Here is a 72,089-nt window from a genome sequence, read left to right as displayed (position 1 = left end):
GCACTCAGCTCGCTGTCTACACTGGGAGTGCACCCAGCTCGCTGTCTACACCGGGAGTGCAGTCAGCTCGCTGTCTACACCGGGAGTGCACTCAGCTCGCTGTCTACACCGGGAGTGCACTCAGCTCGCTGTCTACACCGGGAGTGCACTCAGCTCGCTGTCTACACTGGCAGTGCAGAGGATCTGACACTCCCTGTTATATACAAAGAAGAGGTTCCCTGATTGGCCCACTAATCAGGGAACCCGCATTCCAATTGGCCAATCTCAAAGGCCTGGTCTAAGTCATTACACCGAAACCAGGTCAATAATTTGCCCTCAACTCCTTTGGCTTCCACTTTAGTTAACGGTTCCTTGTGTGGAACTTAATGCTGCCCCTAACCTCTTTAGTTGTCCATGGCTGTTTCTTTTTTGTGAAGCAGAGCCTTTTCCTCTCAGGGGTATACACTTGCTCTGTACATCGTTAAATGTTTCTTTAAACATTCTCCACGGATCTTCAGTTGTTTGACCCATTATCGGATCTTCCCAGTTCACCGTGGACAGTCTCTGTCTCATCCCGTTACCCAAGTCTAAAATTCTGGGATCTGAATCGTGATTTTCACTTTCAAACCAGACACTGAATTCGATCATGTTTCATGTTGTGATCACTATTTGATAAGTGTTCACACACAGTTAGGCTGCTTGTTAAATTGGGCTCGTTACTCATACCTAAATCTAATATTGGCTGTCCCCTTGTTGCCTCTGGGACATATTGCTGCAGGAAACTATCCCGGACATATTCCAGACATTCACCACCTCCCTGACAGATGCTTGTCTGCCTCTCCCAATCTATGTGTACGTTGAAATCCCCCATTAATATTACTCTGCCATTGCTGCGCACTTGCCTAATTTCTGCATTTATACAATCTAGCACCTCAGAACTGCTACCAGGGGGTCGATACACAATACCCGTTACAGTTTTAGATCCTTTTTTGTTCCTCAGTTCCACCCATATGTTCCCCACTGGTTGCTTTCCCCCCATTATATCCGCCCTCACCATTGAGGTGACAGTAATTCTAATCAGTGAGGCTGCTCTAACCCCTCTGCCATATTCTCTGTTCTTCCTGTAAACGTGATAACCAGGGACTACCATATTACCCTTACTCTACTCAGGCTAGAGAAAAGGAAAGAGTCTCCACTGACTTCAGACAGAAAGCAATGCCAGAGACACCAACTCGCTACCCTTCAATACTATGATGAATTTACCTGTGTTAGTCTCAACATTGAGTGTTTGCATGTTCTGGAAGATCGCAGAGATAAGACTGAACCCACCCTTACATCTAGGACCTTTCTCACTGGGGCGAAGAAGGAAGAGAGGTGACTTGATAGAGGTGTACAAGGTGATGAGAGGTATGGATAGAGTGGATAGCCAGAGACTTTTCCCCAGGGCGGAAATAGTTTCACGAGGGGGACATAGTTTTAAGGTGATTTGAGGAAGGTATAGGGGAGATGTCAGAGGAAGGTTCTTTACACAGAGAGTGGTGGGTGTGTGGAATGCATTGCCAGCAGAGGTGGTGGAGTCAGAGTCATTAGGGACATTTAAGCAACTCTTAGACAGGCACATGGACAGCAGTAAATTGGAGGGGTGTAGGTTAGGTTGATCTTAGTTTAGGATAAATGGACGGCACAACATCGTGGGCCGAAGGGCCTGCTCTGTGCTGTACTGTTCTATGTTCTATCACCTGCTTTTTCTTTGGGTACACAAACAGAGCCAGAAATCTTTCTAGCGAGAAACTATCAATGGCTGTGTTCGTTTAGTTACATCAGTAATTTAGAGATCAGGAATTGACTATGGGATATTCAAATTCCTCTTCGCCTTGCTGATATTAATGATATCGATGGCTTCTGCACAGCCACTAGGACCGGCTCCTCTGCGGCTGACGATCTGATCAAGGAAAGAGTAAGCTGTCAATGCACATTGGACAGAGCGTTTTGAAAAAATAAACACCTGGGAGACCATCACCTTGGACCGAATCAGGTGGTGGCAGAATCTGTGGGAAGGATCCGAGCATTTTGAGGCCCAGAAATGTCGAAATGAAGAGGAAAAGTGAGTGGCATAAAAAATACGGCAGACCCAAACTGATGATACGCAACCAGGCACCCCACAGGACAGTAAACGTGACAGATGGATTGGCAGGTCCCCCATCGGCCACATCAGCCATCTCCGGTCTCATGGAAAACAATGGCCCTCGCTGGCGAGGGGCAGACAATATTAACAATGCCCTGATTCCTGTAATGTAGCTGCAAATTGACAACAGCAACGGAGGCATTGGGGGTAATATTACATTTTACAAACAGTTGACAAGTGAAATTGAATCAGCGGAATTATACACTTCTCCTCATTTTCCTTTCAGCAATGCCCAGAGGAGGTATATAATGGGCTTTCAATCTAATCTCATTTGTTTTCTGAAAGTTAAAATTCCCCGACTGAGTAAACTATATACCCGTACTTAGCAAAACAATTTTAGTGCGAAATAGTTACATACAGAATCAGAACATCCATCCCCATGAAGCTTGTGATGATGTTTCTCCACATGTCCTATCACATCTAATCCTCTGCTCACTGCCTTTCATACAATCTAATTCCCTTTTAAAATAATTTAAGCTCTTTGCTTCAACAATGGATTGCAGCAAAAAAAAAAATGACAACTTCTAACTAGCCTCCTGTGTGAAGATTTTCTTTTCTCCAAAGCTCCCTTTAATGTTTTTTGTGATTATCCACCGAGGTTCTTTTCAATCTGTGTCCCCGTTATTATGCCAAGTTGTATTGGAACAAAGCCTAGAATTTCCCAATCACTATTGTCATTTTTGTGCTGGCAAATTGAAAGGGCGCATTACCAGATCCACTTTGCAGCCATGGATATCTATATTAAAAGGGCCACTATTAAAAGAGAACGACGGTAGACATTACAATTTGTTTTTGAAGTTTTAATAGATTTGTACTTTTAGAATTTTTTTTTTGTTCTGAAGAAAACAGATGTGCAAACTGCATTTCTAACCTCCGGGAGGCATTTCCACAATCCAATCATTGTGGACATTCTGACGGCGTGTGATTGAGTTGTGGAGTGGGGCAATGAAGCAGTGGTAGCCCCCAATACCCAGCAGCCACACTCTGGTGGAGGGAAGAGTGAAAACATCACAGCTGCTGCCAGGAAAGTGGGCGTTCAACAACATGATGGGTTGGGTGTGGTCACGCACCAATTGCACATTCCTTGTGGCTTTGGTACATCTCAGCACCGATGTGCGGCCCACAAAGTCACCTGCAAACTGTCAATGGCTTCCTGCCCCCCTGGGGAAGCCTATCCTGGCAAAGGCATGTGCACCCATTAACCTGCTTTCCTCTGGCCACAGAGAAGGCAATTAATTTCCCTCTCTTAGCCGAGAGAGACATCTCAGATGCAGCAATGGACAGCAAACTGAGTGATCGCAATAAATAGAGGAAGCAGAAGAGCATGCAGCAAATCGAGCCAGCCCCGTGATTCAGTACAAGCATGTCTGATCTCGAGCTTTGGCTCCATTTCCCCTCCCCATTCCCGAGCGAACAGAAATCTGTCAACCCCAGTCGTATTCAACAACTGCAGTCTCCATGGCACTCAACCTTTTTAAGTGAAGCAATTTTTCATCAAGTGCTAAATGATCAACTTCTTAACTAAAACTGCCCCCATATTTGAGATTCCCAGACTAGCAACACCAGTGCCTATCCGATCAAACTTCTTCAGAATTTTTGTTGGTTTCACTGAAATCACCTCTCATTCTTTTAAACTTCAGAGAATATAAATCCAATTTACTTGGACTCTCATTGTAGGATAACCTACACTGTACCACCTCCAATGCAAGAATATAGGGCGTGATTCTCTGACCACCCGCCGGGTCGGAGAATCGCCGGGGGGGGGGGGGGGCGGCCTGAATCCCACCCCCGCCGGCTGCCGAATTCTCCGGCACTGGGGATTTGGCGGGGACGGGAATCGCGCCGCGCCGGTTGGCGGCCGCTCGCAGCACCCCCCCCCCCCCCCCCCCGCCGGCGATTCTCCGGCCCGCGATGGGCACAGTGGCCGCCCGTTTTCCGGCACCTCCCCTGTGTCTCGTGAACATTGGAAAATAATCCTCGGAGCATCTGCTATTTCCTCCCTGATCTCCTTCAGCATCCTCGGAAACAATCCATCCGGCCCTGGTGACTTATCCACTTTCAAGGATTCCAACTCGTCTAACACTTCCTCTCTCATTATGATTATTTTATCCAATATTTCATACTTCTCCTCTTGGACCACTAAATCCATATTATCTCTTTCTTTTGGGAATGCAGAGACAAAGAAATTGTTTAAAGCCATACCACAAACTCAAAGAGAGGAGGTAGAGATGAATCAGCAGCTAACTTGCTGCTCTGATGAGCCTTGGTGGGCAAGGGAATTTCTTCTGCACATGAGCACATATTCAAAACACAGGGCGTAGGCTGGAGCAGTGAGGTCCAGAACGGAAGCTCTGGCGGTAAGGACGTTACGATCAGTCTACGATACAAAACAGAAGACAAAGAAGTTTCCAAAAGGACATCTTTTGGATCACAAAGAGATTTAATGGGGTAAGTATGGAGAAGATGCTCCCTTTCTTTGGAGAGGGGCTAGTTTAGCTCAGTGGGCTAGACAGCTGGATTGTGATGCAGAACAATGCCAGCAGTGTGGGTTCAATTCCCATACCAGCTTACCCGAACAGGTGTCGGAATGTGGCGACTAGGGGCTTTTCACAGTAACTTCATACTTGTAACAATAAAAGATTATTATTATTATGAGATGGTGGGATGGTCAAAACTAAGGGACATAAGAAGAAATGCCAGAAATAAATCCTTTAAAAACTCGGAGAAAAGTCTTTACCTTGAGCGCTGTTAGACCGCGGCACATCCATGGGAAAACTAGATAAGGATGTGCGGAAGAAATGAACAGAAAAATATGTTGAAGGGGAGAGACGAAGTACAGGGTGGGACAAGGTTACATGCAGCATGGACTCCAACACGGATCAGCTTAGTCAAATGACCTGGCTTCTATGCTGCAAATACGATATTATTTTTATCAAATAATTTTGTGACAAAAAAATTGTCAGGAAAATTATCATTTTTAATTTACCATGGCATTAGTTTCCAAACACAAGGGCTGATTTTGAAGGATCTGTACTGAAGGTGATTAATTTTCCAAACTCTTGCTGTGAAATGTGGAGTGCAGAATATGTAAATTTTAAATAAGTAAAGTAATGTATGGTTCCTTTGCTCCTGATAATGCTGTACTGAGTTTAACATGGCAAAAGCTGCCCTTCTAGTCAATTTAATTAAAAAGTAATATTTTGCATTGGAACATTATTTCTAATTTATGGTACCTCAAAATTACTTCACACTTTGAGGAAAAGAACATTATCCTGATGCCAAGATCAAAAGATTGCAAGGTTCGACTTTATTCCAGGAATAATGATAACTTGTACTGTGCTGTATATATTGCCCAGATTTTATGACATTTGCGACTGGAGATTGGCAGAAATTAATTTTCAGCAGAAGAGATAAACTGCACTGCCTTTGCAAAGTGAGAGCAGCGATGTACCTGTGTGGATGCAATCGGGTTTTGTCAAACTTACAGGTCAATCTCATTAACCCTCACAATTCTCTGTCATGAACTTGACTCTGCAGAATCCTTTTGGCTCTGATTCATGAATAATTACAATTCCCACTCTTAAGCCTCGACGGTAAATTTTGGCTGCCCCATCTTTTTGGATGAAAGCAATCAAGAGGTATATTAATATTAATATTAATACTGTGGCTACCAGGGCAGAACCTTACAGTGGGTAACTCACAACCTGACCCCTAAATCATGCCCACCACAAGGCAGCAGTGTGATGGAATACTCCCCATTTGCCTGGATGAGTGCAGCTCAGCAACACTCAAGAATCTCAACACCAACCAGGATAAAAGTAGCCCCTTGATTGTACCCCCCTCCACAAACATTCAAACCCTCCACCACCGATGAACAGAGGCAGCCGTGTGTACCATCTAACGAGATGCGCTGCAGGAATTCACCAAGGTTCCTTAGACAGCACCTTCCAAATCCACAACCACTACCATCTAGAAGGACAAGAGCAGCAGATATCTGGGAACCCCACCACCTCGTGGTTCCCCTCCTAGTCACTCACCACCCTGACTTGGAAATATATTGACCGTTCCTTCGCTGTCTCTGGGTCAAATTCATGGAACTCCCTCTCTAATAGCACAGTGGGTGTACCTACACCCCAGGCACTGTAGTGGCTCAAGTAGCCAACTCACCACCAGCTTGTGAAGGGCAACTCGGATGGGCAATAAATGTTGGTCTAACCAGCGATATCCACAGTCCATAAATTAATTTTTAAAAAGGTAAACTTTGAGGTTGGAAAGGTTTTAGACTGTAGTTTATCTTTTCAAATCAGATAGTTCATTTTTCCATAATTGGCTCTCTCGTCATTGAGTATTGCTGAAAGAAGACGCCTGTTGAAGCTTTTCATCTTGCACTCATCAGGGCATTCACAAAAATACCAAGTGTAAAAGGAACAACAGTTTATACTTCATGAGAAAAGAGTGCTGATTGTTTGCAAAGCAGACTCTGATAAGTAGTTGCATTACCATGGAGAATGTACCAGTTAATTGATGACTGACTGTTAATTGCCAAACTTTGTTTAAGTTCAGACCAGACAGATTGACTCTGGTCAGGCAATATTATGGGGAATGAACCAGAGAATGGCTGTCACCCACTTTATTCAGTTTAAACAGATGCAATGTGTGTACATGCCTTTTCTGTCTGCAAAGGACACAGCCCTGTGTATTAATATTTGAGCATGTGTAAGTGAGCCACACTTCAAATCCGACTAATGATCTTAAATCTGTTGTCAGTGTATTCTTAGCACACTCAGGATTTGTTTTCTAGTGTTGGCCAATCGCAGAATCAGATCCCCTCCCAGTCACTCACCACCTGACTTGGAAATATATCGCCGTTCCTCCATTTAGCAAATCCTGGAACTCCCTCCCTAGCAGCATGATGGGTGTACCTCCACCACATGGACCGCAGCGGTTCACAAAGGCAGCTCAGCACCACCTTCTGAAGGGCAACTAGGTATGGGCAATAAATGCTGGCCTAGCCAGTGATGGCCACATCTCGTAACTGAATAAAAATACATTCAAATTAGCTACTCTCTTCCTTTTTATTTTCTCAGAAGAACTCTGACAATATGGTTTTAATCTCAGATTCTACTTTTTCCTGTTTTTTTTTCAATTTTTTGGTGACACTTTGCTCATTTCTAAAACATTCCCAATTATCAGACTTGCACCTTTCTTTTGCCTCTTTTTAAAAATCTAATACATCCTTCACTTCCGGAGTGGGACAGGGATGGGTCCTTCTTACTCAGTTTTAGTTCTTCAGTGGAATGTACTTTTGTTGAACATTTTGAACTGTTTATGTTCGTCTAGTGGGCAGCACGGTAGCATTATGGATAGCACAATTGCTTCACAGCTCCAGGGTCCCAGGATCGATTCCGGCTTGGGTCACTGTCTGTGCGGAGTCTGCACATCCTCCCCGTGTGTGCGTGGGTTTTCTCCAGGTGCTCCGGTTTCCTCCCACAGTCCAAAGATGTGCAGGTTAGGTAGATTGGCCGTGATAAATTACCCTTTGTGTCCAAAATTGCCCTTAGTGTTGGGTGGGGTTACTGGGTTATGGGGATAGGGTGGAGGTGTTGACCTTGGGTAGGGTGCTCTTTCCAAGAGCCGGTGCAGACTCGATGGGCCGAATGGCCTCCTTCTGCACTGTAAATTCTATGATAATCTATGATACACCTTTTTGTTTATTTGCCCAACTAACCTTAGCCAGTTCTTCCCGATAAATATGGAAGTAACTTTGTTGAACTTTAACATTTCTGTTTGCAATTGGAGTATGTAATTTTCAAACTTAACATGGAATCCAATGGCATTCTGATCATTATTTCCCAATGGATTTTTAAAAACTTGAATTGGCACTTGCTACCATACCCTGGTATTGTGGGCCAGGGTTTAGAGAACCCCAAAGTGTATCATGGAGTTCACCTGACCCATAACTTTTAATAGATTTTGGTTATGGGGAGCACTAGGGCCCACTCTACAGGTGTGATGCAACAGAGATCTAAAGTACTTTTAATACAAAACAATGTTTATTCTATGAATCCAGTTAACATTTTACAAACACATAGTAAACATCTCAGCAACTATCAACTCAAATACTCCCCCCAAAGAATGCAGTACTCTATAAGTAACCCTTAATCTTTCTGAGCAACATCCATATGTTAAACCCATTTCAAAGAAAATCAGCAGGTTTAAATTCTCTACAGAAACAGATGCTACTTTGAAATCCTCAAATGAGCTGAAGCCATTTTGTAGCTTGCAGGGAGAGAGATCATCATACAGCTGCTTGCTTTATCTACAGCTATCCAACTCTGAAAACTTAACTAAACACACACTGTAGCTGCCTGCTCAAAAACGAAAATGAAAGTCAGACAGTCCAGCTCCACCCACACTCTGACATCACTGCAGTTATTTGATAAACACCCATTACTTAAAAGTACATCCACTGCAGCTATTTGATAAACACCCATTTCTTAAAGGTACTCTCACATGACTCTGGGCTAGAGCGAGGTTAATTACAGCCCCCCTTGACCTGGAGTCCCAACACAATTGAATTGACCAATAATTCTTAGCATAATACATGGAGTCCTTGGCCCTTACCCGCCCAATAATTACAGTCACTAGGTTTGTAAATTTAAACACAATTAAGTTTATGAATAACAATAACTATTATTAAATATGCAGCAAATACAACAGGTTAACCATTATTAAATTCCTACCCTCCACTTAAACCCATCTCACCCTCTACATACACACACACAGCAAACACAAACACGGAGGGGAGAAGAGGAGGTAAAATAATAAGTAAAATATACAAGTTTTTGGTCCAGATGATTTTTTAAAACACACTTCACTTCAAACCAGACTTTCAGTTCGAGATTGTTGCTTTCTAGCCTGTAATAGTTTCCCCTGTAGATACATTCAGGTCTCTGCAGTTTCAGAAACACTGCAGCTTTTTTGGAGAAAAACAAGGGTGAGCGATAGAGAGAAAGGAAATCCTTGTCTCTCAGCATCCAGGCCTCCAACTCTGCTTTCCTTGGTCTCTGGAATCTCCACTCAGGCAGCATCCAATCACCATCTGTTACCTGGCAGAATACGGCCTTTGTCCAATGCATTGGCCACCAGAAAATTAATCGAACCGAGTCCCACCTAATTTCTCGGCTGTCACAGAGTCTGGGTTTTGCTGCTCAGAAACCAGCACCATATACGATGTAGCATTTTGCATCTCTCTGCCGCTGGACAAAGACACATGTCCATTAAACATCCATGGATCAAAATGATAACAGCAAAAAAATAATGTCAGGGCAAAGAAGGGAATCAGCAGGAAGGGTCCTTACACACTGCTTTATTGCACAGTCCTTACACACTGCTTTATTGCACAGTCCTTACACACTGCTTTATTGCACAGTCCTTACACACTGCTTTATTGCACAGTCCTTACACACTGCTTTATTGCACAGTACTACATTAGGACAGCTTTGTCCCGAGTCTGTCCCATTACATACTGCTCCAAGAAATGGTGTGAAAAACATTCTGCAAACTCATCTTCTAGAATATTTACCAGGATGCTGCCTGGATTGCAGGATAGGTCTTATGAGGAAAGGTTGAGGGAGCTAGGGCTTTTCTCTTCGGAGCGGAGGAGGATGAGAGGCGACTTAATAGGGGTTTATAAGATGATTAGGGGGATAGATAGAGTGGACGTTCAGAGACTATTTCCTCGAGTGGATGTAGCTGTTACAAGGGGGCATAACTATAAGGTTCGGGGTGGGAGATAGAGGAGGGATGTCCGAGGTAGGTTCTTTACTCAGAGAGTGGTTAGGGTGTGGAATGGACTGCCTGCTGTGATAGTGGAGTCGGACACTTTAGGAACTTTCAAGCAGTTATTGGATAGGCACATGGAGCACATCAGAATGACAGGGAGTGGGATAGCTTGATCTTGGTTTCGGACAATGCTCGGCACAACATCGAGGGCCGAAGGGCCTGTTCTGTGCTGCACTGTTCTATGTTCTATGTTCTAATATTCTCATCAATTTTATTGTCCCAGTCTATATGGAGATTAAAGTCCCCCACAATTTGCTAAAGGCGCCAACGATTTCTTGTTTTATACTCTGTCCAATGGTATAACTGCCGTTCGAGGGCCCATGAACCACTTCCACCAGTGCTTTCTGCTTCTTGGTGTTCCTCATTTCCACCCATCCTGATTCTACTTCATGATCTTCTGAGGCCCTATCCTCCCTCACTAATGTTCTTATGTCATCCTTTACAATAAGGGAAACCCTTCTATCTGCCTTTCCAGAATATTGTGTACCTTGGAATATTTATTTCCAAAGCTTGGTCACTTTGTAACCATGGGCTGTATTCTCTATCTCTCGCCGCCGGTTCCCAATGGGGGGAGAATCCAGCATTGGGGAGAAAATGAATTCAGCGTCGGATCTGTTTCCAATGCTCTGGCTCCCTGCTGGGATCCGGATCGAGGTTTGCGCCTCCTGCCACTGGGAGGATGAAAATGGATCAGTAAGACTTGTTTGCATCCTATTAATATTCTCAAGGCCCTCGTAATTCGCCAGTCCTCTGGGCCAGGGATCACGTGGGCAAGAATTGGTGCAGGTCCTGACAAGTGTGTATTTGATGGGGTGGACCTTGTGGTGGACCAAGGAGGTAACTCTTTAAGGGATTATCCCCAAAGTCCATCTGAGGGCTACCCTCTCCCTGACGATGCAAGACCTGCCCACCCCATCCCTACCAGACCCCCCCCACACCCACCCACCAAAGGTCCCCTATTAAAGAGACTCCCACAGACCCCCTAAATAAAGAGACCCCCCCCATTTTTTGTTTAGCTCTTTACCCCTCCCTGTCCCCCTCTGTATTTACCAAATCACTTTGTTCTTCTGTATCTTCAACTTGCTCTTTGGATCTCTACATCTCCCTTTAGTGCTGAGGTAAGCCTGTACTGTCGGAGAGTCAGTATTGAGGATGTGCTGCACTGTTAATGGGTCAGTGCTGAGGGAGTGCCGCACTGTCAGAGGGTCAGTACTGAGGGAGTGCCGCACTGTCAGAGGGTCAGTACTGAGGGAGTGCCGCACTGTCAGAGGGTCAGTACTGAGGGAGTGCCGCACTGTCAGAGGGTCAGTACTGAGGGAGCGCCGCACTGTCAGAGGGTCAGTACTGAGGGAGTGCCGCACTGTCAGAGGGTCAGTACTGAGGGAGTGCCGCACTGTCAGAGGGTCAGTACTGAGGAAGTGCTGCACTGTCAGAGAGTCAGTACTGAGGGAGTGCTGCACTGTTAGAGGGTCAGTACTGAGGGAGTGCTGCACTGTCAGAGGGTCAGTAGTGAGGGAGTGCTGCACTGTCAGAGGGTAAGTACTAAGGGAGCGCTGCACTGTCAGAGAGTCAGTACTGAGGGAGTGCTGCACTATCAGAGGGTCAGTACTGAGGGAGTGCTGCACTATCAGAGGGTCAGTACTGAGGGAGTGCCGCACTGCCAGAGAGTCAGTACTGAGGATGTGCTGCACTGTTAATGGGTCAGTACTGAGGAAGTGCTGCACTGTCAGAGAGTCAGTACTGAGGGAGTGCCGCACTGTCAGAGGGTCAGTACTGAGGGAGTGCCGCACTGTCAGAGGGTCAGTACTGAGGAAGTGCTGCACTGTCAGAGAGTCAGTACTGAGGGAGTGCTGCACTGTTAGAGGGTCAGTACTGAGGGAGTGCTGCACTGTCAGAGGGTCAGTAGTGAGGGAGTGCTGCACTGTCAGAGGGTAAGTACTAAGGGAGCGCTGCACTGTCAGAGAGTCAGTACTGAGGGAGTGCTGCACTATCAGAGGGTCAGTACTGAGGGAGTGCTGCACTATCAGAGGGTCAGTACTGAGGGAGTGCTGCACTGTTAGAGGGTCAGTATTGAAGGAGTGCTGCACTGTCAGAGAGTCAGTACTGAGGGAGTGCTGCACTGTTAGAGGGTCAGTACTGAGGGTGTGCTGCACTGTCAGAGGGTCAGTACTGAGGGAGTGCCGCACTGTCAGATGGTCAGTACTGAGGAAGTGCTGCACTGTCAGAGAGTCAGTACTGAGGGAGTGCTGCACTGTCAGAGGGTCAGTACTGAGGAAGTGCGGCACAGTCAGCGGGTCAGTACTGAGGGAGTACTGCACTGTCAGAGGGTCAGTACTGAGGGAGTGCCGCACTGTCAGAGGGTCAGTACTGAGGAAGTGCTGCACTGTCAGAGAGTCAGTACTGAGGGAGTGCTGCACTGTTAGAGGGTCAGTACTGAGGGAGTGCTGCACTGTCAGAGGGTCAGTACTGAGGGAGTGCCGCACTGCCAGAGAGTCAGTACTGAGGATGTGCTGCACTGTTAATGGGTCAGTACTGAGGAAGTGCTGCACTGTCAGAGAGTCAGTACTGAGGGAGTGCCGCACTGTCAGAGGGTCAGTACTGAGGGAGTGCCGCACTGTCAGAGGGTCAGTACTGAGGAAGTGCTGCACTGTCAGAGAGTCAGTACTGAGGGAGTGCTGCACTGTTTGAGGGTCAGTACTGAGGGAGTGCTGCACTGTCAGAGGGTCAGTAGTGAGGGAGTGCTGCACTGTCAGAGGGTAAGTACTAAGGGAGCGCTGCACTGTCAGAGAGTCAGTACTGAGGGAGTGCTGCACTATCAGAGGGTCAGTACTGAGGGAGTGCTGCACTATCAGAGGGTCAGTACTGTGGGAGTGCTGCACTGTTAGAGGGTCAGTATTGAAGGAGTGCTGCACTGTCAGAGAGTCAGTACTGAGGGAGTGCTGCACTGTTAGAGGGTCAGTACTGAGGGAGTGCTGCACTGTCAGAGGGTCAGTACTGAGGGAGTGCCGCACTGTCAGATGGTCAGTACTGAGGAAGTGCTGCACTGTCAGAGAGTCAGTACTGAGGGAGTGCTGCACTGTCAGAGGGTCAGTACTGAGGAAGTGCGGCACAGTCAGCGGGTCAGTACTGAGGGAGTACTGCACTGTCAGAGGGTCAGTACTGAGGGAGTGCCGCACTGTCAGAGGGTCAGTACTGAGGAAGTGCTGCACTGTCAGAGAGTCAGTACTGAGGGAGTGCTGCACTGTTAGAGGGTCAGTACTGAGGGAGTGCTGCACTGTCAGAGGGTCAGTAGTGAGGGAGTGCTGCACTGTCAGAGGGTAAGTACTAAGGGAGCGCTGCACTGTCAGAGAGTCAGTACTGAGGGAGTGCTGCACTATCAGAGGGTCAGTATTGAAGGAGTGCTGCACTGTCAGAGAGTCAGTACTGAGGGAGGGCCGCACTGTCAGAGGGTCAGTACTGAGGGAGTGCTGCACTGTCCGAGGGTCAGTACTGAGGGAGTGCTGCACTGTCAGAGGGTCAGTACTGAGGGAGGGCCGCACTGTCAGAGGGTCAGTACTGAGGGAGTGCTGCACTGTCCGAGGGTCAGTACTGAGGGAGTGCTGCACTGTCAGAGGGTCAGTACTGAGGGAGTGCTGCAGTGTTAGAGGGTCAGTACTGAGGGAGTGCTGCACTGTCAGAGGGTCAGTACTGAGGGAGGGCCGCACTGTCAGAGGGTCAGTACTGAGGGAGTGCTGCACTGTCCGAGGGTCAGTACTGAGGGAGTGCTGCACTGTCAGAGGGTCAGTACTGAGGGAGTGCTGCACTGTCAGAGGGTCAGTACTGAGGGAGTGCTGCAGTGTTAGAGGGTCAGTACTGAGGGAGTGCTGCACTGTCAGAGGGTCAGTACTGAGGGAGTGCCGCACTGTCAGAGGGTCAGTACTGAGGGAATGCTGCACTGTCAGAGGGTCAGTACTGAGGGAGTGCTGCACTGTCAGAGGGTCAGTACTGAGGGAGTGCTGCACTGCCATCTTTATGAGACATGAATCAGATAGATGTAATAGATTCCTTATACTTTGACGAGCTGGGAGTTCTCCATGATGTCCTGAACCATCAAGTCAATCATCTCTCAACCAACACCAACAAAATCAGGCAGATTAAGCGGTCGATAATTATCACATTGCTGTTTGAGGTGTTTTGTGTAATTTCATTGGGACATCTCTGTACATTACAAAGGTGACACTATTTAAATGTATTCTATTGGTTGTAAATTGTTTTGGCACTTGAGGCTCTGAAAGTTGCTAAATAAATGCAAGTTCCTTATTTATTTTCTTGATACCGAGTTGAAAAACGTCATTAATTTAGATATTGTCAATTAACTGTTCTGTATTCTTCGTGAATCCAAGGACAATACCACTCTCTGTTCTGGGCACAATCAGCCTTTAAAAAAATATCTTTCCTTTTTTTAAATTGAGCTTTCTCCTTTTTTTAATCCTTCTTGGATGTGGCATTTGTTATGAATCTGGGATAAAATGTAAAGTAAAGAATTGGGTACAAAAAAACTGATCGGAATTTAGCTTCACAGACTCTTGTAAGATGCTAATTAGCATATTGGCACAGTGACACAGATACTTTGTTCAGTAAAGTGGAGAATAGCAGTGGAGAGACCCAGATTATAGCCACGCTCAGTGGCAGAGCTGAGCTCTTGCAGAAGAATCAAGTTGTCAGGAAGAAAATAAAGCAGCAGAAGTCGGCCTGTGTCAAATCCCCAGAAATTCTGCTCGAAACTAGAAGAACCATTCCCAATGCAAGCTACAGGTCATGTGTGGTAATTATTTTCTGGATTTGGCTCTTAAATGTTAAACCTATAGGATGTTGTTTTGGGGAAGTTGCATTCTTGGAGTTTAGAAGAGTTTTTAGGTTTGGATTGGGGGTGGTAATTTTAACATGCTGCTTGTGTAACCATTATTGCGGTTATTGTAACTGTTGTGTTTTGCTGTTGGGTTTTACAGTTTAATACATTGTATTTGAATAATTTACAACAAGACTGACCCCTTTCCACAGCGAGCTGAACCACTTTTATTACTTTGTTTTGCAAATCACAAAGGGAAATAGTTAAGAACCAGCATTGCAACTTTCCCTTCTGGATGCCCCCACATTGAACATCAGCGAGTAACAAATTGTGTGTGTGTGTCTTTGTTAGGATATTAAAAGCACAATTCCGTGGTCATATTGGAATTTGTGACTTTAAGATATCAAGAGTGAGGGGAGCATTGAACCAGGTTGGTAATTCTGTGGTCTTGCAATAAAGTGACTGTAAAATGGCTCTGGCAATGGTTAAGATTTATTTGGAAATAGAGGATATAACCTTGGATGGTTTAAAAAGTGTAACTGAAGCTAGATTGAGGGAACTGGCAGATATTGTACAATTAAGATTGCCTGCAGGGATCAAGGAAACTGATATAATTTATAGTGCAGCCAAACATTTAAAATGACAAGGAATACCTGAGAGATCAGGTTCTCTGAAAGGTGAGGCAATTGAATGGGCAAAAATTCAATTACGAATGAAACAATTAGAAATAGAAATGGAAATGAAAAAAAGGCTTTAATCGGAGGCAAAGGGCAGGGAGAAAAAAAACTTGAAATGGAAGAGAAGGAGAGAGGAAGAAGACAGGAACTGAAAACGTTAGCAAAGCAAGGAAGAGAAAATGCGAGTGAAAGAATTTCAGCTTAAAAAGCTGGCAGTTAAAAACAAATCCCTGGAGGCAATTGAGGAACTTGGTGGGGAGATGTTTAGATTCACACAGGCACTTCCAAAATTTGATGAGAACGATGTGGAGGCATTTTTCAATTCATATTAAAAAATAAACAGCGAAGCAAATGAAATGGCCACAACGGATTTGGACATTGCGTTTTGTCATGAGTTTCCCCAGCAACAGCAGCAAAATGCATCCAAAAAAACATAATAGGAAATGAGGCGTCCAGCAACAAGCAGAAATCTGCCCAGAGACAACAGCAGACAGTATTGATATGTCTCTCCCCAGTAAGAAATGTAGAAGACAGTTTAGGTAAGAATCAAATGTGAATGGCTTATGAGGAGAGAAAAATTGTGGACGTTTGGGATGATCAATGAAGCACACACATGTTAATGTATAGGCAAGGACATTGTTAGGAGAAGACAGCCGAATACACAGAAGGCATAATCAAATAAGAACAAAGGTATAATTGGCTGGATGATCAGAAACCAGGCAAGCAGCTGACACCTATCAGCCTCCAAAGCAGACAAGCTGGTTTTCCAGCTGACAGCCTAGAGATCAAGTTTAAATGAAACAAGCCTCGAAGTCTCTGAGCCGAGGCAGTGCAGAAAACCTTCGCGAAGGCAGTTTTAAATATCTTTGCTGGACCAGGAAAAGAAGTTTCTCAAAGTTGACTATCTTCCCTGGATTCTGTGGTAATGTAAAGCTAGTTATTTAGTTTTGATGTTGTTTGGGGAACAGCGGAAGCCTTATGGAGTTCAGGTACTGTAGGTATATTTTGGAATAAGGAGTATGTTCCACATAAACTGTATGTGCGTTTAGTAATTTACATAAGCATAATTGTTTGAGAGTAGAGTAGTCGGGTTCATGGGTATTTGTCTTTTAATTAATAAATAGTCTGACATAATTGAAGGGGTGTAGGTTAGGTGGATCTTAGATTAGGATAAATGATCGGCAGAACATCGTGGGCTGAAGGGCCTGTACTGTGCTGTACTGTTCTATGTTCTATCTATCTATAATTGTTACACGATGACCGGGCTGTTTATTCTCACTGGGGTTTCATTTAACCCAAACCGGGAATCAAACCTGGGACCCTGGCGCTGTGAAGCAACAGGTTCAATTCCCGGCTTGGGTCACTGTCTGTGTGCAGATCTGCACATTCTCCCTGTGGTCTGCGTGGGTTTCCTCCGCGTGCCCCAGTTTCCTCCCACAAGTCCTGAACGACGTGCTGCTTGGTGAATTAGACATTCTGAATGCTCACTCTGTGTACTTGAATAGGCCCCGGAATGTGGTAACTAGGGGCTTTTCACTGTAACATCATTGGAGTGTTAATTTAAGCCTACTTGTGACCATAAAGATTATTATTTGTCTCGGCGATAACAATCTCAGACCATGCTCCACACTGGGTTGACCTGCAGGTTAATAAAGACAGTAACCAGCACCTGCACAGGAGGTTAGATGTGGGACATTTAGCTGACAAAGGGGTGTGCGAGCTGCTGAGGAAATGTATTTAGAACTACCTGCAGGTTAACAACACGGGGGAAATTTCAGCAGCAATGGTGTGGGAAGCAGTGAAGGCGGTGGTCAGAGGGGAGCTGATCTCGATACGGGCCCATAGGGAGAAGGTGGACAGGGCAGAATTGGACCGACTTGTTAAGGAGATGCTACAGATCGATAGGAGGTATGCGGTGACCCCAGAGGCAGGGCTTTTAAGGGAACGAAGGAGGCTACAGGTGGAGTTCATAGAACATAGAACATATGTTCTATATTTCGGCGGGAGCGGTGTGCAGGGGTCTGTCGGGAGGTGAGTATTGGTTTTAAAAACACTTACCTGGTCCCGTTTCTGTTCTTATTTTCTGTGTTATTTTTTTTTAATATAAGGCGGGAACCGGAAGTTCGACCTTCTGGGAAGGTTCCCCCCCGCCCCCCCCCCACCAATAAATTCTGGTGGAGAGGAAACCCAAGACACTACACGTGTAGTGTCTCCCACCCACCCTCCTCCTCTAACCTAATAATAAGACCCATTGGTGTGAGGTAAGGGCCATATTTACATTATTATTATTTTTTTTAATGTATTTATTAATCAGATCTTGGTTGGAAGTTAGAGGGATGGCAGGGAAGGGAGTGCAATGTTCCTCCTGCAGGATGTTTGAGGTGAGGGATGCCGTTAGTGTCCCTGCTGATTTCACCTGCAGGAAGTGCAGCCATCTCCAGCTCCTCCAAGACCGAGTTAGGGAACTGGAGCTGGAGTTGGATGAACTTCGGGTCATTCGGGAGGCAGAGGGGGTCATAGATAGCAGCTTCAGGGAATTAGTTACACCAAAGATTGGAGATAGATGGGTAACTGTAAGAGGGACTGGGAAGAAGCAGTCAGTGCAGGGACTCCCTGCGGTCGTTTCCCTGAGTAACAAGTATACCGCTTTGGATACTTGTGGGGGGGGGGGGACTTACCAGGGGTAAGCCATGGGGTACGGGCCTCTGGCACGGAGTCTGTCCCTGTTGCTCAGAAGGGAAGGGGGAGAGGAGCAGAGCATTAGTAATTGGGGACTCTATAGTCAGGGGCACAGATAGGAGATTTTGTGGGAGCGTGAGAAACTCATGTTTGGTATGTTGCCTCCCAGGTGCAAGGGTACGTGATGTCTCGGATCGTGTTTTCCCGGTCCTAAAAGGGGAGGGGGAGCAGCCCCAAGTCGTGGTCCACATTGGCACTCGCGACATAGGTAGGAAAGAGGACAAGGATGTCAGGCAGGCTTTCAGGGAGCTAGGATGGAAGCTCAGAGCGAGAACAAACAGAGTTGTTATCTCTGGGTTGTTGCCCGTGCCACGTGATAATGAGATGAGGAATAGGGAGAGAGAGCAATTAAACACGTGGCTACAGGAATGGTGCAGGCGGGACGGATTCAGATTTCTGGATAACTGGGGCTCTTTCTGGGGAAGGTGGGACCTCTACAGACAGGATGGTCTACATCTGAACCTGAGGAGCACAAATATCCTGGGGAGATTTGTTAGTGCTCTTTGGGGGGTTTTAAACTAATGCAGCAGGGGCATGGGAACCTGGATTGTAGTTTTAGGGTATGGGGGATTATCATAGAATTTACATGGAATTTACAATGCAGAAGGAGGCCATTCGGCCCATCGAGTCTGCACCGGCTCTTGGAAAGAGCACCCTACCCAAGGTCAACACCTCCACCCTATCCCCATAACCCAGTAACCCCAGCCAACACTAAGGGCAATTTTGGACACTAAGGGCAATTTATCACGGCCAATCCACCTAACCTGCACATCTTTGGACTGTGGGAGGTAACCGGAGCACCCGGAGGAAACCCACGCACACACGGAGAGGATGTGCAGACTCCGCACAGACAGTGACCCAAGTCGGAATCGAACCTGGGACCCTGGAGCTGTGAAGCAATTGTGCCAACCATCATGCTCCCGTGCTGCCCAAATTGAGAGTATAAAGGTCAGGAGCACAGATTTGACGTCGCAGGAGGGGGCCAGTGTTCAGGTAGGTGGTTTGAAGTGTTTCTACTTCAATGCCAGGAGTATACAAAATAAGGTAGGGGAACTGGCAGCATGGGTTGGTACCTGGGACTTCGATGTTGTGGCGATTTCGGAGACAGGGATAGAGAAGGGACAGGAATGGTTGTTGCAGGTTCCGGGGTTTAGGTGTTTTAGTAAGCTCAGAGAAGGAGGCAAAAAAGGGGGAGGTGTGGCGCTGCTAGTCAAGAACAGTATTACGGTGGCGGAGAGGATGCTAGATGGGGACTCTTTTTCCGAGGTAGTATGGGCTGAGGTTAGAAACAGGAAAGGAGAGGTCACCCTGTTGGGAGTTTTCTATAGGCCTCCAAATAGTTTGAGGGATGTAGAGGAAAGGATGGCGAAGATGATTCTGGATAAGAGCGAAAGTAACAGGGTAGTTATTATGGGAGACTTTAACTTTCCAAATATTGACTGGAAAATATATAGTTCGAGTACATTAGATGGGTAGTTTTTTGTACAATGTGTGCAGGAGGGTTTCCTGACACAATATGTTGACAGGCCAACAAGAGGCGAGGCCACATTGGATTTGGTTTTGGGTAATGAACCAGGCCAGGTGTTAGATTTGGAGGTAGGTGAGCACTTTGGGGACAGTGACCACAATTCGGTGACATTTACGTTAGTGATGGAAAGGGATAAGTATACCCCACAGGGCAAGAGTTATAGCTGGGGGAAGGGCAATTATGATGCCATTAGACATGACTTGGGAGGGGTAGGTTGGAGAAGTAGGCTGCAAGTGTTGGGCACATTGGATATGTGGAGCTTGTTCAAGGATCAGCTACTGCGTGTTCTTGATAAGTATGTACCGGTCAGGCAGGGAGGAAGGCGTCGAGCGAGGGAACCGTGGTTTACCAAAGAAGTGGAATCTCTTGTTAAGAGGAAGATGAGGTGTGAAGTTTCAGTTTGGGCGCTTGATAGTTACAAGGTAGCGAGGAAGGATCTAAAGAGAGAGCTAAGACGAGCAAGGAGGGGACATGAGAAGTATTTGGCAGGTAGGATCAAGAAAAACCCAAAAGCTTTCTATAGGTATGTCAGGAATAAAAGAATGACTAGGGTAAGAGTAGGGCCAGTCAAGGACAGGGATGGGAAGTTGTGTGTGGAGTCTGAAGAGATAGGCGAAATACTAAATGAATATTTTTCGTCAGTATTCACTCAGGAAAAAGAGAATGTTGTGGAGGAGAATGCTGAGACCCAGGCTATTAGAATAGATGGCATTGAGGTACGTAGGGAAGAGGTGTTGGCAATTCTGGACAGGCTGAAAATAGATAAGTCCCCGGGGCCCGATGGGATTTATCCTAGGATTCTCTGGGAAGCCAGGGAAGAGATTGCTGAGCCTTTGGCTTTGATTTTTATGTCATCATTGGCTACAGGAATAGTGCCAGAGGACAGCAAATGTGGTTCTTTTGTTCAAGAAGGGGAGTAGAGAAAACCCCGGCAACTATAGACCGGTGAGCCTCACGTCTGTTGTGGGTAAAGTCTTGGAGGGGATTATAAGAGACAAGATTTATAATCATCTAGATAGGAATAATATGATTAGGGATAGTCAGCATGGCTTTGTGAAGGTTAGGTCATGCCTCACAAACCTTATCGAGTTCTTTGAGAAGGTGACTGAACAGGGAGACGAGGGTAGAGCAGTTGATGTGGTGTATACGGATTTCAGTAAAGCGTTTGATAAGGTTCCCCACGGTAGGCTTTTGCAGAAAATACGGAGGCTGGGGATTGAGGGTGATTTAGAGATGTGGATAAGAAATTGGCTAGCTGAAAGAAGACAGAGGGTGGTGGTTGATGGGAAATGATCAGAATGGAGTTCAGTTACAAGTGGCGTACCACAAGGATCTGTTCTGGGGCCCTTGCTGTTTGTCATTTTTATAAATGACCTAGAGGAGGGCGCAGATGGGTGAGTGAGTAAATTTGCAGACGACACTAAAGTCGGTGGTGTTGTCGACAGTGCGGAATGATGTTGCAGGTTACAGAGGGACATAGATAAGCTGCAGAGCTGGGCTGAGAGGTGGCAAATGAAGTTTAATGTAGAGAAGTGTGAGGTGATTCACTTTGGAAGGAATAACAGGAATGCAGAATATTTGGCTCATGGTAAAATTCTTGGAAGTGTGGATGAGCAGAGGGACCTCGGTGTCCATGTACATAGATCCCTGAAAGCTGCCACCCAGGTTGATAGGGTTGTGAAGAAGGCCTATGGAGTATTGGCCTTTATTGGTACAGGGATTGAGTTCCGGAGTCATGAGGTCATGTTGCAGCTGTACAAAACTCTGGTACGGCCGCATTTGGAGTATTGCGTACAGTTCTGGTCACCTCATTATAGGAAGGACGTGGAAGCTTTGGAACGGGTGCAGAGGAGATTTACCAGGATGTTGCCTGGTATGGAGGGAAAATCTTATGAGGAAAGGCTGATGGACTTGAGGTTGTTTTCGTTAGAGAGAAGAAGGTTAAGAGGAGACTTAATAGAGGCATACAAAATGATCAGGGGGTTAGATAGGGTGGACAGTGAGAGCCTTCTCCCGCGGATGGAAATGGCTAGCATGAGGGGACATAGCCTTAAACTGAGCGGTAATAGATATAGGACAGAGGTCAGAGGTAGGTTCTTTATGCAAAGAGTGGTGAGGCCGTGGAATGCCCTACCTGCAACAGTAGTGAACTCGCCAACATTTAAAAGTTTATTGGATAAGCATATGGATGATAATGGCATAGTGTAGGTTAGATGGTTTTTGTTTTTTGACTTCCCATGTCGGTGCAACATCGTGGGCCGAAGGGCCTGTACTGCACTGTATCGTTCTATGTTCTATAGAACATTACAGCGCAGTACAGGCCCTTCGGCCCTCGATGTTGCGCCGACCTGTGAAACCACTGTAAAGCCCATCGACACTATTCCCTCCACAGGGAGGGTGGTGGAGCAGCTGAGAAAGGCGAAGGAGGCGATCTATGAGCACGGAGAGAAGGCCAGCAGAATGCTTGCACAGCAGCTTAGAAAGCGGGAGGCAGCCAGGGAGATAGGGAAAGTAAATGACAGAGATGGGAACCAGGTTGGAGATTCAGCAGGGGTGAATAAGGCATTTAGGGATTTTTACAGTAGGCTGTATAGGTCGGAACCCCCAATGGGGCCGGAGGAGATGAATTTCCCAAAGGTGGACGGGGAGCTGGTAGAAGGGCTAGGGGCTCTGATTGGGTTGGAAGAGATAGTGGAGGATCTGAAGGCCATGCAGTCGTCTACAGCCAAGGGGCCAGACAGGTACCCAGTGGAGTTCTACAAAAAGTTCTCTGGGATATTTAGATCATTGTTGATGAGGATGTTCAATGAGGCAAGGGAGAGAGGGGTGCTGCCTCCGACGATGTCACAGGCCACGATGTCGCTGATCCTGAAGTGGCACAAGAACCCGGAGCTGTGTGAGTCCGACAGGCCGATATCCTTGTTGAATGTTGACGCCAAACTGCTGGCCAAACGTTTCTCCTCCAGGACTGAGGATTGTGTTCCGGACGTTATTGGGGAGGACCAGACGGGATTTGTTAAGAGTAGGCAGTTGGTGGCCAATATAAGAAGGTTGTTAAACATGATCATGATGCCCCCGGAAGGTAGGGAGGTGGAGGTAATGGTTGCAATGGACGCAGAGAAGGCTTTTAATGAACTAGAATGGGAATATCTGTGGGAGGTACTGGGATGGTTCAGATTTGGGCGGGACTTTATTGACTGGGTCAGGTTGCTGTGTCAGGCTCCTGTGGCGAGCGTACGGATGAATAGGACAACACCGGACTACTTTAGACTGCACCGAGGGACGAGACAGGGATGCCCCCTCTCCCCACTGTTGTTCGGCACGGGAGCGTATGGAGGCGGCCTCATGTAAGGGCACCGGTCTGGGAGCGTTGGTAACTGCGCCTCTGCCGTTCCCGCCGGCGCGGTACTCCACCAGCCCCGTGATGGTAACAGCCCTGAGAGTCTGGGGGCAATGGAGGAGACACATGGGAACAGATGGATCATCGGTCTGGTCCCCAATCTATAATAATCACCGGTTTGCCCTGGGAAGTATGGATGGGGGGGCACCGGATATGGCAGAGAGCAGGGATTGAGAGGATGGGGGACATGTTTATAGAGGGGAGGTTTCCGATTATGAGGGCGCTGGAGGAGAAGTTTGGGTTGGTGAGGGGAAACAAATTTAGATACCTGCAGGTGCGGGACTTTCTACGCAGACAGGTGTCAACTTTCCCGCTCCTACCTCCATGGGGGATACAGGATAGGGTAGTTTCAAGAGTGTGGGTAGGAGAATGGAGCATCTCGGACATTTACAAGGAACTTATGGGGTCAGAGGAGATGCAGATCGAGAGGATGAAGCGCAAATGAGAGGAGGAGCTGGGAGGAGAGAAAGTGGACGGTCTATGGGCGGACGCGTTGAGTTGAGTAGAGATGCGTCCACAACATAAGAACATAAGAATTCGGAGCAGGAATAGGCCATCTGGCCCCTCGAGCCTGCTCCGCCATTCAATGAGATCATGGCTGATCTTTTGTGGACTCAGCTCCACTTTCCGGCCTGAACACCATAACCCTTAATCCCTTTATTCTTCAGAAAATATTATCTTTATCTTAAAAACATTTAATGAAGGAGCCTCAACTGCTTCACTGGGCAAGGAATTCCATAGATTCACAACCCTTTGGGCCCCTTATTTTGAGGCTATGCCCCCTAGTTCTACTTTCACCTGCCAGTGGAAACAACCTGCCCGCATCTATCCTATCTATTCCCTTCATAATTTTATATGTTTCTATAAGGCCCCCCCGCATCCTTCTAAATTCCAACGAGTACAGTTCCAGTCTATTCAACCTCTCCTCGTAATCCAACCCCTTCAGCTCTGGGATTAACCTAGTGAATCTCCTCTGCACACCCTCCAGCGCCAGTACGTCCTTTCTCAGGTAAGGAGACCAAAACTCCAGGTGTGGCCTCACTAATACCTTATACAATTGCAGCATAACCTCCCTCGTCTTAAACTGCATCCCTCTAGCAATGAAGGACAACATTCCATTTGCCTTCTTAATCACCTGTTGCACCTGTAAACCAACATTTCTGTGACTCATGCACTAGCACACCCAGGTCTCTCTGCACAGCAGTATGTTTTAATACTTTATCATTTAAATAATAACCCCTTTTGCTGTTATTCCTACCAAAACAGATAACCTCACATGTGTCAGGCTCAGCCTGTTACAATTCAAGGTCGTTCATCGGGCTCACATGACAGTGGCCCGGATGATCAGACTCATTGGGGTGCAAAATGTGCGGGAGGAACAGAGAACCATGTCCACATGTTCTGGGCATGTCTGAAGCTTAGGGGATTTTGCCAGGGGTTTGCAGATGTCATGTCCACGGTGTTAAAAACAAGGGTGGCACCGAGTCCAGAGGTGGCGATTTTCAGGGCGTCAGTAGTTCCGGGAATCCAGGAGGAGAAAGAGGCAGACGTTCTGGCCTTTGCTTCCCTGGTAGCCTGGAGACGGATACGATTAGCTTGTAGGGACTCAAAGCCCCTGAATTCGGAGACCTGGCTATCGGACATGGCTAGCTTTCTCTGTTTGGAGAAAATCAAGTTCGCCTTGAGAGGGTCAATGTTAGGGTTCGCCCAGAGGTGGCAACCATTCGTCGACTTCTTTGCGGAAAATTAATCGTCAGCAGAAGGGGGTGGAGCGGGGTGGGGGGTGGGGGGGGGGTTAGTTTAGTTTAGAGTAGGGCGTTAATAAAGGTGGAACCTGTAAGGAAGGGAGATGTTTTTTGCACTATGTTTATAGATTCATGTACGTTGTATATTTTCTTGTTGGTGTAATACCAAAAATACCTCAATAAAATGTTTATTAAAAAAAAAGATTATTATTTGTCACCTCACACCAAAACTAAACTAAACTAAACAGCCCATGAACCAGTGTCCCAAGTAGCGATACCCTTGGAGATAACATCAGCTTGCTTTATGACAGTTTAGAGTAAACTGATAGTTAGGGATAGTGAAGTCTATGTATCTTTGTCAAAGGAAACATCTGGTGAGTTTGATACAGTGAAGAAAGTTATACTAAGTGCTTAGAAGTCCGTACCAGAGGCTTGTAGACAAAAGTATCAAAATGCAAGAAAACTATCTGGACAGATTTATATTGAACTCAAAAGAGTTAAACAGAGTAATTTTGATGAATGGATAAGAGCATTAAAGATAGAACAAATTTATGAGGCTCTTTCGAGGAGTAAATTACCTTTGATGATAAGGGTGTGAATTCTCTGCCTCCCCAGCCGTGTGTGTCTTGGTGCCGCGACGTCACTTTGAGCAGGATCCTCCGATCCCGCCGCTGGCCAATGGGATTTCCCATTGCAGGCACCCCACACCGCTGGGAAACCCGAGGGTGGGGGTGCACCGCCAGCAGAACGGAGAACACCGTTGGCGGAGAATTCATCCCAAAGACTCATGTGGAGGAAGAAAGTGTTAAACCTGCCAGGCAGGCTGCAGGGATTGCTGATGACTATGAATTAGTTCACAGATACAAACCTTTTTTGAAAGCCTTTCAGGTCTGAGGGGGATAGAAAATGGGAAGGTGAGAAAAAGGGGAGTCAGATAAGATAAGAAACAGCTGAAAGTTCCATCGATTTCGGAATTAAAAAAGGTGGTACAAGGGATATGAGGAGGTTAGGTGCGTTTCTTGTCATAAACTGGGCCACACAAAGTTAGTATGCTGGAGATCAGGAGGCAAACCAGTTGGAAATGTAGTATTGAAGAAAGAAAGTACTAAGTTAGAGACTGTGGAACAAGAAAAACCAGCAAGTGTCGTGCACAGAGAGGAACAAGCAATAGGACTGGATGGAGGTGTGAAAATGTGTGTACAGATTGATCAGGGGTAGAGTGAGCAGCAGGTAACTGATGTGTTAAAGGAAAAGCCTTTCAATAGTTAGGAAATGGAGTGGGTAGAGATATCAAAATGGTAAGAGATACTGGAACAAGTACTGGAACAATGTAGTGGGTGATGAGAGGATTTTGAAGGAAGGATTTCCAGTCTGTCGATTCATGGGGAGGTTCAGAGAATTCCTCTGTCTAAAGTAAACTTGAACGGCGGGATTCTCCCGGATCAGCGAGGTGGCCCGACGACGGCGTAAAAAACGGCGCGAACCACTCCGGCGTTGGGCCGACCGGAAGTTGTGGAATTCTCCGCACTTTAGGGGGCTAGGCCGGTGGCAGAGGGGTTGGCGCCGTGCTAGCTGGCATCGAAGGGACTGCGTGAGTTAACACATGCGCAGACCGGCCGCGTATTCTGGGGCATGCGCAGGGGGATGTCATCTCCGCGCCGGCCATGGCGGAGCCCGACAGGGGCTGGCGCAGAAGGAAGAAGTTCTCCCGCGGCACAGGCCCGCCTGCAGATCGGTGGGCCCCGATAGCGGGCCAGGCCAGCGTGGGGACCCCCCCCCCGGGGCCGGATCCCCCCGCGCGCCCCCGAGGACCGACCCAGCCAGCCTACCAGCCAGGTCAGGCCGTGTGGGACCATGTCCAATCCACGCCGGCGGGACTGGACAGAAACCGACGGCCGCTCGGCCCATCGGGGCCCGGAGAGTTGCTGGGGGGGGGGGCTGCTGCCAACGGCCCCCGACCGGCGTGGCGTGAACCCCACGCCCGCTCGAACACCAGCGCCGGAGAATACGGCAGCTGGTATCAGAGCAGTGGGGCGGGATTCACGCCGCCCCACCCCGGGGATTCTCCGACCCGGCGGGGAGTCAGACAATCCTGCCCGAGTAGTTTAAAGACAGGGGGCGAAATTCTCCGACCCCCCGCCGGGTCGGAGAATCGCCGGGGGCTGGCGTGAAATCCCGCCCCCGCCGGTTGCCGAAGTCTCCGGCACCGGATATTCGGCGGGGGCGGGAATCAAGCCGCGCCGGTTGGCAGGCCACCCCCGCTCGATTCTCCGGCCCGTATGGGCCGAAGTCCCGCCGCTAAAATGCCTGTCCCGCCGGCGTAAATTACCGGCGGGACAAGGTGGCGCGGGCAGGTTCCGGGGTCCTGGGGGGGGCGCGGGGCGATCTGGCCCCGGGGGGTGCCCCCACGGTGGCCTGGCCCGCGATCGGGGCCCACAGATCCGAGGGCGGGCCTGTGCCGTGGGGGCACTCTTTCCCTTCCGCCTCCGCCACGGTCTCCACCATGGTGGAGCCAGAAGAGAGTCCCTCCACTGCGCATGCGTGAGAAGCTGTCAGCGGCCGCTGACGCTCCCGCGCATGTGCCGCCCGGATATGTCATTTCCGCGCCAGCTGGCGGGGCACCAAAGGCCTTTTCCGCCAGCTGGCGGGGCGGAAATTCGTCCGGCGCCGACCTAGCCCCTTAAGGTTGGGGCTTGGCCCCCAAAGATGCGGAGCATTCCGCACCTTTGGGGCGGCGCGATGCCCGTCTGATTTGCGCCATTTTGGGTGCCAGTCGGCAGACATCGCGCCGTTTCTGGAGAATTTCGCCCAGGGCAAGTAGTTGCAGAAGTGGTCGAGACATTGCCTATTGGAGAGGTTCAATTTATCTGTGGGAATTATGTAACTAGGTCACATGTGATAGTGATGCCTTTTGCTGTTGAACAGCCTGTTGCAAGTCAACCTACGGAAGAACTACCATGTGACCATCCTGGACTGTTTCATGTGTGGTAACAACATCACAGACACATGCGATGAAACAGGACGAGGAGAATTCCAGAACACAGGATAAGTGTAGTGAGATAGAATTAGCTGACACTGGCCGGAATTCTCTGGCCGTTCCGTGGTGCTGGGATTCTCTGCTCCTGCCAGCAGTGTACCCCCACCTGTGGGTTTCCCGGCAGTGTGGGGTGGCTTCAATGGGGAGTCCTATTGGCAGCGGCAGGAGTAGAGAATTCCGCCACCTCCCGCCGCCGGGAAGGATGCTACTGGGAGGCCGGAGAATCCCACACATTATCCTTAGTGAGATTGGCGAAGTGGAAAGGTGAAGTGTTAAGTGGGGCAGCACAGAGCTTAGCACTACTTCCTCATGGTTGAATTGCCACCTTGGGTCACTGTCTGTGCGGAGTTTACACTTTCTCCCCGTGTCTGCGTGGGTTTCCTCCGGGTGCTCCGGTTTCCTCCCACAGTCTCGGGATGTGCCGGTTAGGTGGATCGGCCATGATAAATTGCCCCTTAGTGTCCAAAAAGTGTTTGTTGGTCATGGGGATAGGGTGGGTCGTGAGCCTAGGTTGGGTGTTTCTTGAGAGGGTCGGTGCAGACTCGATGGGCCAAATGTCCTCCTTCTGCACTGCAGTGATTCTATGATAAGTAACTGATGTGTTTAATTCAAAGAAATTGAAAGATAATGGAAAATATTTTGAGCGAGAAGATGTGGATAAATAAGAGGTATTGATAGTAATGAAGCAGAGATAAAATTTGTCCAACGGCATCTTCAGAACTGGAAGCTCAATGCATTCCTTAATACTGTGACATGAAGGATAATATTTCAATGAGAAAATTGAGGCTTTCTTATGTTGCAACAAGTGAAAAATGGGCAGACATTCATCAGGGTGTACTGCCGTCAGATTATGTGAAAGTGGTTCCGAGAATAGTTCATTTAACTCCATTAGGGGGACATTTGGGAAGATGGAAACCTCAAGCAAAGACACAGAGAGAGTTTTATGGACCTAGGCTACACAGAGATGTCGTTAAGTTTTGTCAAACATGCCAGAATGTCAAGTATTAGGGAAACAGAAAGGTGTAATAAAACAGGTGCCTTCAATTCCTGTCCCAGCTTTTGAAGAAATGTTCACAAGCATTTTAATAGACTGTGTAAGACCACTTCCTAAAACAAGGAATGGAAATCTGTACTTTGTCATGATTATGGATGTGTCCACCAAATTTCCTGAAGCCATATCATAAATAAACATTACATCAAAGAGGGTTGTAGAAGAATTAACCAAATTCTTCATTAATATCTACCAAACGAAAAACGATCGGATCAAGGGTTGAAGTTTAAGTCAGGTTTATTTAATGAAAGCATGAATTGCCTGGAGATAAAACAAAGTAACTCATCAGCACATCACCCAGAGCCACAAGGAGCATGATTGATAGATTCTTGATTTACAAGAGGATCAGGGGTTATGGGGTGAAGGCAGGAGAATGGGGATGAGAAACATATCAGACATGATTGAATGGCGGAGCAGACATGATGGGCCGAATGGCCTAATTTCTACTCGTATAGTTTATGGTCTTATTAGACAGATAATAATAATCTTTTTTATCATAAGTAGGCTTACATTAACATTGCAATGAAGTCACTATGAAAAGTCCCTAGTCGCAAAAAGCACGTCTTTCGGAACTTGAGGGAGGAAACCGGAGCACTCGGAGGAAACCCACGCAGATACGGGGAGAACGTGCAGACTCCGCACAGACAGTGACCCAAGCCGGGAATCGAACCTGGGACCCTGGAGCTGTGAAGCCGCAGTGCTAACCCCTGTGCTACCGTGCTGCCCGTGGCATCAAACTTTTAAAATTATGATGAAAGCGCATGATCAGACTTACCCACAAAGAATTGGGACAAAGGAAATCCATTTCTATTATTTGGATGCAACACATCACTCGATGAAAATTAACCCTTTTGAATATGATCGTGGACATGAATTGAGAGGACCACTAAAATTAATCCAGGAAATGTTGTGAAGCAAAAAAATCGGAAACTCCACTCCGACTGTGTGTCGAATTTCAGAGAGACTCTGAGTGGGGCATGTGACTTGGTAAGGAAACACATCAAAATATCACAGCAAGTAATGAAAATTGAGGCTGATAAGAGAGTGAAAAGTGGTGGATTGCAGCAGGCGACAAAGTACTCATTTTCCTGCCAATATTGGGTGAACCTTTAAAAGCTAGGTTTAATGGGCCATATCAAATTGAGAAAAAACTTAGCAAAATAAATGATCTGGCATGCACTCCAGATAGACGCAAATCTCACAGGATGTGTCACATTAACATGCTGAAGAAATATTTTGATAGAGAATATGAGGATAAACAAGAGGGTTTTGATAGTAATGAAGCTGGGATAAAAAGTGAGAAAAAGATTGACTTCCCTTGAAAATCTACTGGGTGATATATAACTACTAAAACATTTAGATGACTTGCTAAATTACCTTCCAGATAAAGGCTGGAGCAATGTGAAAGAGATACTACAGTCTTCGAACTGTATTTGTGGGGATAAGCTCGGTATAACGGAGGTAGCTATACATGTTGTAGATGTGGGTGAAATACATCCGTATTGGTTAAATTGAGAAAAACTATCACAAGTACACTAAGAAATTGAATACATGCTCAAAAATGATGGGCGGGATTCTCCACTCCCTCGCCGAAGTGGCCGCGCGTCGTGAACGCCGTCGAGGTTCACGACGGCGCGGAACGACCCCGGTCCCGACCGATTCAGGCCCTGACAATGGGCCAGGATCGGGGCCGCGTCATCGACACGCGCCAGGCCTTGTCGCCCGCGTAAAAGCGGTGCCGCATAGATGACGCGGCCGGCGCCGCATAACGGGCGTCATCCGCGCATGCGTGGTTGCCGTCCTCTCTAAGTCTGCTCCGCAAGAAGATGGCGGATGGATTTTGCGGGGCCGCGGAATGAAGGAGGTCCTCCTTCAGAGAGGACGGCCCGACGATCGGTGGCACCGATCGCGGGCCACCCCACATCTGAGGTACCCCCCCGGTGTAGGATCCCCCCTTGCACCCCCGCAGGCCGCCCCCCCCCCCCAGCGTTCACGCACCACTCACGACTGCAGCGACCAGGTGTAGATGGCGCCGGGGGGGGAACCCGCTGTTTTGGCCTGGCCGCTCGGCCCATCCGGGCCTCAGAATAGCGGGTGTGCCGGAGAATCGCCATTTTAGATGTCTCCAGCGATTCTCCGGCCTGCGGCCCACGAAACCCGACCGGGCCGTTCCTGCCGCTTGGGAGAATCACGGGAGGGCGTCGGACCAGCGTCCCGGGAAATTTTGGCGGCCCAGGCAATTCTCCCAACCGGCGTAGGAGTGGAGAATCGCGCCCATGATCATTGAATTGAAGAGTGTACCTACTGTAATGGTGCTGAAGTCGGTGCTGAAGGATGGAATAGAGGGCTGGATTCTCTGTCGGCGGGATTCTCTGTTCTGCCGGTAACTAGCGCACCCACACCCACGGGATTCCCAGCAGCGTGAGGCGACACAATGGGAAATCCCATTGTCAGGTGGCTGGAAGGAGAATCCTGCGGACGGTGAAGATGCGTTGCTGAGGAACACATGGCTGGCGGACCGGAGAATCCTGAGAGACACTAAATGTTGACGCTGAATCGGTGGACTTCTACGAGAGCAGAATTGGCACCGATTCCGGACCAATTCATCAACCGTTAAGGGGCTCAGGTGGCAGAGGTCGTGACCACCATAAGCAACACCACTAGGACTCGCCAACAGTGCAGGAACAAACCACCACCTCCACAGGGAGGCCAAGGTGAGTCGGCAGCCCTGTGCCCCGGCAGCAACACCCAGCTAATACCCCCGTAACACCCCATGGAGAAGGCGGCACATAACCTCCTGGAGAGGAAAAAGACTGGAGGAGGCTGCCAGACCTGTGGCCCCTGACTGCGGCAGAGCGTGGGCAGTGGACCTGGTTGGTGGACCCAGAGAGAGGGCAGCCATCAAGGCGGAGATCGGCATCGGACAAGTACGTGAGACCCTGCACGTGTGTTACCAACCCCACCACCATCTTAACACGCCCCCAAAACCACCACGCCAATGCCACCCCCACGCCCCCTACATTACCACCACCCCCACAACCCCTCCATCACCACCACCCCCACACACCCTCCCCCGTCCATCCACCCATACCCCCTCAATCACCACCACCCCCACACCCCCTCCATCACCACCCCCACACCCCCTCCATCACCGCCCCTACACCCCCTCCATCACCACCACCCCACCTCCTCCATCACCACCACCCCCACACCCCCTCCATCACCGCCCCTACACCCCCTCCATCACCACCACCCCACCTCCTCCATCACCACCACCCCCACACCCCCTCCATCACCACCCCCACATCCCCTCCATCACCACCCCTACACCCCCTCCACCACCACCCCCACACCTCCTCCATCACCGCCCCTACACCCCCTCCATCACCACCACCCCCACCTCCTCCATCACCACCACCCCCACACCCCCTTCATCACCACCCCCCCACACCCCCTCCATCACCACCACCCCAACACACATTCCCCTCTATCATGACCACCCGCTCCCCCTCCATCACCACCACCCCCACCCCCCTCCATCACCACCGCCCCACCCCCCTCCATCACCACCATCACAACACACACTCCCCCTCCATCACCACATCCACATCCCCTCAATCACCACCCCCCCAAACCCTCCATCACCACCACTCACTCCCCCTCCATTACCACCCCCACCCTCCTCCATCACCACCACCCCCACCCCCTCCATCACCACCACCCCCGCCCCCGCCATCACCACCACCCCCACCCCCTCCATCACCACCCCCCACCCCTCCATCACCATCCCCACCCCACCTCCATCACCACCCCCACACCCCATCCATGACCACCCCCCCCACCCCCTCCATCACAACACCCACTCCCCCTCCATTACCACACCCACCCCCCTCCATCACCACTACCCCCACCCCCTCCATCATCACCACCCCACCCCCTCCATCACCACCAGCCCCACACCCGCTCCATCACCACCACCCCCACACACACTCCATCACCACCCCCACCCCCTCCATCACCACCATCCCCACCCCCTCCATCACCACCCCCCCACCCCTCCATCACCACCCCCACCCCACCTCCATCACCACCCCCACACCCCATCCATCACCACCCCCCCACCCCCTCCATCACCATACCCACTCATCCTCCATTACCACCCCCACCCCCCTCCATCACCACTACCCCCACCCCCTCCATCACCACCACCCCCACCCCCCTCCATCACCACCCCCCCAACACCCCCTCCATCACCACCACCCCCACACACCCTCCATCACCACCCCTACGCCCCCTCCATCACCACCTCCACACCCCCCCCATTACCACCACCCCACACCCCCTCCATCACCACCACCACCCCCCCTCCATCACCACCACCCTCACACCCCCTCCATCACCAGCACCCCCACCTCCTCTATCACCACCCTCACACCCCGTCCATCACCACCCCCACACCCCCTCCATCACCACCACCCCCACCCCCTCCATCACCGCCCCCACTCCCCCTCCATCACCATCCCCACACTCCCTCCATCACCACCACCCCCACCCCGTCCATCAGCCCACCACACCCCCTCCATCACCACCCCCACACCCCTTCCATCACCACCCCTGCTCCCCCTCCATCACCATCGCCACACTCCCTCCATCACCACCACCCCACCCCGTCCATCACCATCCCCACACTCCCTCCACCACCACTACCCCAAAACCCCCTCCATCACCACCCCCACACCCCCTCCATCACCACCACCCCCACCCCGTCCATCACCCCCCACACTCCCTCCATCACCACTACCCCAACACCCCCTCCATCACCATCCCCACACTCCCTCCATCACCACCATCCCCACACCAACCCGTGCTGGGTCCAATCATGCATCATGTCTTGTGTCTTGCAGGATGTCCTGGTGATGAGGGGGGAGCCTGTTTGGTGCCCCCACCCTGACTCCAACCACAAGTGGATAGAAGTGAGGAAGGTGACACAGACAGCTACAGGAACCCTCAACCTGCTGCCCAAGACACTCCAGAGCACCTGAAATGCATCTTCAGCACCGCTCGACGATACGCCGGGTCGCTGCATGGGCATAGAGCATTGAACATAGAACCGTCCAGCACAGAACAGGCCCTTCGGCCCTCGATGTTGTGCCGAGCATTGTCCGAAACCAAGATCAAGCTATCCCACTCCCTGTCATTCTGGTGTGCTCCACCAGTTGTAAAACTTGAGGATAGACAAGTCCCCCGGGCCTGACGGGATATATCCAAGGATTCTATGGAAAGCAAGAGATGAAATTGCAGAGCCGTTGGCAATGATCTTTTCATCCTCACTGTCAACAGGGGTGGTACCAGGGGATTGGAGAGTGGTGAATATCGTGTCCCTGTTCAAAAAAGGGACTAGGGATAACCCTGGGAATTACAGGCCAGTTAGTCTTACTTCGGTGGTAGGCAACGTCATGGAAAGGGTACTGAAGGATAGGATTTCTGAGCATCTGGAAAGACACTGCTTGATTAGGGATAGTCAGCACGGATTTGTGAGGGGTAGGTCTTGCCTTACAAATCTTATTGAATTCTTTGAGGAGGTGACCAAGCATGTGGATGAAGGTAAAGCAGTGGATTAGTGTACATGGATTTTAGTAAGGCATTTGATAAGGTTCCCCATGGTAGGGTTCTGCAGAAAGTAAGGAGGCATGGGATAGTGGGAAATTTGGCCAGTTGGATAACGAACTGGCTAACCGATAGAAGTCAGAGAGTGGTGGTGGATGGCAAATATTCAGCCTGGATCCCAGTTACCAGTGGCGTACTGCAGGGATCAGTTCTGGGTCCTCTGCTGTTTGTAATTTTCATTCATGACTTGGATGAGGGAGTTGATGGGTGGGTCAGTAAATTTGCAGACGATACGAAGATTGGTGGAGTTGTGGATAGTGCGGAGGGCTGTTGTCGGCTGCAAAGAGACATAGATAGGATGCAGAGCTGGGCTGAGAAGTGGCAGATGGAGTTTAACCCTGAAAAGTGTGAGGTTGTCCATTTTGGAAGGACAAATATGAATGCGGAATACAGGGTTAACGGTAGAGTTCTTGGCAATGTGGAGGAGCAGAGAGATCTTGGGGTCTATGTTCATACATCTTTGAAAGTTGCCATTTAAGTGGATAGAGCTGTGAAGAAGGCCTATGGTGTGCTAGCGTTCATTAACAGAGGGATTGAATTTAAGAGCCGTGAGGTGATGATGCAGCTGTACAAAGCTTTGGTAAGGCCACATTTGGAGTACTGTGTACAGTTCTGGTCGCCTCATTTTAGGAAGGATGTGGAAGCTTTGGAAAAGGTGCAAAGATTTACCAGGATGTTGCCTGGAATGGAGAGTAGGTCTTACGAGGAAAGGTTGAGGGTGCTAGGCGTTTTCTTATTAGAATGGAGAAGGATGAGGGGCGACTTGGTAGAGGTTTATAAGATGATCAGGGGAATAGATAGAGTAGACAGTCAGAGACTTTTTCCCCGGGTGGAACAAACCATTACAAGGGGACATAAATTTAAGGTGAATGGTGGAAGATATAGTAGGGATGTCAGAGGTAAGTTCTTTACCCAGAGAGTAGTGGGAGCATGGAATGCACTGCCTGTGGAAGTAGTTGAGTCGGAAACATTAGGGACCTTCAAGCAGCTATTGGATAGGTACATGGATTACGGTAAAATGATAAAGTGTAGATTTATTTGTTCTTAAGGGCAGCACGGCATGGATAGCACAATTGCTTCACAGCTCCAGGGTCCCAGGTTCGATTCCCCGTTGGGTCACTGTCTGTGAGTCTGCACATCCTCCCCGTGTCTGCGTGGGTTTCCTCCGGGTGTTCCGGTTTCCTCCCACAGTCCAAAGATGTGCAGGTTAGTTGGATTGGCCATGATAAATTGCCCTTAGTGTCCAAAATTGTCCTTAGTGTTGGGTGGAGGTGTTGACTTTGGGTAGGGTGCTCTTTCCAAGAGCCGGTGCAGACTCAATGGGCCGAATGGTCTCCTTCTGCACTGTAAATTCAATGATAATCTATGATTAAACTAGGACAAAGGTTCGGCACAACATCGTGGGCCGAAGGGCCTGTTCTGTGCTGTATTTTTCTATGTTTTATGTTCTATGTGCCTATCCAATAACCGCTTGAACGTTCCTAAAGTGTCCGACTCCACTATCACAGCAGGCAGTCCATTCCACACCCTCACCACTCTCTGAGTAAAGAACCTACCTCGGACATCCCTCCTATATCTCCCACCCTGAACTTTATAGTTATGCCCCCTTGTAACAGCTACATCCACCCGAGGAAATAGTCTCTGAACGTCCATTCTATCTGAAATGAAATGAAATGAATGAATGAAAGTCGCTTATTGTCACAAGTAACCTTCAATGAAGTTACTGTGAAAAGCCCCTAGTCACCACATTCCGGCGCCTGTTCGGGGAGGCTGGTACGGGAGTTGAACCGTGCTGCTGGCCTGCCTTGGTGTGCTTTAAAAGCCAGCGATTTATCCCAGTGTGCTAAACCAGCCCCAAATATCCCCCTCATTATCTTATAAACCTCTATCAAGTCACCCCTCATCCTTCTCCATTCTGATGAGAAAAGGCCTAGCACCCTCAACCTTTCCTCATAAGACCTATCCTGCAAAACACGCAGCATCCTGGTAAATCTCCTTTGCACCCTTTCCAAAGCTTCCACATCCTTCCTATAGTGAGGTGACCAGAACTGCACACAATACTCCAAATGTGGTCTCACCAGGGTCATGTATAGTTGCAGCATAACCCCGCAGCTCTTAAACTCAAGCCCCCTGTTAATAAACGCTAACACACTAGAAGCCTTCTTCACGGCTCTATCCACTTGAGTGGCAACCTTCAGCGATCTGTGAACATTTACCCCAAGATCTCTCTGTTCCTCCACATTCCTCAAAACCCTGCCGTTGACCCTGTAATCCGCATTCAAATTTTTTCTACCAAAATGAATCACCTCGCACTTATCAGGGTTAAACTCCATCTGCCATTTTTCGGCCCAGCTCTGCATCCTATCAATATCTCTCTGCAGCCTACAACAGTCCACCTCATCCACTACTCCACCAATCTTGGTGTCATCAGCAAATTTACTGACCCACCCTTCAGCCCCCTCCTCCAAGTCATTGATAAAAATCACAAATAGCAGAGGACCCAGCACTGATCCCTGAGGTACACCGCTGGTAACTGGTCTCCAGTCTGAAAATTTTCCATCCACCACCACCCTCTGTCTTCTATGTGATAGCCAGTTACTTATCCAATTGGCCAAATTTCCCTCTGTCCCACACCTCCTTACTTTCTTCGTGAGCCGACTATGGGGAACCTTATCAAATGCCTGACTAAAATCCATGTATACGACATCAACTGCTCTACCTTCATCTACACAATTAGTTACCTCCTCAAATAATTCAATCAAATTTGTGAGGCAAGACCTACCCTTCACGAATCCGTGTTGACTATCCCGGATTAAGCTGCATCTTTCCAAATGGTCATAAATCCTATCCTTCAGGACCCTTTCCATTATCTTCCCGACCACCGAAGTAAGACTAACTGGCCTAGAATTACCAGGGTCTTTCCTATTCGTTGTAACAGTTTTCCATGTCAGTCTGTGGCCTCCTGATAGGCGCCATCAGTGGATAATCCATCACCCAGGAGCCAACCCCTCAGCCGGGGGGGCACCTCGAAGAGGTCAGGAACCGTCGAGTGTGCCAGGATGAAGGGGTCGTGCACACTTCCCCGGTATCGAGCGCAGACGTGCATGATGTACATCTCATGGTCACTCACCACCTGCATGTTGATCGAGTCGAGCCCCTTTCGGGTTGTGGAAACCGGTCTTGTTTGGGCCGGTGCTCATCGGGTGACATGCGTCCCGTCGATCACCCCCTTTCCCCAGGGCATCTCGGCGACAACAGCGGACCCTGCTGCCCGGGCATCCTGGTGGGCTCGGTCCACGTTGAAATGGATCTATTGATACACCTGGGCATATAGGGCCTCCGTGATGGTGCAGATGCACCTGTGACTGAGATCTGTGAGATACCGGACAGGTCCCCACTCGCCGCCTGGAAGGACCCCATACAATAAACGTTCTGGGCGACGGTCACCGTGATGGCCAGTGGGAGCGGGTGCCCTCCCCCATACCCCCGCAGTGCCAGGTGTGCCATCATCTGGCAGATATGTTGCTCTGTCCCCCTGCCCAGCCCAATCAGCACGCTCTGCAGACCTCATCTGCTGCCCTCCTTAGGGGCTACGGGGACTGCTGCCCTTGCGTAGGCTGCATACTGCCCCACTGGCTGGTGGTGGCTGGTTGGTGCGGTGGTGGTGGCTGGTTGGTGCGGTGGGGGGTGGGGGGGGGGCTGTGGAGAGTTGGTGTGGTGGAGTGTGTGGATTGGAATTTGAGGGTGGAGGGTGCGGGCTCGGGTAGGTACACCCATATGGCCGGTGTCACTCTGCACACGCACAGGCCACGGAGTGCAGTCAGTGGGGTGGCACAGCAAGATGGCCACCGTGCAGGCTGCAGCAATGGCGGTCCTTGACTAGACACCCTAGTACTGTGGGAGGGTCACCCCGACCTCATGGTTCATCCCCTGGTCACCCACCGTCACACCCCGCTGCACCCCCATGGGTCTGCCAGAGACCGCCCCCTCCAGCCAGCCCGACAGCGGCAGGTCCGGTAGCTCACGGATGTGCCGCTGCCTCTCCTCTCTTTCCCTCATCAGCCACGGCGCATGTTTTCCGATTTTTGAAACCGCAAGTGAAACTCGCCGTCGGTAATAATTCCGGAGGGGACAGGGCATCGCAGAGGCCACGGAGAATACGGGGTCAGCCCCGCTAATGATACGCGGACAGCCTCTACTGTACGTGCGGAGCAGAACGCATTGACGCTGCTGTCGAGGCGCCGGAGCAGGGCATTCTGGCGGGCGCCCAGCGCCAGCCACGCTTTAAACCTCACGGAAAACTCCCCGCCCAATCACCTTCCCCGATTCCGGCGTCGGCTGAGGGAGAATCCCGCCCTTTGTGTTGACCACAATAAAGTGCATTTCGCCACCAAGAGCGATTTGTTTCCTATCCCACGTTTGGAGGATCGTATTGACGAGGTTAAGAATGGCATCCATGGTGAGTTGCTGAAGAACTCCGATTATTAAAAGCAGTGGCAGGTCTGTCGGGCGATGCAGTAAAATTGCATCTGCTTCTGCAGGGAAATGTGGCAAGGTTTGGAGCCTGAGCAGCATTTACTTCATATTTGTTTGGAAGAATCAGAGACAAGGATTCCAAATATGGAGGCTGGGTAACAAATCTTCACTTTTCTCCCAATGCGAGACATTGGTCTTCACTGGTGGGGACAGAAAATGTTGGGAGATGAACATTGAAGAATCATTGCAGACGTTTTTCACACATGGAACAAACCTGAGGTCCATACATGTTTCATCTGACATCATGACACATGTAACATTGATAACATTGGCACCCTCTGCACCTCAACTGAAACCCTACGAGACACAAGACAAGACGCATGGTGAGATCGCAGGTAGGCGTGGTGTGAGGGGGAGGAGTAGCTCACGTGTCATAGGACCATCGCAACGCATTGGAGACTTGTCATGATATCCACATCAGCATATCATGGTGCAATCACACACACACTGATGGACAGGCAGTTGGACCAACCAACACACACACAACATCGCAGCCAATCACCAGTGAGAGCACACGCACTATAAAACAGGGAACACCACAGTTCCCGCTCATTCTACCAGGAGATAGCTCAGAGCACAGAGCTCACAGCGCACCACTCAGACATACACCATGTGCTGAGTGCCTCACTAAGATAGTGAAAGGGCTGGGTCCACAGGTTAGCTGGTGAAGCACATACCCAAGCCAGCAGTTAGTTGTTACAGTTGTTTAGACATTAAAACAGAGTTGTACCATCTACAGCCGTGTTGCAGCATTTGTGCAGCAGAACACCCAACACGACATGATACCAGTAGTGGACGCAAACCAGCGACTGTGAGACTGACCTGCACCCTTTCAGGAATCCGCCATCCTGCTCCATGGAAACCATCAGCCCGCCGCAGCAGCTCCGAATCGCTGGTAATCTCGGCGTAAACTGGAAGCTGTTTAAACAGAGCTTTCAGCTCTTCCTGGAAGCCACAGGCAGGGAGAATGCATCGGACACCAGGAAGATCGCCCTCCTCCTCTCCACGGCGGGGCAACACGCCATCCACATCTACAACTCCCTGGCATTCGCGGAAGGCGAGGACAAGACAAAATACAAGATGGTGCTTCTCAAGTTCGAGGAACACTTCAGCGTGGAAGTCAATGAGAGCTTCGAGAGGTCCCTCTTCCAGCAGCGCCTGCAGGGTAAGGATGAGCCTTTCCAATCTTACTTGACACACCTCCGTATCCTCGCGCAGTCCTGCGGCTATGAGGCCACCTCCGACTTCATGATACGGGATCAGATAGGTTTTGGGGGTCATCTCGGACACCCTACGTCAGCAGCTCCTTAAATTAAAGCGGCTCACCCTAGCGACTGCCATCGAGACTTGCGTCTTCCATGAGAACACGACCAGCCGGTACTCCCAAATCCAGGCGGCCGAAACGGCACGGCACGGGTCCCAGGAGGCGGAGCGGGTCCAGTTGATTGAGTTCCTCCCGGCCCGCGGCCCGGATGCGGGCGGCCATTTTGTGAGCTTTCCGAGGCCTCCCGCGCTTGTACGCGCCAAAAGATGGGACGTTGACGCAGAGGGACGTGATGCGCAGGCGCGCTCTACGCAGGACCACATCGCACATGCGTGGTGGCGCAACGAACGGCATGACATCACGACGTGCGGCAACTGTGGCTCCGCCCACTTAAAGCGTCAATGTCTGGCCAAAGTGCGACAATGTCTCCGCTGTGGCAGGATGGGCTACTACGCTGCCTGCTATCGAGCAGCTCAACCTGCCAACTCCCAACAATTCCGCCAGCCTCGCAGGGACGTGCGGGCGATTCAGCCCCCCTACACTGAGTCATATCCAGATAGTATGCAGACCCGCGATACCGAAGACAGGGAGCCCTTCCGCGTTGTGGTAATCCACAAGAACCGGATGTCCCCAAGTCGGAACCACCAGCCGCTGCCAGTGCACAGCATTGATCCGGGCGATGAGGGGTGTGCCACCCTAACGGTCAACCGATCACAGATCACATTTCGCCTGGACACTGGTGCCTGCGCCAATCTCCTCGCATGGTCAGCCTTCCAGACCTTGAAGGTTAAACCACCGATTCTGCCATCCCACTGTCAGCTAGTTGACTACAATGGAAACGTCATCCCGGCCACGGGGTCCTGCCAGCTCGATGTTACACACAACTCACACAAAGCCACATTATCATTTGAAATTGTTGGATCCTCGAAGGACTCTCTGTTAGGCGCACAGGCGTGCAAGATCCTCCACCTCGTTCAGCGGGTACACACTCTGTCTCCAGAAGGCACGTCCGATTTCCCGGATGCAGACTTTAGGGCGCAGCTCCACTCACTCCTCGCGCACACCAGGAGGTTTTCGAGGGCATGGGCACACTGGTGAGATCGCAGGTAGGCGTGGTGTGAGGGGGAGGGGTAACTCACGTGTCATAGGACCATCACAACGCATTGGAGACTCACTTGGTTGTCCCATGCCGACCTCTGTCTCTGTGACTGCCCGCTCTCCCACCCCACCGACCAGGTCCATTGCCCCCTGCTCCACGACGGTGAGGGGCCGCAGGTCCAGCGGGCCCCTCCAGTTTTCTCCTGCTCCCGGCGATTGTGCACCATCTTCTCCTGGGGGGACAGATAATGTACAGTGTGAGACACTTGGGTGCGGGCCGCACAGGGTGTCCGCAGCTAGTGGCTCTTTTAGTACGCTCCTGTATTATCTTTGATTACACTTCTCTGTGTGTTTTGATATACTACGGTGTGTAATATATGTTACTCAAATCTTGGTTTCTGAATCTCGATGAAGAAGACTCAAACTCATCCAGTAGTAACAAAAGGTTTATTGAGTAACTATAATAATAATTGTGTGAGTTCTTTACTTTAACATTGGTACTCGTGATAATGTTAACAAGATCTAACTACAGTAACTGCACTAACCATCTGAGTTAATCTGATACTCCTGTCCTGGTCACAGTCCATCCAAAAGAGAGGCAGGGACCCAATGTGGTTGCTTTTTATGCCCCTGTTGGTCTGGCCCTCTAGTGATCATGTGGTGCCGCTGATTACACATTGACCCCTAATGTACATGCACAAACAGAGATCACTACAGTGGTTTGTGAGCAGGCCACCCGGCCATGGCAGGAGGTGTGAGTGTTGGCATGTGGTGCAGGGTGGACTGCCAGCGGGTGGGGTGTGGTCACCCTCTCGGGGGAGAGGGGGTAGTGCCAGGGGCACGGAGCTGGTGACTCACCCTGGCCGGCCTGACGGGGGTTGCACATCCTCACCAAGCACTGCCTACTGGTCCGCCTGGTGGGGGCCACTTGGGGGAGGGGGGGTGGTTGATTGGTGTGGGGCGTGTGGGAAGGGGGTGGTGCCAAGGGCACGGAGCTGGTGACTCAGCTGGGTCACCCTGAGGAGGCTGTGCAGTTTCTTTCTACGCTGCTGTCTAGTCCTCGAGGTGGGGCCCAGGACGGTCACAGTATCTGCCACCTGTGCCCAGGCCCGGTACACGTCGGTGGGTGGCAGCCTCCTTACCACCCCGGGGAACGGGGGTGGGATTCTCCCCTACCCGGCGGGACAGGCTGTGCCAGCACCGAGGAGCGGTGTGAACCACTCCGCTGTCGGGCCGCCACGAAGGTGCAGAATCCTCCGCACCTTCAGGGGCTAGGCCGGCGCCGGAGTGGTCTGTGCCCCGCCGGCCGGCAGGGAAGGGGCTTGGCGCCACGCCAACCGGCGCTGAAGGGCCTCTGCCGGCCGGCACGAGTTGGCGCATGTGCGGGAGCGCCAGCATGTGCTGGCGTCATCCCGGCGCAAGCCCAGGGGGTTCTTCTCCGCATCGGCCATCGCAGAGGACCACAGCAGCCGACGCGGAAGAATAAAGTGCCCCCACGGCAGGTGGGCCCTGATCGCGGGGCGAGGCAACCGTGGGGGCACCTCCTGGGGCTAGATCCCCCCGTGCCCCCTCCCGAGGACCCTGGAGGCCGCCCGCGCATCCAGGTCCTGCCGGCAAATAGAAGAGACACTGGCGGGACTGGACGAAAACGGGCAGCCACTCGGCCCATCGCGGGCCGGAGAATCGCCGGGGGGAGCACTGCCTGCGGCTGCCGACCGGCACAGCACGATTCCCGCCCCCGCCAAATCCCTGACGTCGAAGAATTCGCCCGTGTAAAAGTGGCGCCGCGTAAATGACAGGGCCTGCGCCACGTAAATGACGTCAACCGTACATGCGCAGGATAACCGGCGCCAACCCGCGCAAGCGCGGTTGACGTCCTCCCCGCGGCCACCCCGCAAGATGATGGCAGATCGATCTTGCGGGGCAGCGGAGGAAAGGAGGTCTTCCTTCAGAGAGGCCGGTGCGACGATCGGTGGGCACCGGTCGCGGGCCAGACCCCTTTTGAGCACCCCCCCAAAGCAGGAACCCCCCTCGCCCCCCAACAGGCCGCCCCCCCCCCGCAGTGTTCCCGCGGTATTCACGCCGGCAGCGACCAGGTGTGGATGGCGCCGGCGTGAATCCGTCGTTTTGGGCAGGCCGCTCGGCCCATCCGGCCAGAGAATATCGGGAGAGCGGAGAATCGCCATTTTGGGGGTCCCGGGCGATTCTCTGGCCTGCGCCGCGCAGACCTTGGCGGGGCCGTTCTCGCCGCTGGAGGGTGTCGGACCGGCGTCGCAGGTAAAAATGGCGCCCCAGGCGATTCTCTGAAACGGTGCGGGAGCAGAGAATCGCGCCCAATATTCCGATTAGCTCTTTAACTACTTTCCCAATTATTTATTTCAACCTCTCTTTCCACTTTCAGTTCCATTAAGTATCAGAAAGAAACAATCTTTTTCAATCCAGACCATAAAGCCCTCATGACAAGTTGACAAATTGTTTTGGCCGTACTCCTGAATTGCAATGTCTTATCGCATTCTCAGCGCCTCTCACCTTGCCTTTTATTTTAATTTTTATGGAGTCCAGCCCTCTGGGTTTCGGTCCTTCATCATCACTCAACTGAAAAATATCAGAGATTGGACTATGGATTTGTGGATTGTTTGCCCCAGTTTGACCTCGCGGAATGCTAAGTGAAGCAGTCCCGATAAGTAATATAACTTTGCTTCTTTTCAACTCCAGGACAAGAGGAGAAAACAAAGGCTTGCATCTCAATCACTGGCTGTCCTGAAGCACGTTACCTCGAATGACGTATTTTGGAAGTGCCGTTACTGTTGCATTTTTGAACACACAAGGCAACAAGTTGCTTCAAACAGTTTTGTGATAAGAACCATATAGTCTACTTCTGTGCCTGAGGGGTAATTATTTTCCAGAACACGGAGAATAACTATTCTCCTCTTCAACGAAATAGCACCATGGTATATTTAATATCTACCTCGAAAAGGCAGACAAAACATGGGGTTAACCTCTGATCCAAAGGTCACACTGCTGCCAGTGCAGCACTCTCACAGTCCACAATGGAATACCAAGCTGGTCAGGCGTGGGCACATTATGGCGTGTGGGACACATCCCGTCTGAGGGAGCTTGCGATCTGATTCGCAGCTGTACGCAATGCCCGTGTGCGCACTGTGCATCCACTGCACACATGCAACTGTTCCTGGTCACTGGCCTGTAGATGACCTTCTTCAGCAAGACAATCAATATGCTGCTTTAACTATAAATTCTGCCACAGATACTGACCAGCCCTTCAATCAGCTAATGGTCTCCAGAGTGTGCCCAGCGTGTTGATGTGTCTAGTGTGTGGGTGAAGACTGCGAGCATGCATTCTGCTTTTGCTTGCTAGTTTGATCCGTTTTCTCAGCCCACACCACTGGTTAGTAGCAACATGAAACAGAGGCAAATGTGTAACTCTCTCCCTGTCAGTATACACAGCCTCGCCCTGTCAGTATACACAGCCTCGCCCTGTCAGTATACACAGCCTCGCCCTGTCAGTATACACAGCCTCGTCCTGTCAGTATACACAGCCTCGCCCTGTCAGTATACACAGCCTCGCCCTGTCAGTGTACACAGCCTCGCCCTGTCAGTATACACAGCCTCTCCCTGTCAGTATACACAGCCTCGCCCTGTCAGTATACACAGCCTCGCCCTGTCAGTATACACAGCCTCTCCCTGTCAGTATACACAGCCTCTCCCTGTCAGTACACACAGCCTCGCCCTGTCAGTATACACAGCCTCGTCCTGTCAGTATACACAGCCTCGCCCTGTCAGTATACACAGCCTCGCCCTGACAGTATACACAGCCTCTCCCTGTCAGTATACACAGCCTCTCCCTGTCAGAACACACAGCCTCGCCCTGTCAGTATACACAGCCTCGCCCTGTCAGTATACACAGCCTCGCCCTGTCAGTATACACAGCCTCGCCCTGTCAGTATACACAGCCTCGCCCTGTCAGTGTACACAGCCTCTCCCTGTCAGTATACACAGCCTCGCCCTGTCAGTATACACAGCCTCTCCCTGTCAGTATACACAGCCTCTCCTTGTCAGTACACACAGCCTCGCCCTGTCAGTATACACAGCCTCGTCCTGTCAGTATACACAGCCTCGCCCTGTCAGTATACACAGCCTCTCCCTGTCAGTACACACAGCCTCGCCCTGTCAGTATACACAGCCTCGCCCTGTCAGTATACACAGCCTCGCCCTGTCAGTATACACAACCTCGCCCTGTCAGTGTACACAGCCTCGCCCTGTCAGTATGCACAGCCTCTCACTGTTAGTATACACAGCCTCTCCCTGTCAGTATACACAGCCTCGCCCTGTCAGTCTACACAGCCTCTTCATGTCAGTATACACAGCCTCGCCCTGTCAGTATACACAGCCTCTCCCTGTCAGTATACACAGCCTTGCCCTGTCAGTATACACAGCCTCGCCCTGTCAGTATACACAGCCTCGCCTTGTCAGAAGACACAGCCTCTCCCTGTCAGTATACACAGCCTCTCCCTGTCAGTATACACAGCCTCGCCCTGTCAGTATACACAGCCTCTCTCTGTCAGTATACACAGCCTCGCCCTGTCAGTATACACAGCCTCTCCCTGTCAGTATACACAGCCTCGCCCTGTCAGTATACACAGCCTCTCCCTGTCAGTATACACAGCCTCTCCCTGTCAGTATACACAGCCTCTCCCTGTCAGTATACACAGCCTCGCCCTGTCAGTATACACAGCCTCGCCTTGTCAGAAGACACAGCCTCTCCCTGTCAGTATACACAGCCTCTCCCTGTCAGTATACACAGCCTCGCCCTGTCAGTGTACACAGCGTCGCCCTGTCAGTATACACAGCCTCGCCTTGTCAGAAGACACAGCCTCTCCCTGTCAGTATACACAGCCTCGCCCTGTCAGTGTACACAGCCTCTCCCTGTCAGTATACACAGCCTCTCCCTGTCAGTATACACAGCCTCGCCCTGTCAGTATACACAGCCTCTCCCTGTCAGTATACACAGCCTCTCCCTGTCAGTATATACAGCCTCGCCCTGTCAGTATACACAGCCTCTCCCTGTCAGTATACACAGCCTCTCCCTGTCAGTATATACAGCCTCGCCCTGTCAGTATACACAGCCTCTCCCTGTCAGTATACACAGCCTCGCCCTGTCAGTATACACAGCCTCGCCCTGTCAGTATACACAGCCTCTCCCTGTCAGTATACACAGCCTCGCCCTGTCAGTATACACAGCCTCTCCCTGTCAGTATACACAGCCTCTCCCTGTCAGTATACACAGCCTCGCCCTGTCAGTATACACAGCCTCTCCCTGTCAGTATACACAGCCTCGCCCTGTCAGTATACACAGCCTCTCCCTGTCAGTATACACAGCCTCTCCCTGTCAGTATACACAGCCTCTCCCTGTCAGTATACACAGCCTCTCCCTGTCAGTATACACAGCCTCGCCCTGTCAGTATACACAGCCTCTTCATGTCAGTATACACAGTTTGTCTGTGTATTTTCTGAGCCGTGTATGAGAATATGGGGGGCTGATAAGTAAGTTTGCAATGACACAAAGATTGTCAGGGTGGTTAATAGTGAGGAAGAAGGTCTTACCGTACAGGAGGCCCTGGAGTGGTGGTATTGTCACTGGACGAGTAACCCACAGGCTAGGTTTTAAAACCGCCACTGCAGATGGTGAAATTTGAATTCAGTATAAAAATATAATCTGCTGATGACCATGAAACCATTGCTGATTGTCCCATCCAGGTCACTAATGTCCTTTCGGGAAGGAAAGCTGCCGTCCTTACCCGGTCTGGCCTACATGTGACTCCAGACCCACAGCAATGTGGTTGTCCCTTAACTGCCCCCCTCCAGGGCAATTAGGGATGGGCAATAAATGCTGGCACAGCCAGTGCCGCCCACGTCCCATGAACGAATTTCAAAAAAGGAGGGTATAGCTGGGTTGGCCAGGTGGGGAGTTCAGTGGCTGATGGAACTTAACCCCGAAAAGCCCGAAGTGGTGCACTTTGGAAGGATTAACACAACAAGGGAGAACTCAATGAAAGGCTGGACATCAGGAAGCTCAGAGGAACAGAGGGATCTTGGGGTGCTTGTCCAGGAGGAGGCAGGACAGGTTAATAGTGTCGTTAAAAAGGCACATGGGACACTTCAGTCGTGGCATCAATTATAAGAGAAAGGAGGTCATGTTGGAGTTGTATAAAAGGCTGGTTGGGTCACAGCGGGAGCACTGGGTGCCGTTCTGGTCACCACATTGTAGGAAGAATGTGATTGTGCTGGAGGGGGTGCAGAGGAGATTCACCAGGATGGTGCCTGGGATGGAGAACGTGAGCTATGAAGAGAGATTGGATTGTCTCAGGTTGTTTTCAGTGGAGCAGGGAAGGCTGAGGGGGCATCTGGTTGAGGTGCTCAAGACGATGAGGGGTACGGTCAGAGTGGATAGGAAGCAGCTGTTCCAATCCAATAACAAGGGGGCATCATTTTTAGGTGAGGGGAAGGAGGTTTCGAGGGGATTTGAGGAAAACACATTTCAGCCAGCGAGGGTTGGGAGTCAGGTTTGCACAGCCTTGGAGGGTGGTAGAGGCGGGAAAATTCACAACCAGTGAAAGGCACGTTGATGTGCACGGGAAATGTCACAGATTCAAGGTATGGGCCATGTGCCTGAAAATGGGATTAGTGTAGATTTAGGGTGGGTTTGTTGGTGCAGTCTCGATCGGCCGAAAGGCCTCGTCTGTGCTGTATTGTTCTAACTCTATGACTCCAAACATTAACAAGAAGGTGCGCGAGGAAACTGGCGTTCCGAGGCACTTTTTTGAGGCACTTGTATTTTGGACATGGGATGTGAAGATGTGGGGCGGGATTTTCCGCCCCCGGGACGCCCAGGATGCGTTCTCCGATGGGACAGAGAGCCGAGCGTTTGGGCAAAATGGGGATGGGTGCCAGGTGCCGACACTAACGCCATGCTCCGACGTCTCGCTGGCGGCGAGACCAAATTCCATGCCGCATGCCAATGGGAGCATGGAAATAAATGCTAATATGTTGTAATGACCCATTTGTACCTGATTAGCGAGCTTGGTGCCCTGTGCTCCGCCCCCCTGTGATTCTGTGCTCCTCATGGCCGGGAATCACATGGGCGAGGTTCACTTGTGGCCTCTCATGAACCTGACGTGGTGGACCTCGCGATGGGCCAAGGGGGACTTCCCACATATGACTGGTGGAGGGATGCTCGGGCCCCGCCTGTCGCAAGGTCCTCTGGTTCTCTGGTCAATGGACTTTCAGCCGGTCCCCTACATTCCCCCTGGCTGGGCCAGCCAATCCCCACCTCAGTCTCTCTCTGCATTATTGTCTCTCTCTGCATTATTGTCTGATACCTCCTCTACCTTTTTTTCTCTCTGTCTCTCTCTGACCATCTCTGATTGTCTCTCTCTCACCCACAGTGGAATTCTGCATCGGCGGAATACTCCACTTTGCCGGCAGCACCCCCGCGCCCCCCGGGATTCCCGATGGCGGGGGCGTGCCATGTCGGAATACGGGCTGGCCCACCCGAGAATCCCGAAGCCAGTCTTTGTTTGCAATCGAATGATCCTCAATCCAGCCCTCTTCGTCCAAATGTCACAATAGGCCTTGCAGCACTTGGTGCTGAGGGGGTAAATACAAATTCGATCAGTTGAGCTGTAAACTTTACATCCAGAAAGCTCTACCAATAGGTCTAAGTTGTAAGAGCCATGGAGTAAAGTTATCAAGACATCCTGTTCGCATTGTTTTATGTTGCAGGAGGGAAGGTATTTCAAATTCTGACAATGTTCTTGCCGGGATTTCAGTTTGGCACACTTCCCAGATCTGTGCCGCCTTTGAAGGATGTTTCATTTATAAACAGGAAGCCCACTTTGGACAACAGGCAGCCTGGTGTCAAGGGCCATAAAAAAACAGAATGTCACAACAATAACTAAGAATTAATATCAGACGGAACAATTGTATTCAAATTCAATCTCCAAGGAAAGAGTTACTGTTCAAGAGGAGAAGTGTATTGTAGCCACATTCCGTACATAATATTTATAAAAAGAGTGCCTGCCTTCAAGGCACGTTAGCCAATATTTTATGATGTGCCAACTCTGCCTTCCCTCTTGCAGCTTCAAAGGCTTCCAGCCAACTCACTTGTCAATTAAGAAAGATTAGCAATCACTGTGATTACTTTCTTCTTGCTAAAATAGAGTTTACTCTTTGATGGCCTTCCATGAAAGCTTACTTAAACCCAAAGATAAAACTTTCTGTCTCGATCTAACTCCCTTCTTATTGATCCCGTCGCAAGGGAGAACAAGAAGTATCAATGGAATCAATAATTTTTTTTAACTCAGCGAAATCAAAGTTCTGTGGTTTCTGGAATTCCGAAAATAAAAGGGGAAACTTTGGAAAATATGCAAAGGCTCAGGTGAAGGTGGCGGAGATTTAACCGTTTGTATTGAAGTGCAGAACGAGAGAAAGAAGGGTACAGGGAAAGAACAATAAAGGCTGTGTGTACACAGCCTCGCCCTGTCAGTGAACACAGCCTCTCCCTGTCAGTATACACAACCTCGCCCTGTCACTATACACAGCCTCGCCCTGTCAGTATACACAACCTCGCCCTGTCAGTATACACAACCTCTCCCTGTCAGTATACGCAGCCTCTCCCTGTCAGTATACACAGCCTCTCCCTGTCAGTATACACAGCCTCTCCCTGTCAGTATACGCAGCCTCTCCCTGTCAGTATACACAGCCTCTCCCTGTCAGTATACACAGCCTCTCCCTGTCAGTATTCCCAGCCTCTCCCTGTCAGTATACACAGCCTCTCCCTGTCAGTGTACGCAACCTCGCCTTGTCAGTATACACAGCCTCTCCCTGTCAGTATACACAGCCTCGCCCTGTCAGTATACACAGCCTCACCCTGTCAGTATACACAGCCTCGCCCTGTCAGTATACACAGCCTCGCCCAGTCAGTATACACAGCCTCGCCCTGTCAGTGTACGCAACCTCGCCCTGTCAGTGTACACAGCCTCGCCCTGTCAGTATACACAGCCTTGCCCTGTCAGTGTACGCAACCTCGCCCTGTCAGTATACACAGCCTCGCCCTGTCAGGATACACAGCCTCGCCCTGTCAGTGTACACAGCCTCGCCCTGTCAGTGTACACAGCCTCGCCCTGTCAGTATACACAGCCTTGCCCTGTCAGTATACACAGCCTCACCCTGTCAGTATACACAGCCTCGCCCAGTCAGTATACACAGCCTCGCCCTGTCAGTGTACGCAACCTCGCCCTGTCAGTGTACACAGCCTCACCCTGTCAGTGTACACAACCTCGCCCTGTCAGTATACACAGCGTCTCCCTGTCAGTATACACAGCCTCTCCCTGTCAGTATACTCAGCGTCTCCCTGTCAGTATACACAGCATCGCCCTGTCAGTATACACAGCCTCACCCTGTCAGTATACACTGCCTCACCCTGTCAATGTACACAACCTCGCCCTGTCAGTATACACAGCCACTCCCTGTCAGTATACACAGCCTCTCCCTGTCAGTATACACAGCCTCTCCCTGTCAGTATACACAGCCTCTGCCTTTCAGTATACACATCCTATCCCTGTCAGTATACACAGCCTCTCCCTTTCAGTATACACAGCCTCGCACTGTCAGTATACACAGCCTCTCCCTGTCAGTGTACACAGCCTCACCCTGTCAGAATACACAGCCTTGCCCTGTCAGCATACACAACCTCACCCTGTCAGTATACACAGCCTTGCACTGTCAGTATACACAGCCTCGCCCTGTCAGTGTACACAGCCTCGCCCTGTCAGTATACACAGCCTCTCCCTGTCAGTGTACACAGCCTTGCCCTGTCAGTATACCCAGCCTCGCCCTGTCAGTGCACACAACCTCGCCCTGTCAGTACACACAACCTCACCCGTCAGTATACACAGCCTCGCCCTGTCAGTATACTCAACCTCACCCTGTCAGTATACACAGCCTCACCCTGTCAGTGTACACAGCCTCACCCTGTCAGTGTACACAGTCTCGCCCTGTCAGTATACACAGCCTCTCCCTGTCAGTGTATGCAGCCTCGCCCTGTCAATGTACACAGCCTCGCCCTGTCAGTATACACAGCCTCTCCCTGTCAGTGTATGCAGCCTCGCCCTGTCAGTGTACACAGCCTCGCCCTGTCAGTATACACAGCCTCGCCCTGTCAGTATACACAGCCTCTCCCTGTCAGTATACACAGCCTCGCCCTGTCAGTATACACAGCATCGCCCTGGCAGTATACACAGGTTCTCCCTGTCAGTATACACAGCCTCGCCCTGTCAGTGTACACAGCCTCGCCCTGTCAGTATACACAGCCTCGCCCTGTCAGTATGCGCAACCTCGCCCTGTCAGTGTACACAGCCTCGCCCTGTCAGTATACACAGCCTCACCCTGTCAGTGTACACAACCTCGCCCTGTCAGTATACACAGCCTCTCCCTGTCAGTATTCACAGCCTCTCCCTGTCAGTATACTCAGCCTCTCCCTGTCAGTATACACAGCCTCGCCCTGTCAGTATACACAGCCTCGCCCTGTCAGTATACACAGCCTCACCCTGTCAGTGTACACAACCTCGCCCTGTCAGTATACACAGCCTCTCCCTGTCAGTATACACAGCCACTCCCTGTCAGTATACACAGCCTCTCCCTGTCAGTATACACAGCCTCTCCCTGTCAGTATACACAGCCTCTCCCTGTCAGTATACACAGCCTCGCCCTGTCAGTATACACAGCCTCTCCCTGTCAGTATACACAGCCTCGCCCTGTCAGTATACACAGCCTCGCCCTGTCAGTGTACACAGCCTCACCCAGTCAGTGTACACAACCTCGCCCTGTCAGTATACACAGCCTCGCCCTGTCAGTATACACAGCCTCGCCCTGTCAGTGTACACAGCCCCTCCCTGTCAGTATACACAGCCACGCCCTGTCAGTATACACAGCCTCGCCCTGTCAGTGTACGCAACCTCGCCCTGTCAGTATACACAGACTCTCCCTGTCAGTATACACAGACTCTCCCTGTCAGTGTACCCAACCTCGCCCTGTCAGCATACACAGCCTCTCCCTGTCAGTATACACAGCCTCGCCCTGTCAGCATACACAGCCTCTCCCTGTCAGTATACACAGCCTCATCCTGTCAGTGTACACAGCCTTACCCTGTCAGTGTATGCAACCTCGCCCTGTCAGTATACACAGACTCTCCCTGTCAGTATACATAGACTCTCCCTGTCAGTGTACCCAAACTCGCCCTGTCAGCATACACAGCCTCTCCCTGTCAGTATACACAGCCTCGCCCTGTCAGTGTACACAGCCTCGCCCTATAAGTATACACAGCCTCTCCCTGTCAGTATACACAGCCTCTGCCTGTCAGTGTACACAGCCTCGCCCTGTCAGTGTACACAGCCTCTCCCTGTCAGTATACACAGCCTCTGCCTGTCAGTGTACACAGCCTCGCCCTGTCAGTAGACACAGCCTCTCCCTGTCTGTATACACAGCCTCGCCCTGTCAGTATACACAGCCTCGCCCTGTCAGTATACACAGCCTCGCCCTGTCAGTATACACAGCCTCGCCCTGTCAGTATACACAGCCTCTCCCTGTCAGTGTACACAACCTCGCCCTGTCAGTATACACAGCGTCACCCTGTCAGTATGCACAGCCTCTCCCTGACAGTATACACAGCCTCGCCCTGTCAGTATACACAGCCTCTCCCTGTCAGTGTACACAACCTCGCCCTGTCAGTATACACAGCGTCACCCTGTCAGTATACACAGCCTCGCCCTGTCAGTATACACAGCCTCACCCTGTCAGTATACACAGCCTCTCCCTGTCAGTGTACATAGCCTCTCTCTGTCAGTATACACAGCCTCGCCCTGTCAGTATACACAGCCTCGCCCTGTCAATGTACACAGCCTCACCCTGTCAGTGTACGCAACCTCGCCCTGTCAGTATACACAGCCTCGCCCTGTCAGTATACACAGCCTCGCCCTGTCAGTATACACAGCCTCTCCCTGTCAGTGTACACAACCTCGCCCTGTCAGTATACACAGCCTCGCCCTGTCAGTATACACAGCCTCGCCCTGTCAGTATACACAGCCTCGCCCTGTCAGTATACACAGCCTCGCCCTGTCTGTATACACAGCCGCTCCCTGTCAGTATACACAGCCTCGCCCTGTCAGTATACACAGCCTCGGCCTGTCTGTATACACAGCCTCTCCCTGTCAGTATACACAGCCTCGCCCTGTCAGTATACACAGCCTCTCCCTGCCAGTATACACAGCCTCTCCCTGTCAGTGTACACAGCCTCGCCCTGTCAGTATACACAGCCTCGCCCTGTCAGTATACACAGCCTCGCCCTGTCAGTATACACAGGCTCGCCCTGTCAGTATACACAGCCTCACCCTGTCAGTATACAAAACCTCTCCCTGTCAGTGTACACAACCTCGCCCTGTCAGTATACACAGCCTCGCCCTGTCAGTATACACAGCCTCGCCCTGTCAGTATACACAGCCTCGCCCTGTCAGTATACACAGCCTCGCCCTGTCAGTGTACACAGCCTCTCCCTGTCAGTATGCACAGCCTCGCCCAGTCAGTATACACAGCCTCGCCCTGTCAGTATACACAGTGTCTCCCTGTCAGTGTACACAGCCTCGCCATGTCAGTATACACAGCCTCGCCCTGTCAGTATACACAGCCTCGCCCTGTCAGTATACACAGTGTCTCCCTGTCAGTGTACACAGCCTCGCCATGTCAGTATACACAACCTCGCCATGTCAGTGTACACAGCCTCTCCCTGTCAGTATGCACAGCCTCGCCATGTCAGTATACACAGCTTCTCCCTGTCAGTGTACCCAACCTCGCCATGTCAGTATACACAGCCTCGCCCTGTCAGTATACACAGCCTCGCCCTGTCAGTATACACAGCTTCTCCCTGTCAGTGTACCCAACCTCGCCATGTCAGTATACACAGCCTCGCCCTGTCAGTATACACAGCCTCTCCCTGTTAGTATACACAGCCTCTCCCTGTCAGTATACAAAGCCTCTCCCTGTCAGTGTACCCAACCTCGCCATGTCAGTGTACCCAACCTCGCCATGTCAGTATACACAGCCTCGCCCTGTCAGTATACACAGCCTCTCCCTGTCAGTATACAAAGACTCTCCCTGTCAGTATACACAGCCTCGCCCTGTCAGTATACACAGCCTCGCCCTGTGAGCATACACAGCCTCTCCCTGTCAGTGTACCCAACCTCGCCCTGTCAGTATACACAGCCTCGCCCTGTCAGTATACACAGCCTCGCCCTGTCAGTATACACAGCTTCTCCCTGTCAGTGTACCCAACCTCGCCATGTCAGTGTACCCAACCTCGCCATGTCAGTATACACTGCCTCGCCCTGTCAGTATACACAGCCTCGCCCTGTCAGTATACACTGCCTCGCCCTGTCAGTATACACAGCCTCGCCCTGTGAGTATACACAGCCTCTCCCTGTCAGTGTACCCAACCTCGCCCTGTCAGTATACACAGCCTCGCCCTGTCAGTATATACAGCCTCGCCCTGTCAGTATACACAGCCTCACCCTGTCAGTATACACAGCCTCTCCCTGTCAGTATACACAGCCTCTCCCTGTCAGTATACACAGCCTCGCCCTGTCAGTATACACAGCCTCGCCCTGTTAGTATACACAGCCTCGCCCTGTCAGTATACACAGCCTCGCCCTGTCAGTATACACAGCCTCTCCCTGTCAGTGTACCCAACCTCACCCTGTCAGTATACACAGCCTCGCCCTGTCAGTATACACAGCCTCGCCCTGTCAGTATACACAGCCTCGCCCTGTCAGTGTACACAGCCTCGCCCTGTCAGTATACACAGCCTCCCCCTGCCAGTGTACACAGCCTCGCCCTGTCAGTATACACAGCCTCTCCCTGTCAGTATACACAGCCTCTCCCTGTCAGTATACAGAGCCTCTCCCTGTCAGTATACACAGCCTCTCCCTGTCAGTGTACACAGCCTCGCCCTGTTAGTATACACAACCTCTCCCTGTCAGTATACACAGCCTCTCCCTGTCAGTGTACACAGCCTCTCCCTGTCAGTGTACACAGCCTCTCCCTGTCAGTATACACAGCCTCTCCCTGTCAGTATACACAGCCTCGCCCTGTCAGTATACACAGCCTCGCCCTGTCAGTATACACAGCGTCGCCCTGTCCATATACACAGCCTCTCCCTGTCAGTATACACTGCCTCGCCCTGTCAGTATACACAGCCTCTCCCTGTCAGTGTACACAGCCTCGCCCTGTCAGTATACGCAGCCTCGCCCTGTCAGTATACTCAGCCTCGCCTTGTCAGTATACAAAGCCTCGCCCTGTCAGTATACACAGCCTCGCCCTGTCAGTGTACACAGCCTCGCCCTGTCAGTATACGCAGCCTCGCCCTGTCAGTATACTCAGCCTCGCCTTGTCAGTATACACAGCCTCGCCCTGTCAGTATACACAGCCTCGCCCTGTCAGTATACACAGCCTCTCCCTGTCAGTATACACTGCCTCGCCCGGTCAGTATACACAGACTCTCCCTGTCAGTATACACTGCCTCGCCCTGTCAGTATACACTGCCTCGCCCTGTCAGTATACACAGCCTCGCCCTGTCAGTATACACAGCTTCGCCCTGTCAGTATACACAGCCTCGCCCTGTCAGTATACGCAGCCTCGCCCTGTCAGTATACACTGCCTCGCCCTGTCAGTATACATTGCCTCGCCCTGTCAGTATACACAGCTTCGCCCTGTCAGTATACACAGCCTCGCCATGTCAGTATACACAGCCTCTCCCTGTCAGTATACACAGCCTCGCCCTGTCCATATACACAGCCTCTCCCTGTCAGTATACACTGCCTCGCCCTGTCAGTATACACAGCCTTGCCCTGTCAGTATACGCAGCCTCGCCCTGTCAGTATACTCAGCCTCGCCTTGTCAGTATACACAGCCTCGCCCTGTCAGTATACACAGCCTCGCCCTGTCAGTGTACACAGCCTCGCCCTGTCGGTATACGCAGCCTCGCCCTGTCAGTATACTCAGCCCCGCCTTGTCAGTATACACAGCCTCGCCCTGTCAGTATACACAGCCTCGCCCTGTCAGTATACACAGCCTCTCCCTGTCAGTATACACTGCCTCGCCCTGTCAGTATACACAGCCTCTCCCTGTCAGTATACACTGCCTCGCCCTGTCAGTATACACTGCCTCGCCCTGTCAGTATACACAGCCTCGCCCTGTCAGTATACACAGCTTCGCCCTGTCAGTATACACAGCCTCGCCCTGTCAGTATACGCAGCCTCGCCCTGTCAGTATACACTGCCTTGCCCTGTCAGTATACACTGCCTCGCCCTGTCAGTATACACAGCTTCGCCCTGTCAGTATACACTGCCTCGCCCTGTCAGTATACACAGCCTCGTCCTGTCAGCATACACAGCCTCTCCCTGTCAGTACACACTGCCTCGCCCTGTCAGTATACACAGCCTCTCCCTGTCAGTACACACTGCCTCGCCCTGTCAGTATACACAGCCTCGCCCTGTCAGTATACACAGCTTCGCCCTGTCAGTATACACAGCCTCGCCCTGTCAGTATACACTGCCTCGCCCTGTCAGTATACACAGCTTCGCCCTGTCAATATACACAGCCTCGCCCTGTCAGTATACACTGCCTCGCCCTGTCAGTATACACTGCCTCGCCCTGTCAGTATACACAGCGTCGCCCTGTCAGTATACACAGCCTCGCCCTGTCAGTATACACTGCCTCGCCCTGTCAGTATACACTGCCTCGCCCTGTCAGTATACACTGCCTCGCCCTGTCAGTATACACAGCTTCGCCCTGTCAGTATACACAGCCTCGCCCTGTCAGTATACGCAGCCTCGCCCTGTCAGTATACACAGCCTCGCCCTGTCAGTATACACAGCCTCGCCCTGTCAGTATACACAGCCTCGCCCTGTCAGTATACTCAGCCTCGCCCTGTCAGTATACACAGCCTCGCCCTGTCAGTATACACAGCCTCGCCCTGTCAGTATACACAGCCTCGCCCTGTCAGTATACACAGCCTCGCCCTGTCAGTATACACAGCCTCGCCCTGTCAGTATACACAGCCTCGCCCTGTCAGTATACTCAGCCTCGCCCTGTCAGTATACACAGCCTCGCCCTGTCAGTATACACAGCCTCGCCCTGTCAGTATACACAGCCTCGCCCTGTCAGTATACACAGCCTCGCCCTGTCAGTATTCACAGCCAGAAAGAACACAGATTAATTAAATAGAACTGCATGGACATAGCTGCACTCTGGCCGAATGAGAAGACCCTGAAGTAAGTAATTAATCCCAATTAAAGGTCCCATTCCACTGCCATTGATATCAAGGCAGTGACAGTCAGGGGACCCGTCATGAGGGGAGTCTGAAAACCAAACTCTGATCCCAAACTCACCTGTGCTCCACAGCTCCCACCTGCTGCAGCTGGGAATACAGAGCTGCTCCCACTCAAATGGCTAGCAGCTCTCTGGGGTGCAATTTCCTCTCGATAAAGGTGTGGGGGTCTTGCCTTAACCTGATTAACACTGCACCCAGTGTTAAGCTGCTGCAGGGCACCATTGGGATCCTGGGCAAGGTCCTTCCCCCACCCAAATCATTAATCACAATACCCAGTATAATCCAGCCCTGACTTTTATAATAATAATAATCTTTATTATCACACGTAGGCTCACATTAACACTGCAATGAAGTTACTGTGAAAATCCCCTCATTGCCACATTCCGGCACCTGTTCGGGTACACAGAGGGAGAATTCAGAATGTCCAATCCACCTAACAGCACGTCTTTCGGGACTTATGGGAGGAAACCGGAGCGCCCGGAGGAAACCCACGCAGACACGAGGAGAACATGCAGACTCCACACAGACAGTGACCCAAGCCGGGAATCGAACCTGGGACCCTGGCGCTGTGAAGCCACAGTGCTAACCACTGTGCTACCGTGCTGTTCATATCGCAGTTCTGATTAAAGTTCAGATACATGAAAGGTTTGGCTGATTAATACAAGGCGTCAGATTCCTCCTCCCCCCCCCCCCCCACCCATCTCCAGTGGGAACATGTCAAGGGAACATCGGCTTTCTTTAACCACAGTGAGAAGTCTTCCAACACCAGGTTAAAGTCCAACAGGTTTGTTTCGAATCACTAGCTTTCGGAGCACTGCTCCTTCCTCAGGTGAATGAAGAGGTAGGTTCCAGAAACATATATATAGACAAAGTCAAAGATGCCAGACAATGCTTAGAATGCGAGCATTTGCAGGTAATTAAGTCTTCACAGATCCAGAGAGCGGTAACCCCAGGTTAAAGAGGTGTGAATTGTCTCAAGCCAGGACAGTTGGTAGGATTTCACAAGCCCAGGCCAGATGGTGGGGGATGAATGTAATGCGACATAAATCCAAGGTCCCGGTTGAGGCCGCACTCATGTGTGTGGAGCCTGGTCACAAGTTTCTGCTCGGCGATTCTGCGTTATCGCGGGTCCTGAAGGCTGCCTTGGAGAACGCTTACCCGAAGATCAGAGACCCTTCTGTCTAGATCTGTAAAGACTTAATTACCTGCAAATGCTCGCATTCAAAGTATCGTATTGCATCATTGACTCTGCCTATATATACGTTTCTGGAATCTGCCTGTTCATTCACCTGAGGAAGGAGCAGTGCTCCAAAAGCTAGTGATTTGAAACAAACCTGTTGGACTTTAACCTGGTGTTGTAAGACTTCTTACTGTGCTCACCCCAGCCCAACGCCGGCATCTCCACATCTTGGTCCTTTAATCAGTTAATGGCCAATTGGCTGGAGGTGGGATTGAGATCAGGAAGTCCCACCTCAGAACTGCTGATCAACCAGTGGGGCCCACAGCTCCCCAGTACTTTGTGCATATTGTCCTGGATCAGAGGTATGGTTGGGGGCTTTACCGGGTGCCAAGCTAGCAGGCGGGGGGAGCAGATTGGAGTAGGGGGTTGAGACTTTCAGAGGCCACAGAGGGGGGCTGTGGGAAAAGTGGGGGATGTAAATCATTGGGGAGCCCTTTGATGCATCATAGAAGCCCATTCAGGATTGATGCACCCTTGCCCTCTGGCCATCACTGACTGGGCCGGAATTTACCCTTTATCGCCCTTTGCTGGCAGAGGGTGTTTTGAGAGCCAAGCACATTGCTGTGAGTCTGGTGTCACATGTAGGCCAGACCAGGTGAGGATGGTAGATATAAACCGGGTGTATTTTTACAACAATCAATTCATGGTCATCATTCGACTTTTAATTCCAGATTTTTATTGAATTCAAATTTCACCATCTGCAGAGGTGGGATTTGAACCTGTGTCCCAAGAGCATCACCCTGGGTCTCTTGGTTACAGGTCCAGTGACAATACCACTACGCCACAACCTACCCGACCACTTCAATCCTGGAAGCAGCAGCAGGCGGTTGAGGTCCTTAAAGGGGCATTAATCGCCCGCTTAAGAGCCTCACTTGGCCGATTGGTAGGTGGGCTACCAGTTGACACCCTATTGCTGATATAAATGCGGTGGGGCAGAGGTCCTGGGGAGCACACTCGCTGGATGTAACGAGCTCTCCCCTCACCTTAAACCTATCAGTGGATGAGCATTAAATCCAGCCCATTAATTCTGTTTCTCTCTCCACAGATGCTGTCAGATTTTCTGAGCATTTCCAGCGTTTTTTGCTTTTTATTCCTCTTTCCATAACTGCTTGAGTTGTAATTAGAAGTGTTTGTACGAATCTCAACACTAACTGAAGTACTTTGAGTCTTTGGTGGCCTGGATTCTATGGGATGAGGAATGAATAAGGTGCCCCCATTATTAATGCACAAATTGGGCAGCATCCTCTGGCATCAACACTTGTGTAGTTAAATATGATATCACCGAGCTGCGGTTGGAATCGTCCCACATGTTCGTAAGATTTGCTCGGAGCTCGCTAAGAAACTTGTCATTCAAAGACATGAAGGGCAGGATGTTGGGGGACTTACACACCATTCATTCAAATGGAAGTGAAACGTTAGTGGTATAATAAGTGTCCCTCACACCCCAATAAACTCTGGCACTGAAAATTTACTTTTGTCAGAGGGGCAAACTTGCTTCTTCAGATTTTAATTGTTGAAGATTTAAAAACAATTAAAATTGTTTAAAACATTTTTTTTCTGAAATCCATCTTTCTTTCCCTTTGTTTATTTTACTTTCTGTATGCGATTTGGCCTGGATTTAACTATCATGACTTACATTTCCTGGTTTCGACCCTGCTCGGCTAAGTATGGATTGTTCAGTGTGGCTAGCTAAGTAGACATCCACCCCCTGCCGAGTTCACGCAGTTCCCAACCTACAAGGTGTTTGCTTTGCTGCTGCACCTAAACTGCATTGCAAAACCCCACGGAAAATCAATAGTTAAATGAAAGTGCAGAAAACAGTGAGCGCCATTGGTTTATTGTTGACTACAAAATCTACTCGAATCTGTTCTGTCTTAAACAGACTTTTCAATTGATTAGCGACTTGACTGTCTGTGATCCACCTACATTGCTGTAATCTCATTTAACCCATGTGCTTTTGTCCCGAGAGGAATCAACGTTTTGTTCAGGCAATAACATCTGTTTATAAATTATACAGAGGCACCTTTCAGAGGACAACTGGGTCGCAGTTAACTCGTCTGCAGGTGAGAATTGATGCTCAGGGTCAGAATTTAACACAGGGTTCAAAGATACGAGACACACTCAGAGTTAATCATAAAAATGCTTGCTGAGGGGTAAATTATAGTCCTTGGGAAAATAGCAGGGAGTGCTTGATGTAATCTGAAGAGCATTATGTTCAAGTACATGTATCGGCAGAATGAGGTAGAACAATTGTTTATTCCAACAAAGCTGATTTTTTTAAATAAAAAAGGTTCAGCACATTTTTACACAGATTGGGTGGAATTCAATGGGGTCCACTGGAGGCTGAAACATGGCAGGCGGTAGAATGATGTGGAAGGTTGTGTGTCGGAGGCCCACTCCAGGATCGGAGAGCTGAATCGCGCAGGTGGAGAAGAGGTGGCAAGGCGATGGTGTCGTCTGCAAGAGGTGGAAAGGCAATTGAGCTCGTTAAAAATGTAATTAATGCAAATTAAAATACTTCTTGACTGGAAGTAAAGGCTGCTCGACAAAACTTAACAAGCGGCACACGAGGATTATGGGCCGTCGTATCCTGACCATGAAAAGGTGGCAGTTTCCAGATGAATTTTCAGACTCTGAGGGAAAGGTCAACCAGGGGAAGGTCAGAGAGAGAGAGGAAGAGAGATAGGAAGCCGATGAATGTGTGAAAGGGTGCGGCAGCTCCGGGAATCTGAGAGGCAACAGCAGGTCACGACATCCAAGGACACCAGCCATTGAATGGACTGTCAGATAAAGATGGGACTCATCTTCCCGGACAGGTGTTGGAGGAGAGGTGGACCAATCCCCAGAGTCACAGTCAGCATGGTATTAGGAGCAGCGGAGGTTGGACAGGCCACAAGAGGATGCCATGGGAAACGTCAGCAGGAGAGAGGCTGAAGACAGCTTGTGACATAGAACATAGAAAAATACAGCACAGAACAGGCCCTTCAGCCCACGATGTTGTGCCAAACCTTTGTCCTAGATTAATCATAGATTATCATAGAATTTACAGTGCAGAAGGAGGCCATTCGGCCCATTTAGTCTGCACCGGCTCTTGGAAAGAGCACCCCACCCAAGGTCAACACCTCCACCCAACACCAAGGGCAATTTTGGACACTAAGGGCAATTTATCATGGCCAATCCACCTAACCTGCACATCTTTGGACTGTGGGAGGAAACCGGAGCACCCGGAGGAAACCCACGCACACACGGGGAGGATGTGCAGACTCCGCACAGACAGTGACCCAAGCCGGAATCGAACCTGGGACCCTGGAGCTGTGAAGCAATTGTGCTATCCACAATGCTATTGTGCTGCCCTTAAGAACAAATTAATCTACACTATATCATTCTAACGTAATCCATGTACCTATCCAATTCAAGCTGCTTGAAGGTCCCTAATGTTTCCGACTCAACTGATTCCATGTATCAGGATCTTCAGGAGCCAAATGAATTGCCTGCAATCCAGTGTTAGAGTAGGCTGCACCTGTCAAGAGAGTCTGTCACTGACCTTTGCTGCTGTAACATTTTACCCCGGGCCCCGCCCTTTATCTCATAAATTGGCCGGTCAGCACTTGATCAAGTTCACCCACTGCCTCCGCCGAAAGCGGCAATATCACCCACATCTGGGTTGCTGCCAGGACCTGCATCACTGACATTCATTTCTGCCCATGGTGTGGGTAGGGGGGTGAGGAAGGAGAGATGTATGCTGATTGCTGCTGTTGCATTTTGTACTCAGTTGCTTTTAAAAATGGCAAAGCTGGGAATGTTCCAGGCTATTTGGATGCATGAGACAAAAACAGAAAGGTCCCCTGCAGAGCCAGAGAGCAGTACATCTGAGTCCTTCATTTACACGGGAGAGGCAGATAACAATTTGAAAGGTTTGCTCATAAATGTCTCCCCATGAAGAAGTAAACCTGAAGCAATTCTAAGGTTATCAGAGAATAATAATTTCAAACCAGTCGCTGTTCCACTGACAATGGCTGGACCCCCGTGACCTTTACACAAATTCCAATGAAGCTAAAATGGTGGATGTTGCACAACTTGCCTTTTGTTTTAAAAATTCAAGACCACTGCATCATTGAGTGAGTTGGAAGCAGAGCAGAGCTGATAGGAGGAGCAAACAGAATCTACTACTCACAAACAGCAAACAGAGTCTATCTATTCACCAAACAGCAAACAGAGTCTACCTACTCACAAACAGCAAACAGAGTCGAGTTACTCACCAAACAGCAAACACAGTCTATCTACTCAGTTACTCGGTCTAGTTACTCGGTTAGCAGAAAACAGAATTTAGTTACTCGGTTAACAGCAAACCGAGTTTATTTACTCATCAAACAGAATCTATTTACCCAGCAATGAGTAAACAGAATCCAGGTACTCAGAAAACAGCCAATACAGTTGAGTTACTCGGTTAATAGCAAATGGCGACTATTTACACAGAAAACAGCAAACTGATTCTATTTTCTCAGCAGGCAGAGTCAGATGTATGCAGATTACAGCAAGCACAACCCATGAACAAAACTATAAACAATTCTTCCGTAAGAGCAGGATTATTGTTCCAGAAAATTGCATTGAGTAGTTAAATAACACCAATTATGTCCATAAAATCAATTGCCGACATGTATAGCATTGTGATCTCCAGGCATGAGTAAGAAACCAAAAGCAATGACAATGTCAGGGTCTGATTTAAGATGGTAACACGCTCGTGGTTGAAGGATGGATGTAATTGATGCTCATTATCTTTCCAGGTATTCCCATGTGGTTTAAGGTGCCTTCTTAAAAGCTGCTTCAAATGTTATGAGATGGCAATGCACCCTGATGCTGCAGTTAGTGCAACAACTTCCAAATAGGGAAGGTTCATGCACACCAGGGCTCAGGCAAGGATGGTGCACAAGGTGCAAAACACCAGGGTCAGGCTCATTAGCCAAGTAGCCTGTCAACCTGGAGGGTCAGTGTCCAAAGCAGCCAATCCAGCCGGTATGTTTCTGATTGACAGGCTATTCAGCCAATGATTGCCATTGTTCTGAACAACCATTGGCCGAGCAGGAGGTGACGAATTCCTCAGTCCCTCCATTCATCCTTTTCTGGTGCACTGCTGTGTTTGGGTTCTGCTTTCTTGATTCTTCAGTGCAGGCTGCAAGCTGATGGAGCACAAGGTAAGCTCAGTGCCTCTGTACTTAGTTTACACTGACCAGGCCCTTGGCTGCTTGACTCCTTGGGCGAAATTCTCTGGAAACGGCCCGATGTCCGCGGACTGGTGCCCAAAACGGCGCAAATCAGACGGGCATCGCGCCGTCCCAAAGTTGCGGAATGCTCCGCATCTTTGGGGGCCGAGCCCCAACCTTAAGGGGCTAGGATGTCGGCGGACGAATTTCCGCCCCGCCAGCTGGCCGAAAAGGCCTTTGGTGCCCCGCCAGCTGGCGCGGAAATGACATCTCCGGGCGGCGCATGCGCGGGAGCGTCAGCGGCCACTGACGGCATTCCCACGCATGCGCAGTGGAGGGAGTCTCTTCTGCCTCCGCCATGGTGGAGACCGTGGCGAAGGCGGAAGGGAAAGAGTGCCCCCACAGCACAGGCCCGCCCGCGGATTGGTGAGCCCGGATCATGGGCCAGGCCACCGTAGGGGCACCCCCCCGGGGCCAGATCGCTCCGCGCCCCCCCCCCAGGACCCCGGGGCCCGCCCGCGCCGCCTTGTCCCGCCGGTAAGGTAGGTGGTTTAATTTACGCCGGCGGGACAGGCATTTTATTGGCGGGACTTCGGCCCATCCGGGCCGGAGAATCGCGCGGGGGGGCCCGCCAACCGGCGCAGCCCGATTCCCGCACCCGCCGAATATACGGTGCCGGAGACTTCGGCAACCGGCGGGGGCGGGATTCACGCCAGCCCCCGGCGATTCTCCGACCTGGCAGGGGGTCGGAAAATTTCGCCCCTTGTGTGTGACTTCCCTCAATCAATAGGGGCTGGGTGTGGTCCCTGGCCCTTCCCCATCTCTCCATAGTCCCTTGATGTGGAGATGCCGGCGTTGGACTGGGGTGAGCACAGTACGAAGTCTTACACCAGGTTAAAGTCCAACAGGTTTGTTTCGATGTCACTAGCTTTCGGAGCGCTGCTCCTTCCTCAGGTGAATGAAGAGGTATGTTCCAAAAACACATATATAGACAAATTGAATGATGCAAGGCAATGCTTAGAATGCGAGCATTTGCAGTTAATTAAGTGTTTTACAGATCCAGAGATGGGGTAACCCCAGGTTAAAGAGGTGTGAATTGTCTCAAGCCAGGGCAGTTGGTAGGATTTTGCAAGCCCAGGCCAGATGGTGGGGGATGAATGTAATGCGACATGAATCCCAGGTCCCGGTTGAGGCCGCACTCATGGCCAATATTATAGCCAAGTTCCGCACACATGTCTGCGTGGGTTTCCTCCCACAGTTCAAAGATATGCAGCTTAGGTGGATTGGCCATGCTAAATTGCCCCTTAGTGTCCAAAAGGTTAGAGGGGAATAGGGCGTGGGCCAAGGTGGAGCGCTCTTTCGGAGGGTCGGTGCAGACCCCACGTGCTGATTGGCCTCCCTCTGCACTACAAGGATTCCAATAGAAACAAAATACTGCAGATGCTGGAAATTTGAAATAAAAGCAGAAAATGCTGGAAATACCCAGGTGTGGCCACGCCTGTGGAGAGAGAGAGAGAGAGAGAGAGACTTTGACTCCTTCAGAGGAGAGTGTCTGATTGCGTTTCTGAGGGCTGGCAACAGGAGCTATTTTTACTGCAATAGCGACATAAAGTATTGGAAGTGGTCGGAATCTGTACAGTGAGAAACGAAGGTCGGTGACTAATCATCAGAGCTGGTGTAGATGGTGGAGCTGAACTGTCAACTCTGTTTCTCTTGGCGCAGGCAGAAGCTGTTTAGTCTGTTGTGCAGTTCTTCCTGGTTATCATTCAGATTTCCAGCACCTGCAGTATTTTGCTCTCCTGGTTTCTGCTGCATGCTGGTCGGAGGTGAGCTTGGTTACTTTCAATTTCAAATGAGGAGGTATTTATCACCCAATGCAAAGTTACATTTTTCTGTTTTACCAAGCCGCTTGTGTGGGTAGAAACAGTGAATTAGTGCAGGTGAACAGGATGGTGCTAATTTACGGAAGGCTTTTCTATTCAATCCCTATATCCAAGTCATTTATATAAATTGTAAACAGTTGAGGTTGCAGAACTAATCCCTGTGGCACACTGCTCGCTGCAAGGTGCTGGTTTAGCACTGGGCTAAATCGCTGGCTTTGAAAGCAGACCGAGGCAGGCCAGCAGTACGGTTCAATTCCCGTACCAGCTGGAATGTGGCTCCTAGGGGCTTTTCACAGTAACATCATTTGAAGCCTACTTGTGACTACAAGCAATTTTCATTTCATCTCGCCAACCTGAAGAACATGGATTTATAAATACTCCCTGTTTTCTTTCTTTTATTCTTTAAATGTTTTTATCAGGGTTTTTCTTTTAATATGAAACAAAGGTGAAAGTGAACAGACACAGGAATTATGGGCCGGATTCTGCGAAAACCGGCGGGGCGGGCAACTTCGCCAATTGTGGAATCCTCCGCACCTTCAGGGGCTGGGCCGGCACCGGAGTGATTTGCGGCCCGCCGGCTGACGCGGAGGAATAGAGTGCCCCCACGACACAGGCCCGCCCGCGGATCGGTGGGCTCCGATCATGGGCCTGGCCACCATGGGGGCCACTGTGAGGGCACCTCCCAGGGCCAGATCCCCCCGCTCCCCCCCCCATAGACCACAGAGGCTGCCCGCTGTTAAAATGACCTGGGGTTATATGCCCAGCAAATTTGAGGATGACTTTGTTGATGTTTTCAAGCCATTAAGGGGAAGAGTTGGAGTGGATAGAGCAAAGCTAGATCCACTGTTTGGAGAATCCATATTGCCGCCCAGACATTACAGAAGTGAAATCAGGAAACACTTGTAGACATTAAAGACGGTCGAGGTTTTGAATTGCCTTCTGCAAGTAGCAGTCGATGCTACTTTGTGAATTTGTGAATTTTAAATTGGGGATGGGTGGGTGTTTTGTTTCCAAAGGCACTGCGGGATATGGGGCAAAGGCAGGCACGTGGAGTTCCATCACAGATCAGCCACGATCTCATTGGATGGTGAACAAGGTTGAGTGGTAATTCTGCTTTTCCTGAGTTTCTGTGTCCTGATATCACAAGGGGGTGTTGATCAAGGAGAAATTATTCCCACTGGTGGATCGGTGATAAAGTTGGCGAAAGAACCAGACTGGTGTTCAGAAGACTTTGGGCGGGATTCTCCCAAATCCCCGCGATGGCCCGACGCCGGCGTAAAAAGCGGCGGGAACCACTCCGGCGTCGGGCCGACCGGAAGTCGCGGAATCCTCCGCACTTCCGGGGACTAGGCCACTGCCGGAGGGGTTGGCGCTGCGCCAACCTGCGGCAAAGGGCGAGTTCGCGCATGCGCAGAACTGCTGGCGTATTTTAGCGCATGCGCAGGGGGGTGTCTTCTTCACACCGGCTTTCGGTCACTAGCTTTCAGAGCACTGCTCCTTTCTCAGGTGAATGAAGAGGTCTGTTCCAGAAACATATATATAGACAAATTCAAAGATGCCAGACAATGCTTGGAATGCGACCATTAGCAGGTGATTAAATCTTTACAGATCCAGAGATGGGGTAACCCCAGGTTAAAGAGGTGTGAATTGTCTCAAGCCAGGACAGTTGGTAGGATTTCGCAGAAACAGCTACACAATGACATTAATAAGTTCCATCCAACCATCAGACTCACCATGGACTACTCTCCCAAATCGGTCGCATTCTTGGACACACTCGTCTCCATCAAGGACGGTCACCTCAGCACTTCGCTTTACCGCAAACCCACAGATAACCTCATAAAAAATATGTATATCCTCCAGCATGACCTTCTCCCAACTCCCAGACCGCAGGGTCATGTGTTGAGTTTACACTGCCACCTAGTGGTCACAGGTCATGCATAACATTATGTACAAACTTGCCTCATGCATATCATCACACCTCTCTCCACAGTTGCTGCCTGACCTGCTGAGAGTAATTTCAACATTTTCTGCTTTTATTTCAGGATTTCTGAACTTGCAGTATCGCAGTATTTAGCTCTTGTTCTTGTTGCTCTCGACTTTGATTTGCCAATTTGCAATCTGTTATTTTGGCAGAGATATTGGGATGTGGGATGGCTGGCTGGGTCAGCATTAATTGCCCATCTCTAATTGTCCTTGAACAAAGGGCATTTAGGAGCGAAACCACATTTTGGCCAGACCCAGTAGGGACAGCAGATTTCCTTTCTCTAAAGCAAACAACAAACGACAATGTTTTCATGGTCATCGTTAGACTTTTAAACATTTTGTTTTATTGAAATTCAAATTTCACCGTCTGCTGTGGTGGGAATTGAACTTGGGTCCCGAGAACATTTCCCTGGGTCGCTGGATTACGAGTCCAGTGGCAATACCGCTTCACCACCACCTCCCCCATTTAAGATGAACGGGTTAAAGTTTATACTAAAGTTCTGTCGCACGAATGCATTGAGCCTGAACTTGTTGTCAGTAATTACCAATTCACAGCGGCTCTTCCAGCATGGCTTTGCTACTGTGGATAATCGAGACTTAAGACCAAACTGTACATAGCCAGACTGGGGACTCCCTGTTCCGAAGATAACAACCTTTTAAGAACAAAGAACAAAGAAAATTACAGCACAGGAACAGGCCCTTCGGCCCTCCCAGCCTGCGCCGATCCTTTAGCTACCTGTCACCTATTTTCCAAGGGTCTACTTCCCTCTGTTCCCCGCCCGTTCATATATCTGTCTAGATGCATCTTAAATGATGTTATCGTGCCCGCCTCTACCACCTCCGCTGGCAAAGCGTTCCAGGCACCCACCACTCTCTGCGTAAAAACCTTTCCTCGCATATCTCCCTTAACCTTTCCCTCTCTCACCTTGAAATCGTGACCCCTTGTAATTGACACCCCCACTCTTGGAAAAAGCTTTTTGCTATCCACCCTGTCCATACCTCTCATAATTTTGTAGCCCTCAATCAGGTCCCCCCTCAACCTCCGTCTTTCCAGCGGAAACAATCCTAATCTACTCAACCTTTCTTCATAGCTAGCACCCTCCATACCAGGCAGCATCCTGGTGAACCTCCTCTGCACCGTCTCCAAAACATCTACATCCTTCTGGGACAACATTAGCAATTCTCCAGTCCTCCGGGACCTCACCCGTGCTCAAGAATGCTGCAAAGATATTTGTTAAGGCCCCAGCTATTTCTTCCCTCGCTTCCCTCAGAAAGCTGGGATAGATCCCATCCGGACCTGTGGACTTGTCCACCTTAATGCCTTTTAAAATACCCCAAACTTCCCTCTTCCTTGTGCCGACTTGACCTAGAGTATTTAAACATCCATCCTTAGCCTCAACAGCCGTCATGTCCCTCTCCTTGGTGAATACTGATGCAAAGTACTCATTAAGAATCTCACCCATTTCCTCTGACTCCACGCATAAATTCCCTCTTTTGTCTCTGAGTGGGCCAATCCTTTCTCTAGTTAACCTCTTGCTCCTTATATACGAATAAAAGGCTTTGGGATTTTCCTTAACCCTGTTAACCAAAGATATTTCATGACCCCTTTTAGCCCTCTTTATTGCGCGTTTGAGATTTGTCCTACTTTCCCGATATTCCTCCAAAGCTTCATCAGATTTAAGTCGCCTAGATCTTATGTATGCTTCCTTTTTCATTTTAGCTAGTCTCACAATTCCACCCGTCATCCAAGGTTCCCTAATCTTGCCATTTCTATCCCTCATTTTCACAGGGACATGTCTGTCCTGCACTCTAATCAACCTTTCCTTAAAAGACTCCCACATTTCAAATGTGGATTTACCCTTAAAGAGCTGCTCCCGATCCACATTCCCTAGCTCCTGCTGAATTTTGGTATACTTGGCCTTTCCCCAATTTAGCACTCTTCCTTTAGGACCACTGTCGTCTTTGTCCATGAGTATTCTAAAACTTACGGAATTGTGATCGCTATTCCCAAAGTAATCACCGACTGAAACTTTAACCACCTGGCCGGGATCATTCCCCAATACCAGATCCAGTATGGCCCCTTCCCGAGTTGGACTATTTACATACTGCTCTAAAAAAACTCTCCTGGATGCTCCTTACAAATTCTGCTCCATCTACGCCTCCAACACTACATGAGTCCCATTCAATGTTGGGGAAGTTAAAATCTCCCATCACGACCACCCTATTGCTCCTACATGTTTCTGTAATCTGTCTACATATTTGTACCTCTACTTCACGCTCGCTTTTGGGAGGCCTGTAGTAAAGTCCCAACAATGTTAGTGCACCCTTCCTATTTCTTAGCTCTGCCCATATTGCCTCAGTGCGCGAATCCTCCATCGTGCCCTCCTTAATCATAGCTGTGATATCATCTCTGACCAGTAATGCAACTCCGCCACCCCTTTTACCTCCGTCTCTATCCCTCCTGAAGCATCCATACCCTGGGATATTTAGTTGCCAGTCTTGCCCTTCCCTCAACCAAGTCTCCGTAATACCAATAACAGCATATTCCCAGGTACTAATCCAAGCCCTAAATTCTTCTGCCTTACCTGCTACACTTCTCGCATTGAAACAAATGCACCTCAGACCACCTGTCCCTTTGTGTTCATCATCTCTTCCCTGTGTACTCTTCCCCTTAGTCACATTGTATTTATTATCTAGTCCCTTACTGGCTTTAGTTGCTGACTCTTTACTGACCTCTAACTTCCTAATCTGGTTCCCACCCCCCTGCCACATTAGTTTAAAACCTCCCCAACAGTGTTAGCAAAAGTACCCCTAAGACATTTGTTCCAGTCCTGCCCAGGTGTAGACCATCCGATTTGTAATGGTCCCACCGTCCCCAGAACCGGTTCCAATGTCCCAAAAATCTGAACCCCTCCCTCCTGCACCATCTCCCAAGCCACGTATTCATTCTGACTATTCTTGAATTTCTACTCTGATTGTCTCGTGGCACTGGTAGCAATCCTGAGATTACTACCTTTGAGGTCATACTTTTTAACTTATCGCCTAACTCCCTAAATTCTGATTGTCAGACCTCATCCTGTTTTTAACTATATCGTTGGTGCCTATATGCACCACGACAACTGGCTGTTCACCCTCCCCCTTCAGTATGTCCTGCAGCCGATCTGAGACATCCCTGACCCATGCACTCGGGAGGCAACATACCATTCGGGAGTCTCGTTTTCGACCACAGAAATGCCTGTCTACTCCCCTTACGATTGAATCCCCTATGACTATAGCCCTGTCAGTCTTTTTCCCGCCCTTCTGTGCAGCAGAGCCAGCCACGGTGCCATGAGCCTGGCTACTACTGCCTTCCCCTGGTGAGTCATCTCCCCCAACAGTATCCAAAACGGTATACCTGTTTTGGAGGGAGATGCCCGCAGGGGACACCTGCACCGCCTTCCTGCTCTTTCTCTGCCTTTTGGTCACCCATTCCCTGTCCCCCTCACCAATCCTAATCTACAGTGTGACCAACTCACTGAACGTGCTATCCACGACCTCCTCAGCATCGCGGATGCTCCAAAGTGAGTCCATCCGCAGCTCCAGAGCCGTCATGCGGTCTAACAGGAGCTGCAGCTGGACACACTTCCCGCACATGAAGGAGTCAGGGGCATCGGCCGTGTCCCTGAACTCCCACATTGAGCACGAGGAGCATAACACGGGTCTGGGATCTCCTGCCATTTTTACACTTTACCTTAACTGATTATAAAT

At 50.2% G+C, this 72,089-nt stretch overlaps 1 long non-coding RNA gene across 1 annotated transcript; it reads left to right on the top strand.

Moving 5' to 3' along the window:
* The first annotated feature begins 14,743 nt into the window (after positions 1-14,743).
* On the top strand, positions 14,744-61,317 carry LOC140427510 (uncharacterized). The gene is made up of 3 exons (XR_011948535.1): positions 14,744-14,803; positions 44,295-44,470; positions 61,293-61,317. It is a non-coding gene; the product is annotated as an uncharacterized lncRNA (long non-coding RNA).
* The last annotated feature ends 10,772 nt before the right edge of the window (positions 61,318-72,089 follow it).

The sequence above is a fragment of the Scyliorhinus torazame genome, chromosome 7 (assembly GCF_047496885.1).
Source record: "Scyliorhinus torazame isolate Kashiwa2021f chromosome 7, sScyTor2.1, whole genome shotgun sequence".
Classification (NCBI taxonomy): domain Eukaryota; kingdom Metazoa; phylum Chordata; class Chondrichthyes; order Carcharhiniformes; family Scyliorhinidae; genus Scyliorhinus; species Scyliorhinus torazame.
Note: the sequence above shows the minus strand (reverse complement) of the source record. Positions and strands in the feature narration are given on the sequence as shown.